This window comes from Castor canadensis, chromosome 15 (genome assembly GCF_047511655.1).
Source record: "Castor canadensis chromosome 15, mCasCan1.hap1v2, whole genome shotgun sequence".
NCBI lineage: Eukaryota > Metazoa > Chordata > Mammalia > Rodentia > Castoridae > Castor > Castor canadensis.
This window is the reverse complement of record NC_133400.1, coordinates 13,771,143-13,842,484: the sequence shown is the minus strand read 5'-3', so window position 1 is coordinate 13,842,484 and position 71,342 is coordinate 13,771,143. Positions and strand designations below refer to the sequence as shown.

The 71,342-nt window shown below is 43.6% G+C and overlaps 2 protein-coding genes and 1 non-coding gene across 9 annotated transcripts; 2 read left to right on the top strand and 1 right to left on the bottom strand.

The window, feature by feature from the left end:
• The first annotated feature begins 22,783 nt into the window (after positions 1–22,783).
• Positions 22,784–34,356, top strand: Znf23 (zinc finger protein 23). Of its 7 annotated transcripts, none has more exons than XM_074055713.1 (5): positions 22,784–22,842; positions 25,483–25,546; positions 27,762–27,888; positions 28,437–28,550; positions 32,141–34,356. In XM_074055713.1, the coding sequence occupies exons 2-5, from the start codon at positions 25,514–25,516 to the stop codon at positions 33,937–33,939; spliced, it is 2,073 nt and encodes a 690-aa protein (XP_073911814.1). In that variant the 5' UTR covers positions 22,784–22,842; positions 25,483–25,513; the 3' UTR covers positions 33,940–34,356. The 7 variants fall into 7 exon arrangements, with proteins under 7 accessions (XP_073911814.1, XP_073911813.1, XP_073911812.1 ...); XM_074055712.1 differs by having other exon boundaries at positions 28,434–28,550; XM_074055711.1 differs by having other exon boundaries at positions 22,791–22,842; positions 32,138–34,356.
• A 1,721-nt stretch (positions 34,357–36,077) lies between these two features.
• On the top strand, positions 36,078–51,201 carry Tle7 (TLE family member 7). The gene is made up of 11 exons (XM_074055716.1): positions 36,078–39,166; positions 42,501–42,912; positions 43,067–48,335; positions 48,440–48,462; positions 48,609–48,667; positions 48,996–49,208; positions 49,302–49,543; positions 49,714–49,855; positions 50,006–50,159; positions 50,504–50,577; positions 50,864–51,201. Exons 3-11 carry the CDS (start codon positions 48,037–48,039, stop codon positions 50,966–50,968), a joined length of 1,311 nt encoding a protein of 436 aa, XP_073911817.1. The 5' UTR covers positions 36,078–39,166; positions 42,501–42,912; positions 43,067–48,036; the 3' UTR covers positions 50,969–51,201.
• A 3,221-nt stretch (positions 51,202–54,422) lies between these two features.
• Positions 54,423–54,495, bottom strand: Trnam-cau (transfer RNA methionine (anticodon CAU)). The gene has a single exon. It is a non-coding gene; the product is annotated as a tRNA-Met (tRNA).
• Between the last annotated feature and the right edge of the window lie 16,847 nt (positions 54,496–71,342).

Here is a 71,342-nt window from a genome sequence, read left to right as displayed (position 1 = left end):
AGAGTTGAAAGAAGGGAAAGCTTCAGAGTCAGGAGGAGGTTCAGAAAAGGATTTGGCTGGTTTTGAGGCTGGTTTAGAGGCTAGTAAGACCTGTGTGGGGGAACAGGAGGTACAGAGGGAGGGTTTGGTATGGAGATAAAAGGATTGGATGTAGGGAAGTTCCTTCCATTTACCAGTGTGCTCACAGAAATTGTATAAATCCCTTAAAATATTGGGATCAAAAGTGGCCATGTGGAGGCATGTCTAATGGGCATTTTTCTCTGTACTCAGGCCAGGCCTGAGTACAGAGAAAAATGAGCTTTTGTGGCTTAAGATCAGGCGTGAGGTGTAGGGGCCCAAGATTGACCATAAGACATCACAATGGGGAGTCTGAAGGAATTTTAGATGGTCCAACTCCCATGGTGAGGCCTGACCTGAAGAGAGATATGGCGGGTGTCCCTGAAATATCAGGTCCTCAGGAGAGAGAGTAGATGTGGAGTACCCAGAGGGAATGTCTTCACCACAGGAGTCCACAGTCCCTAGTGGGGAACGTAGTTCACAGGGACGAGAGTGAGCCAAGACCTAGTGCTAGGATTTTGAGGAAATGAGAGAAATCACAGCTCTGCATGCAAGAAAGACTCACCGAGAGAGAGGACCTTGAGGGAAGATTGGCTGGTGGTGGATGGCAGTTGGAGGCGTGCTGGGGTGGAGGAACTTCCCTGTGAGCTAGTGAGGGAGTGGTGTTTTCTAGGATTGGGGGTTCTGGCAAAGCAGCTCAGATCCTGGAGGAAGGGAACGGGAGTTGGGGGGGGTTGGGGCGAGGGAGGCCGGGAGAGCAAGGTCAGTGCTGGGAGCGCACCCTGATCTGAGTCACGGCATCAAATGTTAGGAAAAAACAATGCCGCTCACAAAGAAAGCTCACGAGAAAAGTCTCATGTCCATAGAGCAAAGCTTAATGGCAGGCCCAAACTGCCAGGCGGGCTGGGGAAAAGATGGTGCAGCAGTGAATCTGGGCCAGGTGTGGCTTTTATAGAAGGGGGAGGTTAAGGAAGTTAGCACATGTGTGGTAGTCTCTGGTCGGGGTGGGGCTGTCTTCGAGTGTGGGAATTTGTTTAAGGGTGGGGCTATCCTTGGGAGTTTCTCAAGTGAGATCTGAGGATAAAATGGCCATCGATTTACAAATGGTGACATTATTGTTCTATCATACGGGAAAGGAAATACAGTATAAAAGGGTACCTGACTGGTGTGTAGAGACAGGCTGTAGTCTGACCCATGAGCTGGCATTACTTGGGTGAAGAGGGATCAGATTCCTGGAGGGTGTTCCAGGCAGAGCATATCAGGTTCTGAAATTGTTTTATTTTCAGAGGAAATAGCAGGTATAAAGGTCCTGAGTTAGCATAGCAGAGAGAAAAAGTTTAGCTGGGCAAAACTAAGAAAAAGGGATGGCACAGGATGAGTCTAGCAGGAACGTGTACTATGCATTGAGTCTGCAAGGAAGATGCTGAGTTTTTGGTAAAGCATGACTTTAACAAGAATACAAAGCATCTGTTGGAGATGATGTAGTGAATGTGGAGCCAGACATAGTGGTATGAGTGGACTTGCAGAGTCCTCTGCTAAATCAATTTTTGGTTATCACTGGGTTCTAGAATGGGGTGATAAACAAAAAGATGCCTGCCCTCAGGCCCACGAAAGTTTTATTTCGGGATTCCTCTTCTGAATTTTCTTGGTTCTTATCTGTTCTTCCACATACTAACTTTATTAATTATTTAATCAGGTTCTAAAAGAAATCTGTTGAGGGGCTGGCAGAGTGGCTCAAATGGTAGAGTGCCTGCTTAGCAAGTGTGATGCCCAGAGTTCAAAACCCAGTACCAACAACAATAAAAAACTGTTGAAATTGGGATGAGAAATAATTTACTGCTATTAAAAGTATAGCTTTTGGAATCTGGCAGAGCTGGTGTGTCTAACTTCATCTATCTGCCAGCTAAGTGATCTTGCTCTTTTTTTAAAAAATGTTTTGTGGCTTGGTTTTTATTTATTTATTTCACAGTACTGGGGATTAAACTCAGGATCTTAAGCATACTAGGCAAGCACTCTATCACTAAACTACATTCCCAGCCCATGAGAAAATTATTCTTAATCTCATTTTGTTATTTGAGAAAAAGTTCAGATTATTGGGTGGACTGAATGAAGATATGTATCTTTAATTCAAAAATGTGAAAATTGTGTTTTTTAACCTTTTATGTTTCTCAGTGAAATTTTTATTTTTAAAAAAGGCCTGGGGTCCCTCTTGTTAAGTTTTGTTTTTGTTTTAATTTTTGCTTGGTTTCTCTTTGTCTTTATGTGAATACAGTCTCTGGTAACCTGCAAGTTACTATTTTGTTTTTTGCAAGTTACTTATCCTTTCAGAAATCTCAGTTTGGGAGCTGGGGATGTAACTCAGTGCAAAGTGTTTCCTAGCACATGAAAGTACCTGGGTTTGATCCCCAACACTGTAAAACATAAATAAAAATAAATGAAACTGATCCTGAATTTCTTCAGAATTACAAACCTCATTGTATGATCCCAGATTTAAAGAATTTTTTGGGTTGCTGGGGATTGAACCCAGGACCTCACACATTGTATGTAAGAGTTTTATCATTGAGCTTTACTGCCAACCTGAAAAAGGAACTATTTCTGTACCACTTATCTAGCGGATGTTTAGTAAATATTGCTGCTGCTGTTACTGGCCAGTTTGTTGGTTTAAAGGAGAGCCTTTAATTGGGTGGGGCTTACTCTTGGTCCCTTTTGTTTCCTCCCTCAGTCTCTGCCTGTCCCTAAGAGGGAGCCTAGGTGATGGGAGCCATGCTCCTGAAAGCCTGGGATCAGTTACCAGCCTTAGGGAGATCTGACGTGAAGGAAAAGAATGATAGAGATGATTGTGGGAAGTTGTAGAGCCAAAGCAGTAGGAAGAAAGACCCCCATTGATTCCCTCCAGAAGGACTAAGCAAAGAGCTGATGGTGAGAGGCTGTGCTGCAGGCTCCAGGGCCAGTGAAGACAGAGACAAGAGAGAGTGTCCTGGGGAGCAGAAGAAGAGCCTCCTGAACACTGAGGATCTTGACTAAGCTTAAGGGTCTCTCCCCATCCCACAGAGGGATCTGTTAGAGGTTCAGTGTTGAGTGGGAATGATCAGGATCAGCAAGGTCACAAGGTTCTTGGGATATGGTAGAGGAGGGATGGCAAGAGGACAAGAAAAAGAGGGCCTGTGCTATTTGCCTTCCTTCCCCCAACATGAAGGAATTCTGGGCTTTAGAATCGGGGAATATGTATATTTAGTACTGCTAGCTATGCAAGGCAGTGAGTGTGATGGGGAAATCTATACTAGGACAGGACACCTGAAGTTAGGGATCTCTTCAGGCCTTGATGGCACTGTGGCCTTGAGCCAGTCACAATGATTTGAATCTTAACTGACTTCATTTGTAAAGTGAGCATAACTACCTTAAATTTGGGGGGCAGAAAAATTAATTTACTAGATTATGTTTCACTGATGAGTTGTTGGTTGTTTTTTTCCTTTCTTTCCTCCAGGGACTTACCTTGTCTCTCAGCATCAATGAACCATACATATACCAACCCCCAGCCTCAGATTTCTCACATTTGTTGGGTCCTTTTATCTGACTATCTCACCAATACATTGTCTTCCTTGTTGCTACCACTCTTCTGATTTTCTACAAGTCACTGGTATTACCATATCACAGTCCTTGTTACTTAGTTTACAGATTGCTGAGTATTCTCCCTTGATACCATTTCCAGGGAGCTACCAAGCCTATCATTTCCACTTGTCTCATCTTTTATGTTACCCCCATTTAGGGTTTATCATTCTCTCTTTGGGGTTTTGTTTGTAGAGTTCCCCAGACAACTTCTCTGTATAGGCTTGTGGCTTATCACCCTCTTCTTGTCACCCAATACAGCTCAGGTTCCTGAGCTTGGGTTTTTTTTTCTGTAATCCAGGGTTTTCAGACTTTAGTATGCATCAGGATCACCCAAAAGGTACTATTAAAGTACAGATTATTCTCAGAGTGGGCCCTAGAATTTGCCTTTCTAACAAGTTTCCAGGTGGTGCTCTAAAGACCATGCTTTGAGAAATACTGTTCTAGTTAGTGGTGATCCATTAATGAGAATATCTCAGGAGTTGACAGGGCCAGATTGTCAGCTGGGCAGAGGATAGATTCAATGCAGGACAAGCCTAGGATTGGAGCTGTTAAGTGTCTCCAGCCCATAACTAGTATACCTGTTGTACTACAGTGAGAATAGTAAGATTCCAGAAATATTTATGTAATAATGTTGACAGGATTTGATTATTGACAGCTTGTCAGTAATGAGCAGTGACTGGGACGTGATAGTTCTGAATTAATCTCAAGTTTCTAGGCTCCCTGAAGTCTACCACCTGGTGTCTTCACTATCTCTTTTTTGCATGCCAGCAGTTGAATTAGCAACTGTATCTTGTGTTTGAACTGACCAATAAATAATAGACTAGGGAATCACTGGTTAAATAAACTTTTTTTTGGCTGTGGATCCAACCCAGGGACTTGTGCATGCTAGGCAAGTGCTCTGTGTCTGAGCTATATCCCCAGATCATAAACTTTTTTCATTGAAGCATAACATGAAAAAGTGCAATGTCATAGTTGAACAACTTGAATTTTATACAGAATATGACCTTATAATTGCCAAGATTGAAAAATAGAACTTTCCAGAACCTGTGTTTCCTTGTACCCTATTACTTCTCTCTTGCTGTCATCTTTATTCTGATAGCACCACAAATTATTTAGCCTACTGTACAGATGTAAATGGAGTCATCAGTATAGATTCATTCTCATTACTGTGTGGCATTCCATTACACGTGTGTAACAATTTACTGTATCGCACTGGTGAGCCTTTGGGTTATTTCTTGGTGGATCATTTTGAAGGCAGAAAATCTAAAGATCAATCACAAAAGAAATTGGTTAAAGTAAGCAGGGTCGGGGACTGTAAGTTTCTTATGTTTCTGCCACAGCTACAGCTGCCCTTTAGTAGATGATAACAGCAATAATATTGTTTTGGTGCTTACCACATGCCAGGCACTTTGCTAATCTACACAGATTTACTCAATATGGCAGCTTCAGAAAGAAGATATTGTAATTAGCTACACCTTATAGCTGAGGAAACTGATTAATTAGGTTGCCTGGGGATACAACAAGTGGCAGAATAGAGATTTATATACAGGCAGCCTGGCTTCAGAGCTCTCAGTGTTGTCCTATAGAGAGTTAATATGAAATCTTATGATGGTGTCTCAGCAGAAGAGTTGCTGGAAGGAAATAATATGCTCTGTAAGGGTGGTGGAGAGAATCAGGATCACATCAAAACAGTGAGGTTGTACTTGATTTCTCAGAATGGGGAATGGTCATTGGTAAGGAAAATCATGGTGTGAGGTGGAGTAGTGTGTCTAGTGCAGTCTATCTTCATATAGCTGTTGTGAGCCATAGCTTGTGATAGGAGGCAGAGGGCTAGATTTCTAGCTTCCCCTACCCTTAATGACTGTGGGGCACTGGGAGATCGTTAATCACATATACCTCTCAACTCTGTCTGAAAACGTGTTTCATACCATATGCCTGAGCCTTAGAACTGGCTCTCTCGAGGTCTTTGAGCTTTGAGGCATGGGGATAGCTGAGTGAGGTCTAATCATTTCTACTTTCCTGGACTTCTCTATTGGGTAGTTAAAATCCATGGTCTTTTGCTCCAGTAATAACTATCAGGAAGCCCCTTCCAAAAGAGTAACTGTCCTTGAATCAATTATTGTTAATTTATTAGTTTTCTGTGGCCCCTATAACAAATTGCCATAAAATTTGTGACTTAAAACAACAGAAATTAATTTTCTCACAGTTTTGAAGGCCAACAGAAAGAGTAGGAAATACTCTGGAGTTAGTAGGTATAGGTAAGAACTTTCTCAATGAAACCCCAGCAGCACAGCAACTAAGAGACAGCATAGATAAATGGGACCTCATAAAACTAAAAAGCTTCTGTTCATCAAAAGAAATGGTCTCTAAACTGAAGAGAACATCCACAGAGTGGGAGAAAATATTTGCCAACTATACATCAGACAAAGGACTGATAACCAGAATATACAGGGAACTTAAAAAACTAAATTCTCCCAAAACTAATGAACCAATAAAGAAATGGGCATGTGAACTAAATAGAACTTTCTCAAAAGAAGAAATTCAAATGGCCAGAAAACACATGAAAAAATGCTCACCATCTCTAGCAATAAAGGAAATGCAAATTAAAACCACGCTAAGATTCTACCTCACCCCTGTTAGAATAGCCATCATCAGCAACACCACCAACAACAGGAGTTGGCGAGGATGCGGGGAAAAAGGAACCCTCTTACACTGTTGGTGGGAATGTAGACTAGTACAACCACTCTGGAAAAAAATTTGGAGGCTACTTAAAAAGCTGGACATCGATCTACCATTTGATCCAGCAATACCACTCTTGGGGATATACCCAAAAGACTGCAACTCCAGAGGCACCTGCACATCCATGTTTATTGCGGCACTATTCACAATAGACAAGTTATGGAAACAGCCAAGATGCCCCAGCACTGACGAATGGATTAAGAAAATGTGGTATCTATACACAATGGAATTTTATGCAGCCATGAAGAAGAACGAAATGTTATCATTCACTGGTAAATGGATGGAATTGGAGAACATCATTCTGAGTGAGGTTAGCCTGGCTCAAAAAACCAAAAATCGTATGTTCTCCCTCATATGTGGACATTAGATCAAGGGCAAACACAACAAGGGGATTGGACTATGAGCACATGATAAAAGCGAGAGCACACAAGGGAGGGGTGAGGATAGGTAAGACACCTAAAAAACTAGCTAGCATTTGTTGCCCTTAATGCAGAGAAACTAAAGCAGATACCTTAAAGCAACTGAGGCCAATAGGAAAAGGGGAACAGGTACTAGAGAAAAGGTTAGATCAAAAAGAATTAACCTAGAAGATAACACCCACGCACAGGAAATCAATGTGAGTCAATGCCCTGTATAGCTATCCTTATCTCAACCAGCAAAACCCCTTGTTCCTTCCTATTATTGCTTATACTCTCTCTACAACAAAATTAGAAATAAGGGCAAAATAGTTTCTGCTGGGTATTGAGGGGGTAGGAGGAGAGGGAGGGGGCGGAGTGGGTGGTAAGGGAGGGGATGGGGGCAGGGGGGAGAAATGAACCAATCCTTGTATGCACATATGAATAATAAAAGAAAAATGAAAAAAATAAATAAATAAAAAAAAACCCCAAATATCAGCTAGCACCAGACTACCAACTAGGAAGATTTGTATAATGAAATTCTATTTTAAAATAATTCCTATATGTGGAATAAAATTCAAAATGTGCAAAGGAACATACAATAAAGAGGAAATTCCCTTTCAAAAAAAAAAAAAGAAATCAGAAATCAGGGCACACTGTTTCAAGAGGCTCTGAGTCACTAATTATATTCTGTAATACCACAATTTCTTCTTCAGTTCTCTCCCCATGTTTGCTCTTGAATCTTTCTAAACCACCACTAAGCAGCAGCCAGAATGTGCTTCCAGCTACTTGGAAAGTAGAAATCAAGAGGATTGTGGTTCAAGGCCATGCCAAGAAAAAAGTCAGGAGTGGTGGTACACAGCTGTCATGTGGGAGTCATGAATGGGAAGATCATGGTCCAGGTTGGCCTGGGGGAAAACCGAGAGACCCTATTTGAAAAGTAAATAAAGAAGAAAGGACTGGGGGCTTGGCTCAAGTGGTAGAGTGATTTCCTAGCAAGCACAAGATCCTGAGTTCAAGCCCTAGTACCACAAAACAAGAGATATATGAGATATACCATAATATGCTTTTACTTAAAGCATTTCAATGTCTTCTCATTGCACTTGGAGTAAAATCTAAAGTGTTTAATGTGACCTGAAAGGTTCTATATAAACTCATGGTGTACCATTTTCTCCTTCTACACATGATGTGTCAAAAGTGTTTTCCGGAAGGGATTCCAAGATGGTGGCTAGAGGGAGGAAGCAGAAAGCGAGCCTCCTATAGTGAAATCTTGGAGAGATGCTGGAGACACACTTTTCAGGCATAATCACTGAGAAGAGGCATAACTTTGACCCCTCCACACCTCTAGCCAGCACAGAGAATCTCCACTTCACGCTAAATGGAGAAACCAGGAGAGTCGCCAGTTGCCCTCGCCCAGATGGCTTGGGAAGATGCAGACCAGGTGAGCTTCCTGGTACCGTGGTACTCCCACAGACAAGCCTGGGCCAGAGCAGCACAGCCCCCTGGACAGACTGACCCCCACCTGGGGAAAAAAAGAGAAACTAATAAGCAATAAGAACAATAAAGACACGCAGGGAAGAGGGTGGGGTGCACTGAGCACCGAAGATTGGGGGAAGGGAATTCTCCTCAGGACTGTAAATAAACAAGCCGGGCACTCCCGCCTCTGGCGGGAGTGGGGTCACGCGCCCAGCAACCAGGAGCAGGAAAGCTTGTGAGAGTGGTGGAGGGAGGAAAACTCCACAGCAGAGGAGGGAAGACCCACTTCCCATGTGAGCTGTAAACAAACATGGCGGCTGGCAGGAGCAGCAGCACCTCCCAGTAATCAGGAGCAGAAAAGCTTGTGAAAGTGGTGGTGGGAGGAAAACTCCACAGGAGAGGGGGGAAGACCCACCTCTCACATGAACTGTAAATAAACATGCAGGTCTGACAATGTGGGTGCGGTGTCACCTTTCTCAGTGTGCTTGGAAAGGGGAAAGCTTGTAGCAGAAGCTCCTGCACAGGAGAACTCTGAGCAAACAAAGCCTGTGGGGCCAGGTGAGTGCTAAGCTCACCCCAGAGATCTGCATAAATAACGCCACCAGCAACAGCAGGCTGACAGCAGCAGGCAGGCAAGCCACAGCCACAGATACCATTCTCAGAACTGTCTCCAGACTCTTTTTTTTCTTTTTCTCCCTACCCTTGATGAGAGAACAACCGAATTACACCTGCATGCTGAAAAACTTTCTGAAACTGTATTGCATTTGAACTTGGGACACTTGGTAGGGTTTTGTGTGTGTGTGTGTGTGTGTGTGTGTGTGTGTGTGTAGTTCTACTTTATGCATCCTCTTTGATGAGACAACTACAGAACAACATCTGAGGCACCATCTCCAGGATTGGAGACTGAGACAGACACCCAAATTATTAAGACTGAAACTTCATTGCATTTGAACTTGGAGTTTTTTGGTTTTTTTTTTTAATTTTCTATTTTTCATCTTATTTTAATTCATTTTTATAAATAGATATTTCTTTCATTTACTTATTTTTTATTTTTATTCTTATCTTTATTTTTTAATTTTTTCTTTTCAATCCTCTCTCTGTCTTTCTAATGTCTCTTCAGCTTACTGTCAATTAGTACACTAATGCTCCCTGTTTATACCTTTGAAACCTTCTTGTCTGATACCTTGTTCTGTTTTCTCCTTCTTGTCTGTGTATTTGTTTTCCCCCTTTCTTTAACTTCTTGCTTTCCATCTCAGCTCACCCTTCCATTCTAAATATTACCATCGTTATTATTACAAGCTAGGAAATACTTAATTACACACAGTACAGGGACAGTAACAACACCAAAGACAATGATGGGAGGACAGAAAAAAACAGGGAAACCAGTTTCCCCACAGCAAAAATTTAGTACAGGAACCAAAGGGGAATGAAGAAAACAGGTAATCAGATCCAGACTCCAACAAAATGAAGATAAACTATGCCAAAGGACCCAAGGAAGCCCACAAGAATAATTTAAAAGAAGACATACTACAGGTACTCAATGAGAATTTTATAGAGATGATACTAGATAGGGTCAACCAAAATGTACAGGAGACACTCAAAAAATTCCAAGACAACAAAAATAGAGAATTTGAAAAAGCAAAAAAGAACTGATACCAACCTTCCTTAAACTGTTCACGAAATAGAAAGGGAAGGAAAACTGCCAAATACATTTTATGAAGCCAGTATTACACTTATCCCAAAACCAGGCAAAGACACCTCCAAAAAGGAGAACTATAGGCCAATCTCCTTAATGAACATTGACACAAAAATCCTCAACAAAATAATGGCAAATCGAATTCAAAACACATCAAAAAGATTATTCACCACGACCAAGTAGGCTTCATCCCAGGGATGCAGGGGTGGTTCAACATATGAAAATCAATAAATGTAATAAACCACATTAACAGAAGCAAAGACAAAAACCACTTGATCATCTCAATAGATGCAAAAAAAGCCTTTGATAAGATCCAACACCATTTCATGATAAAAGCTCTAAGAAAACTAGGAATAGACGGAAAGTTCCTCAACATTATAAAAGCTACATATGACAAACCTACAGCCAGCATTATACTTAACGAAGAAAAACTGAAACCATTCCCTCTAAAATCCCGAACCAGACAAGGATGCCCACTATCTCCACTCCTATTCAACATAGTAGTGGAATTCCTAGCCAGAGCAATTAGGCAAGAAGAAGGAATAAAAGGAATACAAATAGGTAAAGAAACTGTCAAAATATCCCTATTTGCAGACGACATGATCCTATACCTTAAAGAAGCTTCTAAACATCATCAATAGCTATAGCAAGATAGCAGGATATAATATCAACATAGAAAAATCATTAGCATTTCTATACACTAATGAGCAAACTGAAAAAGAATACATGAAAATAACTCCATTTACAATAGCCTCAAAAAAAATCAAATACCTAGGTGTAAACCTAACAAAAGATGTGAAAGACCTCTGCAAGGAAAACTATACACTTCTGAAGAAAGAGATTGAGGAAGACTATAGAAAGTGGAGAGATCTCCCATGCTCATGGATTGGTAGAATCAACATAGTAAAAATGTCGATATTTCCTAAAGTAATCTACATGTTTAATGCAGTTCCCATCAAAATTCCAATGATATTCATTAAAGACATCGAAAAATCTACCGTGAAATTTATATGGAAACACAGGAAGCCACGAATAGCTAAGGCAATACTCAGTCAAAAGAACAATGCAGGAGGTATCACAATACCTGACTTCAAACTATATTACAAAGCAGTAGCAATAAAAACAGCATGGTACTGGCACAAAAACAGACATGAAGACCAGTGGAACAGAATAGAAGACCCAGATATGAAGCCACACAACTATAACCCACTTGTCTTTGACAAAGGAGCTAAAAATATACGATGGAGAAATAGCAGCCTCTTCAACAAAAACTGCTGGGAAAACTGGTTAGCAGTCTGCAAAAAACTGAAACTAGATCCATGTATATCACCCTATACCAAGATTAACTCAAAATGGATCAAAGATCTTAATATCAGACTCCAAACTCTAAAGTTGATACAGGAAAGAGTAGGAACTACTCTGGAGTTACTAGGTATAGGTAAGAACTTTCTCAATGAAACCCCAGCAGCACAGCAACTTAGAGATAGCATAGATAAATGGGACCTCATAAAACTAAAAAGCTTCTGTTCATCAAAAGAAATGGTCTCTAAACTAAAGAGAATACCCACAGAGTGGGAGAAAATATTTGCCAACTATACATCAGACAAAGGACTGATAACCAGAATATATAGGGAACTTAAAAAACTAAATTCTCCCAAAACTAATGAACCAATAAAGAAATGGGCAAGTGAACTAAACAGAACTTCAAACGGCCAAAAAACACATGAAAAAATGCTCACGATCTCTAGCAATAAAGGAAATGCAAATTAAAACCACGCTAAGATTCCACCTCACCCCTGTTAGAATAGCCATCATCAGCAACACCACCAACAACAGGTGTTGGCGAGGATGCGGGGAAAAAGGAACCCTCTTACACTGTTGGTGGGGATGTAGACTAGTACAACCACTCTATAAAAAAATTTGGAGGCTACTTAAAAACCTAAACATTGATCTACCATTTGATCCAGCAATACCACTCTTGGGGATATACCCAAAAGACTGTGACACAGGTTATTCCAGAGGCACCTGCACACCCATGTTTATTGCGGCACTATTCACAATAACCAAGTTATGGAAACAGCCAAGATGCCCCACCACTGATGAATGGATTAAGAAAATGTGGTATCTATACACAATGGAATTTTATGCAGTCCTGAAGAAGAATGAAATGTTATCATTCGCTGGTAAATGGATGGAATTGGAGAACATCATTCTGAGTGAGGTTAGCCTGGCCCAAAAGACCAAAAATCGTATATTCTCCCTCATATGTGGTCATTAGATCAAGGGCAAACAGAACAATGGGATTGGACTTTGAGCACATGATAAAAGCTTTAGCATACAAGGGAGGGGTGAGGATAGGTAAGACACCTAAAAAACTAGCTAGCTTTTGTTGCCCTTAACGCAGAGAAACTAAAGCAGGTACCTTAAAGGAACTGAGTCCAATAGGAAAAGGGGACCAGGAACTAGAGAAAAGGTTAGATCAAAAAGAATTAACCTAGAAGGTAACACCCAGGCACAGGAAATCAATGTGAGTCAATGCCCTGTATAGCTATCCTTATCTCAACCAGCAAAAACCCTTATTCCTTCCAATTATTGCCTATACTCTCTCTACAACAAAATTAGAAATAAGGGCAAAATAGTTTCTGCTGGGTATTGAGGGGGTAGGGGAAGAGGGAGGGGGCAGAGTGGGTGGTAAGGGAGGTGGTGGGGCAGGGGGAAGAAATGACCTAAGCTTTGTATGCACATATGAATAAAAAAAAGAAGCCCCCACCAACTCCATCAATGCAAGATCCTAACTAAGGATGATCAGACCCAACCTACAAAGGCATTTTTAACATGAGATAGACCATGGGTCATTTGCCAAGGCCTGCGCTCATCAAGGATAAGGGATTGGAATCCAGTTAATGACTGGTGGCCATTAACCACTGCTCTGATTTGTCTTCCAAAGGCAAGCCTTTTAGCATTCTCAGCAGCAGGAAGTCAGGGTTCTTTTTATTTAGTTGCTACATATCCTCTGTTCTGTATGCTCTCAAAGGCATCCTGACACACTTACTACTTCTAGAAGCTAGTTGTCAGTTACACCCATGGCCCATGACCTGGTTCTTATTCTCCAAGAAGCAGGGAAGATGCTTTGCAGATGCCACAGGCTTATCTGCAGAGTTGTTCCAGAGCTCACATCAGAGCTTTTCCCCCTGTCCATGCAGTGATTTTGGATCCGATGTCCTGGAAGAGCAGTCCTGTGGCCAATCTACCTCTCCACTCCCTGTCTTCTCACCCCATGGAAAACTCACAGATGGGAAAGAACAAGCTGAATACCCACAGCTCATTCCACACAACCTCCTTCCTCTTTGGGCCTCATTAGAGCTCTTGGTAGCTGCCTCATTGCTAAGCCAAACTTGTAAGGCACTGTTTTCCTGCCACTTCCTTAGATCTGCACTTAATTACAGCTGTTCCTTCCTGTCCACCATTCTCCACTATTTCAAACATCCACGTTACGAGTCTTCTGATGTTCTTCTTTTCCACTCATTAGAGTTGAACATTTTGTTCTTGTCTTACATCTCTGTCCTCTGCACAGCTCAAGAAGTACTTGAGTTTTTGTCTCTGCTATTGCCTTGCATAATAAATAGAATTCTGCCCATTGTGGGAAAAAAAAAGAGGAAACCAGCCAGCATATGGAAAACCTCAGAAAAAAGAACGGAACAGACCTGCAAAACAAAACAGAAGGCCAACCCAGCAGAATAGAACAAACAGAAGACAGAATTTCAGAACTTCAAGATGAAATGGTAACTAAAGGAAAAACCGAAGAACTATTAAACTCAAGACTTGTGAAAAGAAATGCAAGAACTCACCGACTCCATCAAAAGACCAAACTTGAGAATCACGGGCATTGAAGAAGGAGAAGAGGTGCAAGCAAAGGGAATGCGTAATATATTCAACAAAATAATAACGGAAAATTTCCAAATCTTGAGAAAGATATTCCCATACAGATGCAAGAGGCCTCCAGGACACCAAACAGACAAGATCAAAATAGAACTACCCCACGACATATCATCATTAAAACAACAAGTTCAGAAACTAGGTAAAGAATATTGAAGGCTGTAAGAGAGAAAAAACAAGTAACATACAAGGTAAACCCATCAAAATCACAGCAGACTTCTCAACAGAAACATTAAAAGCAAGAAGAGTGTGGGCTGAGATCTTCCGGGCACTGAATGAAAATAACTTCAACCCCAGGATACTCTGCCCAGCAAAACTATCATTCAAAATAGATGGAGCAATAAAAGTCTTCCATGATAAGCAGAAACTAAAACAATATGTGACCACAAAGCCACCACTACAAAGGATTCTGCAAGGGATTCTGCACACAGAAAGTGAAACCCAACTTAACCATGAAAAGACAGGCAGCACCAAACCACAGGAAAAGAAAAAGCAAGACAGTAGAGAGTAACCTCAACTTAGGTACACAAAATCAAACCTTCAAACAACTAAGACAACTAAATGACAGGAATCACCACATACCTATCAGTACTAACACTTAATGTTAATGGACTTAATTCACCCATCAAAAGGCATTGCTTGACGAAATGGATTAAAAAGGAAGATCCAACAATTTGTTGCTTACAGGAGACCCATCTCACTGACAGAAAAAAGCATAGGCTAAGGATGAAAGGATGGAAGAAGATTTACCAGGCCAATGGCCCCTGAAAACAGGCAGGAGTAGCAATACTTATCTCTGACAAAGTAAACTTCAAACCTACATTGACCAAACGAGATAAAGAAGGACATTCCATACTAATAAAAGGGGAATAGACCAAAAGGAAATAATAATTATCAACCTGTATGCACCCAATGTCAATGCACCCAATTTCATCAAACAACCCTGAAAGACCTAAAAGCATATATAAACGCCAACACAGTGGTTGTGGGAGACTTTAACACCTCATTATCATCAATAGATAGGTCATCCAATCAAAGACAGCGCCAAAAAGGAGAACTATAGGCCAATCTCCTTAATGAACATTGACGCAAAAATCCTCAACAAAACAATGGCAAACCGAATTCAACAACACATCAAAAAGATTATTCACCACGACCAAGTAGGCTTCATCCCAGAGATGCAGGGGTGGTTCAACATACGAAAATCAATAAATGTAATAAACCACATTAACAGAAGCAAAGACAAAAACCACTTGATCATCTCAATAGATGCAGAAAAAGCCTTTGATAAGATCCAACACCATTTCATGATAAAAGCTCTAAGAAAACTAGGAATAGAAAGAAAGTACCTCAACATTATAAAAGCTATATATGACAAACCTACAGCTAGCATCATACTTAATGGAGAAAAACTGAAACTATTCCCTCTAAAATCCCGAACCAGACAAGGATGCCCACTATCTCCACTCCTATTCAACATAGTAGTGGAATTCCTAGCCAGAGCAATTAGGCAAGAAGAAGGAATAAAAGGAATACAAATAGGTAAAGAAACTGTCAAAATATCCCTATTTGCAGACGACATGATCCTATACCTTAAAGACCCAAAAAACTCTACCCAGAAGCTTCTAAACATCATCAATAGCTATAGCAAGATAACAGGATATAAAATCAACATAGAAAAATCATTAGCATTTCTATACACTAATAAAGAGCAAACTGAAAAAGAATACATGAAAATAATTCCATTTACAATAGCCTCAAAAAAAATCAAATACCTAGGTGTAAACCTAACAAAAGATGTGAAAGACCTCTGCAAGGAAAACTATACACTTCTGAAGAAAGAGATTGAGGAAGACTATAGAAAGTGGAGAGATCTCCCATGCTCATGGATTGGTAGAATCAACATAATAAAAATGTCGATACTTCCTAAAGTATTCTACATGTTTAATGCAATTCCCATCAAAATACCAATGACATTCATTAAAGAGATTGAAAAATCTACTGTTAAATTTATATGGAAACACAAGAGGCCAGGAATAGCCAAGGCAATACTCAGTCAAAAGAACAATGCAGGAGGTATCACAATACCTGACTTCAAACTATATTACAAAGCAATAACAATAAAAACAGCATGGTACTGGCACAAAAACAGACATGAAGACCAGTGGAACAGAATAGAGGACCCAGATATGAAGCCACACAACTATAACCCACTTGTCTTTGACAAAGGAGCTAAAAATATACGATGGAGAAATAGCAGCCTCTTCAACAAAAACTGCTGGGAAAACTGGTTAGCAGTCTGCAAAAAACTGAAACTAGATCCATGTATATCACCCTATCCCAAGATTAACTCAAAATGGATCAAAGATCTTAATATCAGACTCCAAACTCTAAAGTTGATACAGGAAAGAGTAGGAACTACTCTGGAGTTACTAGGTATAGGTAAGAACTTTCTCAATGAAACCCCAGCAGCACAGCAACTTAGAGATAGCATAGATACATGGGACCTCATAAAACTAAAAAGCTTCTGTTCATCAAAAGAAATGGTCTCTAAACTAAAGAGAATACCCACAGAGTGGGAGAAAATATTTGCCAACTATACATCAGACAAAGGACTGATAACCAGAATATATAGGGAACTTAAAAAACTAAATTCTCCCAAAACTAATGAACCAATAAAGAAATGGGCAAGTGAACTAAACAGCACTTTCTCAAAAGAATAAATTCAAATGGCCAAAAAACACATGAAAAAGTGCTCACGATCTCTAGCAATAAAGGAAATGCAAATTAAAACCACACTAAGATTCCACCTCACCCCTGTTAGAATAGCAATCATCAGCAACACCACGAAGAACAGGTGTTGGCGAGTATGCAGGGAAAAAGGAACCCTCTCACACTGTTGGTGGGAATGTAAACTAGTACAACCACTCTGGAAAAAAATTTGGAGGCTACTTAAAAAGCTAAACATTGATCTACCATTTGATCCAGCAATACCACTCTTGGGGATATACCCAAAAGACTGTGACACAGGTTATTCCAGAGGCACCTGTACACCCACGTTTATTGCGGCACTATTCACAATAGCCAAGTTATGGAAACAGCCAAGATGCCCCACCACTGACGAATGGATCAAGAAAATGTGGTATCTATACACAATGGAATTTTATGCAGTCCTGAAGAAGAATGAAATGTTATCATTCGCTGGTAAATGGATGGAATTGGAGAACATCATTCTGAGTGAGGTTAGCCTGGCCCAAAAGACCAAAAATCGTATGTTCTCCCTCATATGTGGACATTAGATCAAGGGCAAACAGAACAATGGGATTGGACTTTGAGCACATGATAAAAGCGAGAGCACACAAGGGAGGAGTGAGGATAGGTAAGACACCTAAAAAACTAGCTAGCATTTGTTGCCCTCAACACAGAGAAACTAAAGCAGATACCTTAAAAGCAACTGAGGCCAATAGGAGAAGGGGACCAGGAACTAGAGAAAAGGTTAGATCAAAAAGAATTAACCTATTAGGGGACACACACGCACAGGAAATCAATGTGAGTCAATGCCCTGTATAGCTATCCTTATCTCAACCAGCAAAAACCCTTGTTCCTTCCTATTATGGCTTATACTCTCTCTACAACAAAATTAGAAATAAGGGCAAAATAGTTTCTGTTGGGTATTGAGGAGTTGGGGGAGGGAGGGAGGGGGTGGAGTGGGTGGTAAGGGAGGGGGTGGGGGCAGGGGGGAGAAATGACCCAAGCCTTTTATGCACATATGAATAATAAAATAAAAAAAAGTGTTTTCCACAATAGGGCCTATACACATTATCCCTTCTACCTGGAATACTGTCCTCTTGATTATTTGCCTAAATATTTCACTCTTTCACATCTCGGCTCATAGCCACTTCCTTAGACAGATCTTCCCGTACTCCCAAGTTAAAATAGCATTTCTTTAATATTCTTTCCCAAACACGTTTCTCTTTATCTCCATCATGTGAATTAAAGGTTTCGGTTATGTATTTATTCATGTGTTGATTTGTTTAAAGCTTTTACTCCCCATACTACTATGTTCTACAAAGGCTGTAACCTACAAGCTTTATTTCCCCTTCGTTATACAATGGATGTAATAATTCCTTTGGCATCTTCTTCAATACGATGTGAAGAAAAATATAACATAGCAAACACAAAATGTCTGATAGCTTAGTGAAGAGAAATTCAGATGAGAGATGGTTTTATGACTAAGAACATCTGTATATGAGGTAACTTCTGAAGAGACTTTAGAGTGGTTGAATTGGAACACACAAAGTTCCAATTTTATTATACTCTTATTGTGCTCAAGTTGTGTTAAGGTAATTTATTGTTACCAAGAAGAAGAATATCTAGTTACTGCCTTTTAAACTTTTCATATCAAATAACTCATGTTTACAGAGTAAGACAACTTCTAAGAACAGTGTCCCTTATCCATTTGTGTCCACAATAAATTCTCCTTTGGAATTCTCTAGATTTTGAGGTAGGGTAATAGGCACATGCAAGTAGGAACTGAGACACTAGGTGATATGTGCCAGGTTCTGGTCAACTGAGCTCAAAGAAAGAGATGAGATGAGCACTGGGTTAGAGAGTAATGGTTCCCAGGCCACACTCAGGACCTTGGAGAGCTCCACAAACCCCTTAGTAAAGTGGGGCTAGCACCACAGACAGCGTTGCAGTCTGTTTTCCTTTGTTCTTGGATGGCACTAAAAACACATATTACAGGGACACCGATAGTTTCCTGGGATCTTTGACTTTTATATGCCTGGTCACTGTAATCCTCTAAAGCCACTCTTTGTGACATGATGGAAGTTGGGATTCTTTTTCATCCTCCTAGAGGACTTAGAGCCATCAGAGCTGATCACTGAATTTCCTTCAAAGCTTTGTGGATTTGAGGATCAGTATCATTGTGTTATTTTGGAGGCTACCATTCCTCAAGTTAGGGAAATTATCTGGTACATGGTTGTATTTTGTAAGTAAGGATACTCGGGACTCTTCCTAGACACAGGCAAGAAACAAGATGTGAGACAATATGCCTGAGAAAGAAGGTACATTTTGTTCATCTGGAGACAGGCTGCTTGATTCATATTCATACCATCTTCTTATTTGGCTAACTTCCAATTGTTGACCTTTAAGGAATATACAGTGGATTGTGTCTGTTATCTCTGGTTTAAAAAAAACCCTCTGAATTTTGTGGTGGTTGGCAAGTTTCTGAGAAGTTAAGCAAACCAAACTTCTTTTAAAAACTTTTAAAATTATATTATTTTTGTACTGGGGTACATTATGGCATTTACAAAAGTGCTTACAATATATCTTAGTTAAATTCACTCTGTCATCATTCTTCTTTATTTCCTCTTCCACTTCATAGAATAGTTTCAGCAGGTCTCATTTTTCCATTTGCATACATGAGTACACAATTTTTCCACCATATCACCCTCCTTAACCCTTTCCTTGTACTCACTGGTACCAAGTCCCAGACAGAACCTGTTTTACCTTCCTGTCCTTTGTTTGTAAAAAAAAAAAGCCTTGTTTAAGACAGGGAGTTCCATTATGACATTTCTATGTGTATATGTAATATATTCTGAATTTATTCATCTCCTTTCTACCTTAGTTCCTTTCTTATGGTGATTTTAACAGGTTTATCTATTCATTTATTTTTGGCAGCACTGGGGTTTGAACTCAGGGCCCCATGCTTGCTATGCAGGTGCTCTAACCACTTGAGCCACTCCACCAACCTGTTTTTGTGATTTTTTTTTCCAAGATAGGGTCTCAAGAACTAATTGCCTGAGGCTGGCTTTGAACTGCAATCCTCCTGATGTCTACCTCCCGAGTAGCTAGGATCACAGGCATGAGCCACCAGCACCCGACCTCAACAAGTTTAAATATTCAGTCGCATGTAGAAAGTACATAAACCACATTCACCTTTACTTTTCTTTTACTCTTCCCCTCTTGTTATTACCCTCTCTTTAGCATCTCCCCCTCCCATTATTACCCTCTCCTTAGCGTGACATGTTTTTCATTCTTGTCCTTCATTGTTTAGGTGCCTGTTTGTTGTTCAGTGGCTTTTTGCCTTGGTATTATACCTGTACATGCATTGTGCTTAAGTCAATATAACCCCCCTCCACTGCACTTCCTCTCCCTTCCCCCTATCTGTGTTGTTTAACTGTTTTCAGTGTGTTTCATTGTGTCTTGTTCCCACACAGATATGATATATTTCATTATTGTTCACTATCTTTCCTTCTTTTCCTCCTCCTTTGGTCTCCTCCACCAGTAACACTTTTGGGTACATGTTCTGTATATATTTGTATGTATATAGTATATTGCTTATGTTTGTATTGGGTCTATATTCGACATACAATAGAAGATATGTCCTTTGGTGTTTTTAGCCTCGCTAATATCACTTAAGATGATTTTCTCTGGTTCCATCCATTTACCTGCAAACAACAAAATTTCATTCTTCTTTATGGCTAAATAAAACTCCAGGAAGGACATTCCCTCATCTTTAAGGACACAGCAACATTTTTTTTCTTACAGCTTATTTGATAGAAGTTGGTCATGCAGCCAAATTTTTTTTAGAGGTACTGAGGTTTTGAAATTAGGGCATCATTCTTGCTAGGCAGGTGCTCTATCACATGAGCCATTCTGCCAGCCCTGTTTTTGTGTTGGTTTTTTTCAAGATAGGGCTCATGAACTATTTGCCTGGGCTGACTTTGAACCTTGATCCTCCTGATTTTTGCCTCCTGAGTAGCTAGGATTACAGATGTGTGCCACTGGTGCCCACCCAGTGCAGCCACACTTTGCTTTAAAGAATGCTGGGGAATTTGTGCCTTTTCCCTGGATTGCCATATGCCTTGTTAGATATCCTGCTACCACATAAGAGTGGGGGTTGTCAGACAGTAAGCAGTCTCTGCCTCTTCAGACCTACCACAGAGTTTTTGCAACTTGTTTTTTGTGTGTCTTAGAACTCTTAACGAATAGGGGCCTCATGGCTATTTGGAGGGTCATATTTTCTCATCTGCAAAATTTGGTGACTGGTTTATGATCCAGTTCTTTGGGACCAGTATTTATGTGATACTGTGATCTCCTAACTCCTTCCTATTTCTTTCAACAAGCTCTCAGCCCTACCTAAAGATCTGCTTTCTGAGCCTAGGAAGAAGTGAAAACCAGCATGTATTGTCAAGAGCAGTATAGGTCTCAGATATTCAGTCTGTCCAGTTGTGGGGACCGTTGTTTTATCTGAATGAAAGAAGACATAGAAAATGCCCATTTGGAAAACAGTGAAGACCAGTGTCAGGGCAAAGCAGAGAGGGCCTCCTTGCAATGATTAGTGTCATGATCCCTGACATAAGACAGTTCCTATGCAAGGAAATAAAGGAAACTTCTGCCTAGGAGTCGGAGCTGGAGCATTTGGATTATGTTAAGAACAAATATTTATTGTTCCCCTCCTTTGTGCCAGATTTTGTTCTCTGGCTGAGGATAATGGTGTTGAACAATATCAATATAGACCCTGCTTCTTGGAGCTACTAGAGAAGACAGACATTTAAATAAAGTATCATCATTAAATAGATAAAAATGTGCCAAGTACTGAGAGGTATAGGATGCTGTGATGGCACACACAGCGATGTGTGATGGCAGGGAACCTGCCTTATTTTAGATGGTCAGGAAAGGCTTGCTTCCCATTAGAAATGAGATTTGAGCTGACATTCCAGTAACAGTTCACTTCCCCTAGAACCAGAATGGAGTCATTCTAGATTTAAAGAACAGCATATTCAGCACATGGGTAGAGACTAAGGGAAGGGAGAGAATGGGTCTGACAAGAGGAGTGATGGTGAGGGTCAATCACCATCTTCCAGTGCACAACACTGGAGGGGTCAGAGCTGGAAGGAAGAGCGGTTTACACTATCAGGGTCAGGGAGTGAGGAATTTAAGGTTGGACAAATCCAGCGGCTTTTAGTGGCTCATTTTGGAATTTCGTGGGGAGGGTATTCTGTTACATTTTGTGGGGAGTGCCACAAATCCTGCAATGTATAGGATAGTGCTGCCTACTGAGAAAATTTGTAGACTTTCAAACGTCTTGCTGGACATTCATGTACATGAAACCCCTATTGAAAAAATTACCTTAATCTAGAACTTAATTTTATTCAGGATTAATACAATATATTTTCACAGTTTTAATACACTTCCAGGAATATAACTACTGTGTAATCAAGAGAAGATTATTGGTCTGAGCCAGATGGCTTACAACTGTAATAGTAGCTACTTGGGAGGCAGAGGTCTGGAGGATCCTGTTTTTAGGCCAGCTCTGGGCAAAAAGTTCAGGGGACTTAATGTCAACCATTAAAAAGCTGAGTGTGGTGGTGTGCACCCGTCAATCCAGCTACATGGGAAAGGTCACCGTTCAGGCCTGCCAGGCATAAACTCAGAGATTCTATTTGAAGAATAGCTAAAGCAAAAAAAAAGGGCCGGGGTTGTGGCTCAAGTGGAGACCTGGAGTTCAAAACCCCAGTACCACCAAACGAGAGAGAGGCATACAGACTTTTAAATGTAAGCTATTATTTATGAGTTTCATGGTAGGAATAAAGTGGACATTATGAAATATTTATTTTAAAAGAGGCACTAAGACTGACAGCATTCAATCTACTGCTTCAGTCCACCTAATTGCACCATTCTCTGCTTGGGCCCCGCGCTGGACCCTGATTCTTCCCTCCCCAAGTCCCCTAAGAGTAACCGCCCTTTTGGGCCAGACTGCAGGAAGGGGACAGAGGGAGAAGGGCACGGATTAGGCAGACAGGACTCCGGCCATAGAGGGAGGGGCGAGAGCACCACCGAGAGGGAGAGACGCCGCTCCTAGAGAGGCTCCGGCGCGCGTCGTGACGCACTTCCGGCCGCGCCGCTAAGTTGCCGGCTGCTGAGGTAAGTATGGGGCTGCTGCGCTGGGGGCGGTGCCCTGGCCTTATGGCACTTGGTGCATTTGGGACGCTGGTCCACCCTGGGTGGAACTGGGTCTCCCTGTCCAGTACTGTGGGGGCCGATCCCGGGGGAAGGAATACGTAGCCGTTGCCCGAGGTCCTCTTCCGCTTCCCGGCTCCGGCTTGGGACTTGGTGGCCGGATATGTGCCGTCACACACCAGGCCCTCGCATTTAGCGTTGGATCCGTTCGGGGAGAATATTTGTGAGGTCGAAGCGGCTCGAGGAGACATCGCAGGGCTTGTGACGAGTCGAAGTCGTGCAGGGACTTTAGTCTGCATGCGTTTCAAGTTTGGACTGCGTGCTCCCCAGCTCCTGAACTGAATCAGGGCGAATAGGAACACAAATTGCAGAGCCCATCCCAGCCACCTGGAGCCGAAGCCCGGCCTGGGTCGTGGTCTCCCGGAGCGAAGTCAGTCCCCGAGGAAAATTCGGCCCTTTTCCTCTCGGGCTGTGTTGTGACAATAACGTCGGGATGACTTCTATGGTGTAATTATGAATTTGCTGTGCTCTAGAACACACGTAATAGTTCCAGAACTGCTAATTCATATCCTCATAGAAAACAAATTTGCTACCTTAGAGTATAGTATTTGGATACAGGTCTTTTTTGTCTTTAGCCTTAAAGTATTTTCAAAGTACCGTTTTCCAAAGTTACTTAGTTTTCCTCCCCAGTCTCCTCAGTTTGGTTGCAGTATAGTTTGGCTCATTTTCTTCTGGTTGATTGTGTGTATTTGAGAATGTAAGTCAAGTGTGGTGATACATATCTGTAATCCCAGCTCTTTGGAGACCGAGGTAGGATCCATAGTTCAAGGCCAGCCTGAACTATGAGGTGGCTGAGTGGCTATAAAATAGTAATTAAAATGTGAAATATAAAAACTTTTGGAATGTAGCTAATAGTTTATCCAGAGGGAATTTTATGACCTTATAGGCTTTAATTGCCAAATAAGAAATTAGGAAAATAAGCAAGTAAGTCATGCAACCTTAAGAAGGTAGAAAAAATTTTAAAGTTTTTTGTAGTGTAGCTTCTCTCAAAAGCAGAACATGGGACAAAGATTTGTTTTTAAAAAATTTGTTCATGAATGTGGTTACCCAGATAGAGTGAAGGACAAAGGGAGTAAAAGAAAAAGGGAAAGTCTGTTAAGGGAAACACTTTAGAAAGATTTTTAGAGTTCAGTTGAGCAAAGAATGATTCAGTAATTAGGCAGCCCCTAGAACTAGGACAGGTTTAGTCTCTAGGGGGTACCATGTGCCTGGGTAGCATAGAACATAGACAGAAAAAGGGAAATGCTTTCAGAAGAGAGAAGTGAGGCACAGAGAACTCAGTTGATTAATAACCTGGCGTTTGCCTTATTTGAACCTGATTTACTGGAGTTTGGCTGCTGTGGTTGACTGAGACTCAGCTACATGTCACAAAGGTAGACTCCTAAGTTAGGTTTTCAGTTTATGTACTGAGTTAGGTTGCAGCTTTATACACATAAGGACTTAGGTGTGTGAATAGGGAGGCTTTCTTAGGCCAAATTAGTTTGATTTAACAACCTGATACAACAATGCATTGTCAAGCTTGGCCTTCAACAGGTTCTGTCTTGCAGGGTCTTTGAGGAACCTTGAAGTCTCAAAGATGCTCTTCCCCCAGGGCGGGGGGCACTAATGGAGAGAACATTTATTTGTTGGCTTCTGTCTCCTATTAATCAATGTTAGCCCCACAAGCGTTAACTCTCCTGCACTTCAGAGCACAGCAGGTGTCCCTCACAGAATGCCAGAGAAGACCCAGGGTGGAACCAGGTATATATAGTGTAGGTTCTTGTCAAAGCATTGGTAGGGTGTAACTTTGCAAAGCTGGTCAGTGGCTCTGTGGAACTTCAGAAGGCCACCACCTGACATGTTCTTAATCAGACAATATGCGGAGGCCTGGTACCTTAGTTCTAGCCCACCTTCCTCAAGGTGAGGCTAGGCCACACAGGAGGCCAACCTGTCATGGAATCCAGAAGCATTAGGATTTTTTTTTGTTTTGAGACAGAGCCTCACCGTGTAGCCCAGGCTGGTCTTGAACTTAACAGTACTGCCTCAGCCTCTCAAGTGCTGGAATTATAGATGTGCACTACCATGCCTGACAAGCATTAGGATTCTTGAGAATACTCAGAACTCTGAGGGAGCAGGCAGGAGGTGGGGAAGCAGCTGCCCTTTCTGCAGGTGCTATATCCCTGAGTCCTGACTCCCCAGGCCAGTGTGCTGGGGCTCCTGCTCAACCAGCCTTCTCTTACAGTATGATCAGAATGCTTGTTTACAGAAAGAGAAATAAGTCAACGATTTTGGTAATGTGCTATCTGTTGAACTGGATTGTTGCTACACTGTTGTTGTTTTATTATTCTTTAGGTTCTGTGTGCATTTTATAAACACTCTTTTATATAAGTATCAGAGCATCATTGTCTTAGCTGGGAGGAGTCCAGGACTTTGAACCAGTGAGCAGATCATTCCCTTCTTCCTGGGCAGATATTTTCCTGTTCCTGTCTGGACACTGGCTGCCTGTGCCTTAGATCTGTGTTGTTCCTGTAGTTTGCCTCACATTCTCTCTTTGTTTCTCCTTAGCTCAGCCCTTCCCTGAGAAGGAGACCAGGTGATGGCAGCTATGCTTTTGACATCTTGGCCCCAGGTGAGCATGTGTTCATTGGCTCTTTTGGGAAGTTTCAGATTGGAAGCTGGTTAGCCTTGGGATGAAAGCTGTTCCACATGCCAAACTGGGACTTGTGGGAAAGTGGGTGCTGGGGTGGTAGAGACTGAGACAGTGACCAGTGGAGGCACCAGGAGAACAAGCCCAAAGGTGAAGGCACAAGAGTCTCTGCTTCTCTGAAGAAATGCCCCCAGCAGAGGGCTCTGGTGAATAGGACTGTGGAAGCTGCTCTGGTTGGGTGCATCCTGTGCTTGGATATGAATGGAAGAGTGTCGCAGAGGTTTGGGATTCTCAGTGGTAGGGGGTCAGAGAAGAAGAGGAGCAGGACCAGATCAGCAAGAAGAATGACTGTAATTAGAAGGAAAGGGGAAGATGCTGGGAAGTGGGATCAAGGGAGAGAAAGCACAGGAAGGATTTGGGTATAGTGGTTTAGACTTCAAATTTCTGGTTTTTTTTTTTTGTTTTTGAGACAGGGTCTCACCATAGCCCAGGCTTGCCTTCAACTCACTATATAGTGATCTTCCTGCCTTGCCCTCCTGAGTGCTGGGATTATAAGCAAGGACCATCATACCTGACCAGACTTTGTATTTCTAATAAGCACTTTCAATCCCTCTGCCCTCAATAAACCTCCAAATCACATTTTCCATTCACTTTCAGGGTCTTTGTGGACCCTCTGAGGCTTATGTGGAATTTTACTTTTAAACTCCACTCTCTGTATTAGGTGCTGTTAGGCAGGGCCTAACGCTGCTGTTAGATGTTAGCTAATAGGTGCTGTGTTAGGTACTAAAAAGAAATGGAGGCAATGGGAAGTATTGTGCCAAGGTCACAAAGTTATAGTGTGGTTCATAACTGCTCATCTGTATGACAGCTGTGCAACTGGGGAGATTAACTTGATGAGATTTGCAAGAGCTGTGTATGGAATAATTTTCAGGGGAGATTTAAAAGCAAGACAACCATCCAGAAAAAAATTCCACTGGTCCAAGTGATGTGGGCTTGTTGTGGAGGGTTCAAATTCCAGTAATGCCTGAGATATAAAAATCCTTAGGGCATAGAGACTCAAAGGACTAGGGGTTGAGCAGAGACGAATGGAGTCATGAATGATCCCCAGGTTTCTAGCTGAGGGTTCCTGTGTGGATGCTGCAGATATCAGCTGAGGATTGAATTCAGGAGGAGGTGCCAGCTTATTGGGGAAAGGGTGCTGGTGGCACATAGGGATTATCTTTAATTTTGTGCAGAGAAATTACTTGTCCAAGGTCACACAAAGAGGACTCAGAGAAACTTTTACCCAGAGGTGACTAGAATTGCTAATGGTTGGAGCGCTGGAGGGTGAAAAAGACAAATCCTGGCAGAGGGGTTGAGAGGCAAATCCCTGTCTGTGGGATTTAGTGTTGAGAGGCAGTTTCTCCCAGTGTTGTTACAGAAAGCTGAGCTGGGCAGAGCAAGAGCCAGCCAGAGCTTGCAGTGGCCCAGGAGGGAGCAATTGGGCCTGGGAGTGACCTGCTGCATCAGCCCTGAGTAGCAGAGCTTTTGCTGACCACATAGCTTAGTGACAAAAGAGAAGCCAGAGGGTGGCAGAACAGTTAGCCAACAAGAAGCCTAGTTTATCTTCTTTCTCAACCTTGGTGAAGCAATGAATTCTTGGGAGAAGTTGGGAAGGATGAGGCTTGAATAGGAGAGGGTATCAGAAAATGCTGGGTACTCAGAGACCCTGACTGGGGTGGCACTGAGCTTCCTCTGCTGGCCATATTGGAATAGAGGCCCAGAAACCCTGGCTTGTGGGGGGGATCTGCAATGGGAGTCAGGTGGCAGGTGAGAAGGGAGCCAGGGCTATTCTTTGAGGGTGGCTTGCCTTGTGAGATTGAAGACGAGGTGTAGGGAGTAGACTTGGGCTGATGTTAGGCTCAGGAGAACCTGAGAGAGGCTCAGCAGAATGCTTTAGGGGAACTTGCTTAGAGGAATTTTTTTCTTTCATTTCAGTTTATGGTATCCTTTATAAGTGTAAAAAATGGCATGGTTTCTCTGCTATGAGAGAAGATGGATATTCCATGTTTACTTTCCTAGTGCTTTTTCTCAAATCCTCCTTGTTATTAATTTTGTTCACAAGCTGCCTCCCCCAGCCCTTATACTGCCCTCTGCCCCTCACTTAGGGCCTGAGCCATGGAATTGGCCCTAGGGCAGCAGGAACCTGTTGTTTCAGAAGTTGGTGACCTTTGAGGATGTGGCTGTGTACTTCACCCAGACGGAATGGGATGGCCTGTCCCCTGCACAGAGGGCCCTATACAGGGATGTGATGCTGGAGAACTATGGGAATGTGACCTCTCTGGGTAAGGCCTGTTTCTCCCTGGGACTCAGACTCTGCCATTTGGGGTTTCCTAGCTCCCTCCTCCTTGACAGGTTGCTGGTGGGAATTTTGTAATCTTTTATAAGTGGGACCACCAGGGTTGTTCCTTATCCCCTTGATGTAGGAATTGCTAGGAAAGGCAAAACCTTTTGGCAACAATAAAGGACTTCACTAAGACCAATATTCATTTTTGATCTGTCCTAGGGAAGCTTTGTTTTAAAATAGTAACTTCCTGTTTTACAGAGGCATCTTCAGGTGCCCCCTCTCCTTGCTGTATCTTGAGTCCTTTTAAGGATCTCAGTGGGCTCTGAATATTTCAGACCAAGGTCAAAAAGTAGAGTCTCTTTGGGCAGACTCTTTAGCTTGCTCCATATTCTGTCTCCTGGGCTCACAGCCTGGTCCTTCTCTTCCCTGCCTTCTACCTTTTCCAGAGCTCTTCCCTTCCCTTTACTGAGGTAGTACAATAAGAGGTTAGGAACTCACCAGTGGGTGAATTATTCATGTCTTACCTATTTCCTTCTCTTAAAGCAGGATACCCACTTCTCAAACCTGCTGTGATCTCACAACTGGAGGGAGGAGATGAGCTGGGGGTCTCATTGCAACTGGCTGTTGGAAATGGATCAGGCCCCCAGGGCCTCTGGAATGGTAAGGGAGGCATATACAAACATGCCACATTTATTGGCCGGCAATGCAAAGTAAAGTGTTTGTTCTTTTTTGTGTGTGTGTATGCACTGGGGGTTGACCTCAGGGCCTTGGAAATAAATTTTGATGATTTATAGAGATAGGTCTTTTCTGTCTGTTTTCAAAGATTTCTATAATTATGACAACAGATCTTTTTTCAAATGCCTTATTCTAATTCTTTTCAACACAAATTTTGGAATCCCATCTTTCTCAGACAAAATTAATGAATTTAGTAATTTTGGGGGGCCTTACCATTTTCTAAGCATTTTCTACTTAATGTGAAAGATAGATCATTTATAGCCTTCTTATCCAGAAGTCAGAATGGCTAAAAGCACAGCTTTTAGAGAAGACTTTCTTGAGATCTCATACTATTTCTAGTTGTGTGATTTTGAGCAGGTCATTTATTTGAGATCTCTAAGATTTAGTGATCTCATCTCTGAAAATGGGCTAATGATAACAAAAGGAGGCAAAGTGCTTATCTTGCAGGTTGAGGATTAGGTGAGATAACCCATCAAGTGTCTAGCATAGTGCATGCTCAATTAAATATTTTTATTTTGAGGCCTGGGGAGAGAGCTGTACATAGCAGAAGTAAATAGAAAGTCCCCCCATTTCTGTGCTTCTCCAATGTTGAGGTATAATAAATCACTTGGGATTCTTATAAATGTGCAGATTGTTAGTGAGGAAGTCTTGGGCCCAACCAAGAGTCTGAATTTCTACTCATCTTATGTGGTCTTTAATCAAAGATGTTTGAATCTCATTCTATAGGTCCTGATCAGATGGCCCTGAAGTCTTTAAAGTCTTTAACGTCTCTGAGCGTCACATCACAATTTTAGCTGAGGGTAGAAACATCAGTCTTATCCATTTTTGTAGGTTAATTGGAGTGAGGAATCAAACAGACTCTAGGCAGGCAGAAGGGAAAGGCAAAGGGCATGAGGTCCATGTCAGCAGAATTGATCATTTTAGAAACTTTCTCATAATCCCCACTCCATGACTTGGGTTTGAATTTCATTTGCTGGAACTGTATCCGAGGCATCCTCACTGTAGTAGAAGGTGGAAATTTTAGTGTTTTGTTGGGTATTTGCTACTTCAAAAAATAAATGAAGGAAATAGGCTAGTAAATGGAGAATAGGTATTGCTGTCTGCCACACCATTGGATTTGATAAATGGAAGATTATTGGTGCAGAAACATTGGCAAAGACTGTAAGTGGTCGATCCGTAATGTCAATCAATGTGAAAATGTCTACCCTTGGCAGAAACCAAAGAGGTATGAATTAAAATAATGAGAGAGAGATGGGTTGGGGGCATAATGGTAGAGCATTTGCCTTGTATGCACAGTGCCCTGGTTTTGATTCCCAGTACCATGAAAAAAAATCATTATAATGAGAGCTAATTAAGCTGTCAGAGAATCTAATTTACCTATTGGAAACAATTAAATTACATTAAGTGTTGGTAAGAGATAGCAAAACAGGAATAGACTTCTGGAGCTGGAGTGAATTCAGTATGAATTGATAGTCTTTCTAGAATAAAAGTTTGTACTTGGTAACCTGAATATTCTCTTATAGGGCTATACCCTAGTAAAGTAACCAAAGCTATAGACAAACATGTATATGTCCAGAAGTTTATCATACAGAATACTGGAAACAATCTCAATTTTAAGCATAAGGACAATGGTTAAATAGAAATCCCTCTGTGGGATGGAGAAATATTTAACAATTTTAAAAAGTATGTTTTTGCAATCTGTCTAGTAAAGACATTGGAAAATAGTCATCATGAAGTAAACAAAATAATTTCAATTCTGAAAAAGAATTACAATTATTTTTAAGAAAGTGATTGAAAGGAAAATGATTTGGGAAAGGTATATGACAGATTAGCAGAAGTTACTTTTAGGTGGCTTTATTTCAGGTAATTTAAATTTTCTTCTTTGTAAGTTTCTGATACTACGTATGTCTTAGTTTAGATTACTATAACAGAATACCATAGACTGGGTATTTTATAAACAACAGGAATTTCTTCCATTTCTGGAGGCCAGAAGTCCAAGCTCAAGGTGCAGAGAGATTTCATGTCTGGCAAGGGCCTGCTTCTTGGTTAATAGGCAGCTATCAGCCATCTTCTTGCTGTTTCCTCATATGGTGAAGGGGAAGAGAGTTCTCCAGTATCTCTCTGTCTCTCTTTTTTTGTTTGTTTCTTTTTCTGGTGGTACTGGGGTTTGAACTCAGGGTCTCATGCTTGTTAGGCAGGCACTCTACCACTTGAGCCACTCCTTCAACCCCAAGTTCTTGCTTTAAAACACACTAATTCTGTTTTCTGAGGGTTCTACCAGAGGCTCCACTTCCTAATACAATCACATTGGAGATTAGGATTTCAACAGATGAGTATGATGGAGTGGACAAACATTTAGTCTATAGCAACAGATGGATATTACTTTTTTAATTGAGAAAAAATATCATTATTTTGAAAATACTTTCTAGAGGAATCCAGGTAATTTGGATTTATTGAGGACAATTATAATGAAATATTGAAGCCTGGGGCATACTTCATGTGGTTAAAGAGAGACAAGAGTTGAAAAAAATAGAGGCAACATTTTTGGGCTAACCTTTTGAAAAAATTGGGGACAAATGGAGCGATCAGTAGCTGTAGAGGTTATTGAAATTATATTATAAAAAATAATTTTAGGGAATGATCAGTTTTAAGATTGGGGAAGAAGTTGAGGGAAAAGGCAAAGCTAGTACAGCAATGTTCTGGAGGGATAGGAAGAAATGGGATCAAATGGCCTTCAGCAGCCTTTCTAAAGGAAGTTAAAGGGGCAGTTTTGAAGAACCTAGAATTTAAGTTCTCAGGACAGAAACAAAATTGCTTTTTGGTGTTGCCAATACCTGTCATCGGTTGCTGCATGTTGTTTGATCCTGTAGCTTTTTTTCATAAGCATTTTCTACTTGCATTAATAAGGAACTCACTGCCATAGGGACAACTAAGAAGAGATTGTAGACTATAGAAGAGCATGGTGTGATGGAGAAAATGCTGATCTGGCAGACAAGCCCAAGAATTTTATTCTGCTGCTGTCACATTTAATCTTCATGTTATTTGTTATACTCTTTATAATGACATTACCGTAGGCAGAGTGTGACTGGTGATCTTTTCTATTTATTATAGAAATATAATAAATAGAACTGACATATCATCGGAACAGTGCAGAAAGTGTTTAAGAGTGTGTGGGGGGGTCTCCCTAACTTCCTGTGCCAGTTTGCTCAGTTTCTTGTTTATCCTTCCAGAAGTCTTCTGACAAATGCAAATATATGTACATTCTGCCCTTTAAATTTTCTTTGCACAAAGTGAATCTCCATCATATATTCTTTCTCATTTTTCTTCTTAACCATATCTTAGATGTCTTCTCATGGATCTCTTCTTTCTTTTACCAGTTACATATTATTTTACCTTATGGATAAACCTTATATTCTTTGACTTAATCTTTGTGATTCTAAAGAGCCCTATGATTATTATGGTCCTCTATAACACAGTTATTACATGTTGTTTTATGTTTTCTATTTTTATAGTAGATATGGATATCCAAACTGGCAATAATTTGACAAAGGAAATGTGTGAAGAAAAAGATAGTACATCATTTGAACTTCAGAGGGACTTTTCTAAGGAAGCAGACTTTTCAGAAACCTCTATGCTAGAGCAACAACAGGAAGTGTACTCAGCAGGATGTATGAAGAACGAAAACAGCATTGCCACTGGTAAGACAGTGAAAGATGAGATAAGACCCATGGAGGAGTGTTTTGTTAGTCAGAGTCAAAACTTGTTTCAGTATCATACTATCTCCACTGAAGAGCAACACCTTCATTGTACACAACTGGAAAAAGCCTTGTGCTTTGACACCAAGATTATTAAACATGAAATAATTGACACTGGGGAAGGTCCTCTGAAATGTGAAGAATTAGTGGAAACCTTTAGATGTGACTCTCAGCTTAATCAGCATCTAGAAAGCTACTCTAGGGAGAAACCCTATCGATGTATGGAGTGTGGCAAAGCCTTCAGTGTTAATGCAAAATTAATTTGGCATCAAAGACTTCATAGTGGAGAGAAACCCTTCAAATGTGTCGAGTGTGGCAAGTGTTTCAGCTACAGTTCCCACTATATCACACATCAGACAATCCACAGTGGGGAGAAGCCCTATCAGTGTAATGTGTGTGGGAAAGCCTTCAGCGTTAATGGGAGTCTGAGTAGGCACCAGAGGATCCATACAGGAGAGAAGCCCTATCAGTGCCAGGAGTGCGGAAATGGCTTCAGCTGTAGTTCTGCATACATTACACATCAGAGGGTCCACACTGGGGAGAAACCTTACCAGTGTAATGACTGTGGAAAAGCTTTCAATGTTAATGCAAAATTAATTCAGCATCAGAGAATCCATACTGGAGAAAAACCATATGAGTGCAGTGAGTGTGGGAAAGGCTTCAGGTGCAGCTCCCAGCTTAGGCAGCATCAGAGTATCCATACTGGAGAGAAGCCCTATCAGTGTAGTGAGTGTGGAAAAGCCTTCAATAATAATGCAAAACTCATTCAGCATCGAAGAATCCACACAGGTGAGAAACCCTATGAGTGCAATGAATGTGGAAAAGCCTTTAGTGTCAAAGGGAAGTTAATCCAGCACCAGAGAATCCACACAGGGGAGAAACCTTATGTGTGTAATGAGTGTGGGAAAGCCTTTAGGTGTAACTCCCAGCTTCGGCAGCATCTGAGAATCCACACTGGGGAGAAGCCCTATGAGTGTAACGAGTGTGGGAAGGCCTTCAATGTTAATGCAAAATTAATGCAGCATCGGAGAATTCACACAGGGGAGAAGCCCTTTGAATGTAAGGAGTGTGGCAAATGTTTTACTTCTAAAAGAAACTTACTTGATCATCACCGAATCCATTCTGGAGAAAAGCCTTACCAATGTAAGGAATGTGGGAAAGCCTTCAGCATCAATGCTAAGTTAACTAGGCATCAGCGAATCCATACTGGGGAAAAGCCTTTCAAGTGTATGGAATGTGAGAAAGCATTCAGCTGTAGTTCTGACTATATTGTGCACCAGAGAATCCATACTGGAGAGAAACCCTTTCAATGTAAGGAGTGTGGGAAAGCCTTCCATGTGAATGCCCACTTAATTCGGCATCAGAGAAGCCACACTGGGGAGAAACCTTTCCGATGTGTGGAGTGTGGCAAAGGCTTCAGTTTTAGTTCTGACTGTATTATACACCAGACTGTCCACACTTGGAAGAAACACTATGTGTGTAATATGTGTGGAAAAGCATTCAGGTTTAGCTTCCAACTTAGTCAGCATCAGAGTGTCCATAGTGAAGGAAAATGCTAATAGTGAGAAGGATGAAGAAAACTCTGAAGGTTAATGCAAAATGGATCATATATTCTCAGAGTCACCCTGGAGGAAAACCCTGGTAGGACAATGAGTATGGCAATCTTCACATGGAAATATATTTTCCTGTTTTATTCAAATTTTAATCAGGAATGGATGACCAGTTAAAAGTTAAAGCCAAAAATAAATGACTTTTTATACCAATTACCAGTCAAGAAATGAGAAAATCTCCCATTCTCAGAAGCATAAAAGTAGATTTTCTAGAAATAAACAATAGTTTTTGTCAGACCTGTATGGAGAAATTTGTATTTCTCCACTGAGGGCCACCAAAGGAAATTTGAATAAATGGAGAGAGAAAGAAACCTATTCTTGGATAGGAAAACCTGTATCATAAAAATTTCATTCTACCTAACTTAATATATTTCTGTTTAATTTTTGGCAACAGGCATGCATTACTTTTGTAAAGAGACAATAAAGATTTCCTTTAAAAAATGAAAAATATTTTATTTCATAGAATAGTGAAAATATTTGAAAATACTAGATGCAAGGTAGAAACCAACAGTAAGAGAAACATTGATAACATTTATTCAAAGCAATTATTTCTCTGTGTTTTTATTGTTAAGGATCCCAAATAAGGTTAAAAGGTAATGCACAAAAAGTGAAAATACCTTTGTAAATATGATGTAAAAGTGTAATATCTATAATACCTAGTACACAGAGAAGTTTTAGCAGTTAGCAATTTGATGAAAACCAACAAATGACACAATAGACAGCTTTTTAAAACATAAAATGACAAAGAATGAAGAGCTGTTCAGCCTCAGTAGTACTCTTGAGTGAAGAATCAGATTTTTTACATATCACATTGGGGTGTGTGTGTGTGTGTGTCCGTGTGTCCGTGTGTCCATGTCCACATGTGGAATACTATGCATCCCTTGAAAATGACACTTAGTATAGATGCTGTTTATGTAAGCATAAAGTGCGTTCAACAAACAAGCCTGTTAGAGGGATCCTGCACTGTAGTAAGTGGAAATTCTCCACAAACACGGCTCAGGAGGGAAGTGTCTGCCTTGGATTCTCTTGGTAGTGGTTTTCGAAGTCTCTGGTTCCATGAAAACCTTGAAATTTTCAAGATACTTTCAGTCTCCAAGGCCTTTAAAAAATTCTAAGCAACTAGGAAGGACAGCTGAAGCTGTCAAAAAGCTGAGGAACAGCAGGCCCAAGAAGAAAGTGACAGGAAAGGACCAGAAAGACCAGGTAGGCAAGAAACAAGGACAAAAGAACTTCCCCTCCCACAGTACTACCTACTGTGAGGACATGACTCTTAGCACCATCACCTGTGATCTCTTGCAGGGCACATTTTGTAGCCCTGGGTCCCCAAGGCACATTAATACTGAAGTTAGCTGTGTTTAGTTCTGAATGAGGTCCAAAATAACCCATTTTCTAAATGTGGAACAATTATGTAGATAGTTGAGCTGGGAGCATCTTCTTTTTGTTTTTCAGATTCTCATGTTCCAGGGTCTCCTTGGAGGCCACAGGTAAAAACAACAGGAAGGTAAGCCGTTGCTGGTTGATGACATTGCTGTCACCCAGAAAGCAACTCCCCAAGGTAGCCCCATAAGCCTGGAGTTACTCATGTCTTACAAATGTCAAATACAGTGACACTCCTCAGAATGACAGTAAGGAGTTGTAAGGGTGGAGGACTGAAGAGTGAGTGCCCCACCTACGGAGACCAGCTTCTATTTAGGTATAGCAAGCTGTTTTTTTAAGTTTTTTATAACATATAACTCATGAAATAGTGCTTGTGTAAAAGTTCACACAAAGTTGCTACAGAGCATACAATTTCCAAAAATGCCCTGGGTTTTTGTTAACATTCAGTTTTCTAAAGATGCACTAAGATCAAAGGTAAATGCAGACATTATGTGATATTTCACAGTGTTTGCTAAAACTACTCTCATTATTTGTCTCCTCACAGTATTGACTCTGATACCCACTTTTTGCGGGGTCTGCTCTACTAGGATGTCAGGAAAATATTAAAGCTGGAACTACAAGCAGAAAGGACTTCCCAACAGCAGCAGCAACCCCTGGGCCCCACCCCCACTTCCTAGTCAAACAGCTGCACTGCCGGTCAGGATGAAGGCTTCCTGCAGACATTTGGCCGGGGGGCCGGGGGGCAACACTGAAGGGGAGGGGCATACTACCACTAATGACACTAGACAGCTTTATTCCCTGTCTAAGTCTATCATGTAGACATGGCCACATGAACTGAAGCAGGATTTGAGCACTTGGTATATTCATGACTATCTTCGTACATTCTTAAACAACTTACTAACAGAAAACCATGACCACTACCACCTACTGTGATTCACTATTTTACTTAACAACAGAATGTGTCTGCAGCAAGCTGTTTTTTGAGAAGGGAAGAAGGTCTTGCCAAATAGGATGTTTTTAGTCAAAATTGGGATTTTTAAAAATAATCTCCTTTCCTCTCTCCCTCATTGAGATTAGAATTTATTGTCCCAGAATTCTGGAAAACTTATCAAAAGCCCATTTCTAGGTGGTGAGTTTCTATAAACAATCTATTCATGGACACCTGATAGAGACAAATGAGTAGAGGAAAGAGGGTCATCACATTTTTTTTCTATATCATCACCTGTTCAGGCAATAAAGAACCATCACCTCACAACACTGCTGATGCAAATGCATGGATTTCCACACCAAGCAGGTCAATTTTCTGAAGACACCAACTAATTGTCCTACATCTTAAATCAATTCATCTTAACAATACTTAGGAAAAAAATGTAGACCCACAGGTCAAGGGTTCAGTTGCACAAGGCTGTCCCCCACTTCAGTCACAAGTATGGTTTGCCAGGTTACCAACGGTTCTGTCTTGGCTACAAATTAAGCCCCTCCTTAGTTTGATAATTTCCTATATTTCATACAGTAAGGGAAACACTCTACCAGTTGTTAAAGATATTGAGGGTACACATAGGGAGCCAGATGAAGAGGAACTTAGGCAAGTCCACAGGGGTTCCAAGTTCAGGAGCTTTTGCCCCCATGGAGTTTGGGTGCACCACGCTACTAGAACATGAATATTCACCCCCAAAATTTTGAATCCCATTGCTTAGGGTTTCTAATTGAGATTATATTATGTACCCATGGCGGGTGAAATCATTAGCCATTGAAAAATCAATCTTTCCTTCCCAGAGGTCAGAGCGTGGAGCTGAAAATTCCAATCCTCTAAGTGTGTAGTTGGTCTTAGAGGCTCTTCTGCCACAACAGAAGAAACAGACCAAATATGTTTCATATTATGCCGTTGGCAACATCTATTTACTTGGCTCTCATGCTTTTTTAAATTGCTGTTTTGTTGTTGTTCAGTGTTAGCTGAGATAAAATGAAGATCTGGCAAAATGAATGCCATCTAAATTCCATTAACACAGACATCAAGGTTGAGCGATGCAGAGTGCCAGTGGGGTTTTCTCCACATGGTTGCATCTTTTTCTGAAATGTCTTCTTCTAAAGATTGTGGTAAAATACACATAACATAGAATTGATCATTGACCACTATAAAGTGTACAATTCAGTGGCATTTGGTGTATTTAAAATGTAAGATGATCACTATCTAGGTTCAGACTTCTTTCGTCATCCCCAAAGGAAATTCCATACTCATGAAATAGTTACTCTTATTGTCCCCATCTCCTAAGCTCTGTAAACCACTAATCTGTTCTTTTATGGGTTTTTCTGTTCTGGGTATTTCATATTCAAGAGCAAACAGTATGTTACCTCTTGTGACTGGCTGCTTTCACTTAGTGTCATGTTTTCTAGATTTATCCATGTTGTAGCATGCATCAGTTCTTCACTTTTGTGGTTTGTACTTTTGTTGTCATAGTAAAGAAACAATTGCTAAATTCGAAGTCATGAAGATCTGTCTTGTGACTTTAATTATTTTATAGTTTTAGTTGCCATATTTAGGTCTTTGATTCATTTTGAGATAAATTTTGATATGCAAGAGTCCAACCCCTCTTCTGTATGTGAATATCCAGTCGTAGATATTTCCACCTCCTAATATCACACTGGTAATTGGGTTTCAACACATGAATTTTGGGAGGCCATCCAGACCACAGCAATATGTATATATTCATAATTATTATATCTTCTTGATGAATCAACACTTTTATCACTCTATAAGGTCCTTCATTGTCTCTTGTAACAGGTTTCAACTTAAAATCTGTTTTGTCTGTTATTAGTATTAACCATCTCATCTCTCTTTGGGTTACTGTTTGCCTGTAATATGTTTGTTTATCCGTTCACTTTCAGCCCATTTGTGTTTTTGGATCTAAAGTGAGTTTCTTGTTGTCAGCATATACTTGTATTACTTTTAAAATCTATTCTTCCAATCTTTGCCTTTGATTGGGTTATTTAACTCATTTTCGTTTGAAGCAATTACTGAAGGAAGGACTTTTTTCTGCAGTTTTGCTATTTTCTGTTTTTTATGTCCCCTCCACTACCACTTTATTTAATTGACTTTTTAAATAGTGTATCATTTTGATTATTTTTCTGTATAAGCTTTAGGTTTTTCTTTTTTTACTGCTTACCTTGGAGATTGTAATTACTGTATTTATAACAATCTGGCTTGAATTAATATTAAATGCTATGGTTTTGATCTGGTTTAAGTGTATCCCTCAAAGGTTCAAGGGTTTGAAGCACAGTCCCCATGGTGGCTATGTGGGAAGTGATGAAACCTTGAAGAGGAGGTGCTGCTCTGTGAAGGAATTTGTATAGGAGGAAGTGAGGGCAAACAGGGAGCCATAACAGAGTGTGGATCTCTCCAGAGGAGTTCATGCTACACCCATGGTTAGATTTTTGCATGTTGTCTCTTGTGGCCTGAAGAGATAAGTCTTTGCTAGCCTATTTAAATATGGTGGAGGGCCCTTTGGGACAAATTTTTACACTGGAGAAAGATCCATGTGCTGCAGATTGTATACAAGCTTGATGGAACAGTTGAGAGCTGGGCTGCAATGGTCACTGCAGGAATGGGGCAGGTTTGCAAGCCTACATGTGCCCCCTGGCACCCCCAGATAGAGTGTGTGACAAGGGCTTGATGGGTGGGCAGGAGTACTGGAGATTCCAGTCACAAGTGTCATGAAGATTGTTGCTCCTACCAGGGCAGAAGAGGCCTGGGGTCCTGGAGAATACCCGGCATCCTTCCTGTGCCCACCCCCTTCGCATGGTGAGAATGGTCCTCCCTGTGGTTCTGTGCAGCTTAATGAACACTTACTTTCACACACAGTGATTTTGTTTTTCCTCTAGGTACAAGGCTCCTCTTCCATCCAGAGCCAACAATGTCCCAGTGCCACTCCCCAGGGGAGCCTGGCCTCTGACTTGAGACAAGCAGCCCTGTGCTGCCCTTTGGAGGGGAGTAGAGCTTTGCCACTTTGGTGCAGCATGGATGTGCCATGCAGGAAGCTCCCACCACACCCAAACACACAAAGCCAGGCTCCTGCATGTGTACAGCATGTTCTTGTTTGTGTACAGCCCCACAGATGAGGCTGGAGACACAACTGTGTGTGTGTGTGTAGGGGTAGTTTCTGTCACACCCAGTCTACATATATCCATGCACAACATACCCAATCTATCCTTGCATACTCACATAAGCAATTGTAGACACACATTCACCCCCCACAGGTACTCATGGAGCTGGAGAACCTACCCAAACATAGGCCTGAAGACATGCCCACAGGCTGCAGGCACACCTGAGCAGAGGCAGCCTGTCCTTTTCTCCCCTCTACAGGTCTCTGCCTCTCAGCACTCACTCCTCTCTGGATTCCTTCCCTCTTCTCCTCTCTTATCCCTTTCTTACCCTCCCCCTTCTGCTCAGAATTTGGGTGCACATAAGGGTGAGTAGGAGCAGGCTTAAGGGTTTGGTAGGCAATATGACCCCAAGAGAAGCACAGAGCTATGGTAACAAGGCAGATCCCAAGGAGGACCCCAACCTCCCCCCCAAAATTCATAGTTCTGCTCAGTTCTCTTCAGAAGCCCAAATTTGACTCTGATGGATATTGCTGAGGCTCAACAACATCTCACATTGAATAAAGAGCAGGCCAGGGGCTGCAAGCTGCACTTCTATCCCACAGAGCAGCAGAGACCAGGCATGAGCTGCCAGGGTCACGGGAAGTATGTTGCCCCTGGAAGGCTCCCCATAAGCAGGTGGCCCCAGGTGAGGGCACAGGGATCCTCTGAGATGCACTGATGCAGTGTGGTTTCTTGAGATTGTAACCAGATCCTGCAGGGGGTGCAGAGCAAAACCTTTTCTTTCTATCATAGGCCTGAGAAGGTCATCACCCTTCCTTTACCAAGAGCAACACTCTGGTTCAGGAGCTTGGACTCAAACACTGAACAGATTGAAGTTCTGATACACTAATGGCTACCTGAGTGGTGCTGAGAAGGTGTCTCATGGCCTCATCTGTGAAAGAAGAGTGCAGCTGGTGGCCTGTGATGGTGTCTGCAAGGGGACACCTCCAGAAGGCAAACAAACCCCACTTTGAAGATCATGTATCACTGGGGCTATCACTATTTTCTGGAGTCTCAGAGAGGTACCACTGGGACCTGATGCCAAGGCCACCCAATCTGTGCCTTGCCCTGCCCCAGCATCTTGCCCTACTCTTTCTCCTCTTCTTCCTCCCTCTCTCCTCTCACTCCCCACTGTCTCACCTCCATAGACCTTGGGGGTCTGAACTATTTGCAGAGCTGACTCAGATAGGACCAAGGAGCAGACATCACCAGACATTCATCTTCCTGGGTCTTTCTGTGGCCTTACATGTGACCTAAGTAGACAATAGGCCATTTTCTCTGGTGACTGGTGAAGTGACCTGTATGCAGCGATGCTGCTGTAGTGGGAGTGGGCAGATGCCCCATATGGGACTCATGGAGACTGCTCAGGGCCCATTCACTTGTCAGTCTGGGAACTGACCAGGCATTCATTCTAGATGTCCGGGCATGGCTCTGTTAAAAGTGAGGTGTCTTTTTTCTATCAATTCTTTCTCTCTGTTCTGTGACCTCAGCTGGGGGGGCGGGGAGGCAGTCAATGTCTTTCCATTCTTCCACTTCCAGACTTAAGAAACAGAATATTTGGACAGGATAGACACCAAGACCCATCAGCCTCAGCTCTGTGGTTCAGGCTTATCTCAAGAGAGAACACAGTCTGGTTCTTAATCATTTTGGTTCTGACTCAGATGAAGCTGGACCCTCCCCTGGACATGCCTGTGTGCTCTGCAGTCTCTTTACCACTTTGGAGTCCCCAGTGCTGAGGCTTGTCCACAGTACTTAGTTAAGACCCTCTTTTCTGTCCCTGCCCAGCTTGCTCATCCCCCACCTACCCTGGCCCAGGGCCCAGACTCCATGGGTGCTGCCCAGTGTCTGAGATGAGATGCAGTTGTCTGCCTTTTGCTAATAGAGGAGCCAAGAAATGTCCCTGAGTTACAGGAGAGTTGGGGAAGGATGTTTAGAAAGTGTGTATTTTTAAAAAGCCACACAGTCCTCTTGCTTACTTAAAAGTTTTGGGGTGTCTTTTTTTGCACACAAATGGGGAAAGTGAGGCTGAAGAAGCATCTCCATATTTCTAGGCCTTCATTATCTATAAAATAGGGTAATGATAGGACCTGCCTCCCAGGTGTAGTTCTAAGGACAGAATCACCTGCTACACAACCATGTATGTGCATGGATGCATGCTTGCAAACACACACACACACACACAAAACCTCCAGTCTCTTCCACAGGCATAAGAACACGCACATAAACCCTCCCACAGACACATGCAGTATCCCCCACAGGCCCCCATATACACAGATACCTAGAAGCACACACACAGACACGCTGCTCCTACTTTTGTAGCCCTAGTGGACAATGTTGACTAGAAGTGCTGTCTGAGTACTTCACAGGAGCCATTCCTGTCAGAAAGCTGGTGACATGGTATAGGACTTTAGCCAAGTGTCCTGGGCCTTAGCATATGTTTCCAGGATACCACTGTGTAAGTGTTCTCTGCCCTGGGGCTTCTGGGAGCATGGCATGGATAGAAGCAAATCCCGAAGTCCCTAGAACACACCTCAGGGAGAGGGTGTCTTGCCTGGGCAGTTCCAGACTACGTCTTATGAGATCCAGAAGGGGCATGTGGTCCTATGGAGAAACAGGCCCAGGGATGGATGAGACAGCCCTTGGTCACACAGGAAACCAGTGACTCCCAGCCTTGGGAGAAATCAGGTGGCCAGGGCTCACCCCGACCTTCTCAGGTCATGAACAGCTGCTGCAGGTCCCTGGGAGGGGTGGACAGGAAGTCCTGCAGCCCTGCTTGCTGTCAGGCCCACAGTTTTTCTGATATGGTAGCACCAAGGCAAGAACTCTAAGAGGACCCTTGAATCTGATGTCCCAAATCTGCACCAATGACCTGTGTGAATTTGGGCCTCTCTGGGACTAAAGCTCCTACCCAATGCAGGGAAGAGCCTGGTCCCAGGGCTCTGAAAAGCCCTTCTTGCCTTGATGGTTCCTGATGTTTTTCTCCCTTCCTGTAGATTTGTTGCTGTCCAGCACAGGTCCATCTGTGCAGACCCAAGGATCAACATGTGAAGAAGGCAGTTAGATGCCTGCAAAGTTGCTTGAAGCCACATGGTCCCATCACCCAGGAGACCCAATATCCTGTGGCCTTGCATTCACCACCCTAGTCGGAGCTGCCTGGGTCCAGTGGAGGCTTCTGGAAGACAATGAGGAGCCTCAGCTCAGGAGATCTTTGTCCCTGCACAAAAGCCTCTCTCAACTGAGTCCTGGGCCAGGATGAGCAGGGATGAATCTTTTTCCTTCACTCTGGATGGGCATGACTCTTCCTGTGGTACAGGATGCCCTGGCCTGGTCAGGAGGGGAAATGGAAGCTCAGAGGCAAACATGGCTACCCCAGGTCACCTGCCAGTGGGGTCAACTGAGAGTCTGGTGAGAGGCCAAGTGGGTCTGGGCTGGGAGGGTCCATGGTGGGGGTGGGGGTGCTGGGGCAGTGTCATGGTCTTCCCTGCTGGCAGGTGACCCTCTCTGCAGTGGGAGCTGGGGCTTCTAAGAAGAGGGTGCTGGTTTCTCCCCTGGTCTCCAGGCCATTCTCCCACAGGAACTGAGGATATCCTCCCACTGTGCCCCCCACCCCATCGGCCAAGTCTGGGCAATGGGAGGTGAGTGGACCTCAGCCTTCTCTGGAAGAAGCACCCAGCCTAGGGGGTGAGGGAGGGTCCCCTCTGCCCCTTCCTGTAGCTCTCAGGTCCCATGAGCCACAGACCAAGTGCTTCTCAGCATATCCAGCACCTTCCAGGCCTCCTGGGGGCTCCAGACCAGGATCTGAGCCATGGGGCCCATCCTACCTGCTCTTCTCGCAGCGGGAGCGTCTTCTGCTCCAGCTTGATCTCCCAGTGCCCAGGCCCGTCCCCAAGTGGCTGCCATGTTCCCAAAGTGTGGCCCCCACCCCCTACCGGCCACCAAAATCCCAGCTGCCCTCAGTCCTAGCCGAGCCTCCAGGATACCCGCACCTCACACTGAGCCTCTCCTGTGGCGGCCTCCGGCCCCAGGGACTCAGCGCAGCCCACTACGGTAAGGGTAAGGGGCTGTTCTGCCGTGGGCCCCGCATGTCTGCCAGTCCCCAGCATCCGCGGCCCGGGCCTGGAGCCCCGCAGCTCAGAATGGGCCGGAAGGGGGCCGGGGGTGACGTGGGCTCCGCCAGCCTCGGACCCCTCTGAGTCTCCATCTGGAAGGGGGCAGGGGCAGGGACGTTCGTGGGCCTGCGTGGGGTGGAGCCTGTGCCAGGCGCTGGGGGGCAGAGAAGCCATTAGCAGCTCCCTTCCACCCCGGCGGCGCGCGCCACAGGGCCGAGGCCACCCGGCCAGAGGCGGGAAGAAAGCCACCAGCGCGAGGCCACCAGGTCTCCTCGGCCATGCGAGGGGCTTGTTCCCTGCCCTGATTTCCCAGATCCAGGGCCCTGGGGCAGCCTGCACTGAGCTCTTGGCGGACAAATGTCGCATGGGCCGTCTGGGATATGCTGAGAAGATGGCAGAGATGCAGAGGCCTGGAGCGGCTCCGGACCTAGCCGAGCCCTGCAGGCCCGAGTGGGAAGGAGGCGACACCGGTTAGTCCTGTCACTCACTGCAAACCTCTTCTTAAAGAAGCATGGAACCCACCCCCACCACCTAATGAAATCAGAGGCCTAGAGTAGAGCTGCTGTGGAGGACTGTTTTTTTGGGGGGAAGGTGAGGGGATGACTAAGGACCCCTGAAAGTGATCCCACAGGGGTTCTGGATGTAGGAGGCAGATCCTGGTCAGAAAATGGAATGCAAAATTTGGAATCCAAATGTCCCCCACACAGCAGGGTATGGGGTGGGTAGGAAGAACAACAGATACTATGCAGGAGAGGGGGAGCCATCCTGCTCTCCTGGAAAGGAATTCAGAAGCTCCCCATGACAGAGAAGGACCTGGTTGAACAGTGAGGAGGAGTCTGGCAGAGCATTGTCCCTTCCATACTGTGCTCAGCTTAAGTGCCACCTCCCTCTTGTTGGCCTCCCTGGTCTCCTTCGTCAGGGTTGGATCCCCTGCTCTGTGACTTCAGTCTAATCCTTGCCACGTTATAGTTTCCACTTGGAGCTGTGGGTGTAGACAGCAAGTTTTCTGGGTGCAGCTCAGTGGTCAGCCAGTCACAGTAGCTCGTTCACTGTACCTGGTTGAGCGTGTGAGGACAGTGACTGGTAAGGGAGGAGGTGACGTGTGCCTGCAGATAGCATGATTTATATATTTTGACCACCAACAAATGTCCAGGTGCCACCTCCTGGGGAGGGGGGCACTGTGGTGAAGGAGAAATTCCCTGGGTGGGGGACACAACTGGGCCAATAGTTTAGAGGTGGAAGTTAGAATTGGGCTGCTCTACAATTGCCCAGCAGAGGGCATAATCCCCAAATAAAGATTTGCAGGTTGATGTTTGTGGTTCTGTCTAGATCAACCAAATTGCGGTAGTGTTGGTCCACCAAATACTGGGGTCTCCTTCCCATTTGACTAATGCCCTGGCTGTTTTAGGGGAGCAAAGGTAAGAAAGCCACAGGCTAGACTGCCTGGAGTTTGCTGGAAGAAGAGGAAGAAGGAAAAATGCCAGGGGTGAATTCAACTGTGATATGTTGTAAGAACTTTTGTAAATGTCACGAGTTACTCCTAGTACAACAATAATAAAAAACAAATAAAAAGTAGGAAAGAAAAAAGAATATGACACTGAAAAAAGAAATTTTTTTCTTCAATGTGAAAAGAAAGAAAGAAAAATGCCATGAGGACTTGAGAGACCTCTAACTCATGACACAATGTCTGGTTTTGCTAGGTTTTTTTTTTTTGTGATATCATGAAACCTACCACTGCAACTGCTATAAATTGTACAGTTCAGTGACATTAGGTGTATTCACAGTGGTGAGCAGCCATCATCACTATCTAGTTTCAGAACTTTTCATCACTCCAAAAGCAACCTCATGCCCATTAAGCAAGCCATCACTCCCTAATCACCTGTTATCGGCTTCTGCCCAAGATCAGCCTTCAGGAGCAAAGGGAATTCACCTGGCAATGAGAATTTGAGTGCTACTCATCTTTGCCTAAACACTGGAAGGCTCTTGCAGGGCTGTGGGAACCCAATCTAAAAGTTTACCCCTGAAAAATTTCTCATTCTGTCTTGACTCCTTCCATGAACTTACCTGGGTTATCTCCATCCTTCACCCACAGATTCAAATATGAATAGAAACGGCTCAGCAGGAGCTCAGCACAGGTGTGGCTATGTCCTCTGATTAACTAGCTACTCAGGGCACAGACACCTGGCTGCCATTGTGGCTCACTCTTCATTATCTGTTAGGCTCTGAGCAGTACCTGGGTATGGAAGGGAGAGTTCAGAGCTGGGGGAGGCCTGGTTGGGTCTTCACTACCCTGACTTCCCACTTCTAGGGTTTGGACTTCAGCCTTTAGAGGTGAGTTTCCTGCCACGGGAGTTACTGTTTGTCTTGCTGACCCGAGCCCCCAGTACCAGCACTCTGTGTAGAACATTTGGAATAGTAAGGGGAGGGGGTCTCTGAATTCCCACTTCTGAGAGAGAGAAGAGAGGCAAAATTAGTGATGTAGACTTTTCCTTCTACTCTCTCTAGAAAACCTTGTGTTATTCTTAGGGTGAAATTCTGGTACCTGGTGAATTTCTGGTGAAATTTGATGGTACCTGGATTTGGACTCAGGGCCTCATGGTTGCCAGGCAGGCACTCTGCCTCTTGAGCTACTTCACCAACCTGAAATTTCCTATGTCAATGCATGTGTCCTTGTTATTTATTTCTATTTTTATTATTGTTGTAATTAGGGATACATCGTGACATTTACCGAAGTTCTTACAATATATCCTAGTTGAATTCACCACCTGCATCATTCTCCTTTATCCCCTTCTCCATTCCTGGAATAGTTTCAGCAGGTCTCAGTTTTCCATTATCGTGTGTGAGTTATGTAATATTCCACCACATTCACCCTCCTACACCCTTTCCTTGTACCCGCCTATTTCTCACTAGTACCAACATCCAGACAGGACCTATTTTACCTTCCTGTTCTCTGTTTTTGAAAAAAGATTTTTGTTTGTATAAGATAGCTGAAACAAGGAGTTTCATTGTGACATTTTCACATATATATGTATTATAACCCAAATTGGTTCATCCCCTCTATTTTTCTCCTTTTTACCTTAGTCCCCTTCTTATGGTGTCCATGTTATTTTTTAACAGCTGAGTACTATTCCACTATGTGGACTTGTTTCACCAGTTCCTTGCTATGACTGTTTGGGTATTGTCCAAATGATGAGGTAATGTTCCAACTAGTACACATTATTTTGCATATATCAAATTGTACCTATACTTGGAAGTGTTAGGTTAAAGGGTAACTGCATTGGTAGTTATGATGGACAGTGCCTTATTCTAAGGAGATAAGAAAGGGCAAGCTTTGAGCTTCTCTGTTTTCTGGCTGTTTGGTCTTGGATCTAATGCTCACCTGTTCTGAGCTCCAGTTTTTCATTCTATACAATGCGGCCCATACTGGCTAGGGGTTTAGCTCACAGGTAAAACACTTGCCTAGCATGTGCAAGGGCCTGGGTTTGAGTCCTAGCACCACAAAATAAAACAAAAAAATCCATGAAGTGTGCCACATGCAATTGTGAGAATGAAATAAGATCAGCTTTGTAAAACATTAGGTTTAGGCAGCCTGGGCTCTCCCTGGTGCCTGCTGGAATCTTTGGTGAGAGCCAAAGATTGAGCTTGGCTATCAGGCTCTTGACTGGAAGATGCCTTTTCCATGCCCACCTGTTGTGTCCTGAGGCTCCTCTATGCTCTGTTGATAGAACCCTGGGTGTCCCCAGGGGCTTTCTAGGGCTAGCTGTTGGGCACACTGTAATGAAATCTTCCTAAAGGAAAGCACTTGGTCTGCTTAAATCCTCAGAGCTCTGGTCTCTGTCACAGTCCACAAATAAGTGGACTGTCTTTCATTTGTTGAGTATCTGCCAGTAGCCTTGTATAATTCTACAGATGTGATTCTATTCAGATCTCAGAATTTTCCAAGAGGGTGGGAGGTCATCACCACCAGGCCAACCTCTTCATCATTACACACCCTTGTCCTTCCAAACAGAATATCCTGTATTTGTGCTCATGCCCATGGGTTCTTCCATGTGACCCCCTGTAGCAGGTGAGACACCCAGTGTGTGTGGGTTTTCTATGGCCTTAGGGTTTAGGTATATTGGGAATGACTCCTTGTATGGAATGTGTACATCCACATTAAATGGTGAGTTTGGTTTTTATATGACCATACATGGAGTCCATGTGTGTAAAAGTTGGCAACCAATCTTTTGAGGCCTCACACCAAAGGAGGCCTTCTTAGACCCTTCTGAATAACCCCCATATAGCACATCTGCTTTTCTGCCTCTGCTCTCTTGCATGCTACAAGGGTTCAGGGCAAATTGGGAGCCCAGGATCTGTTTGGTGGGTCTCTTTTTCTGGCCCTAGGGCCAGGTAGCTTCCGGCACTTCATTGATCCAAGAATATGAGTGGGGAGAAGAAAGAGGACTCATTCATGATACTCAAGATTTATGATAAACTGGAGGAGAGAAGGAATATGCCAGAAAGCTCTGGTATTTCTGCTCAGCATGAACAAATACAGCACCAACTGGACAGTGAGGAAATGCCCCAGCTGTTCCCACGTCCCCCAACACAGCATGGCCCCATTTATGAGGAAATGAGCAATATGAGCCAGCAGCAGTATGACCTCAAGACCCAGGACATGTCTGGACTCCAGGCCATGTGCTCCTCAGTGGCAGAACTACAGGACGCAGCTTGCCCAAGGTAGTGAGACCGGGTAAGGTGGCCAACTGAGGAGAAGGGCTCCTAGCATGAAGCTCTGCACTTCATGTCCTCTTTCCTACCTCTCCCCTTTCTGTTTGTCATAGCTTCCTACCAGGAGCCACACTTGGTAAGTGCTGGATGTGATGTGGGCAAGGAGGGCTGGTGGCTTAAGCTGGGTGCCAGGTGGTGTCAAGAGAGCCACCTTCTGCTGAAGGAGCCGCTCTGTTGCTGACACCCTGTCCATGACTGGTGGCTGTTGCTGTTTCTCTGTAGGCCAGCACAGTGCTTCTTCCTGCCCCAGCAAAGAAGTCTTGTCATTCCTCAGAACCATTGTAAGTGTCTCATGTTTTCAACACTCAGGCATCCCCCTTATCTAGTTATCCCCTAATTAAGAGGCAGGGTGTCCATGCATACCTGATTTCTTCATCATTAGATGGTGGTGTCCTGGGGTACCACCTTCTACTGAGTGGGGCTACCCTTCTTGTCCCACCATCCTGTTCAATAGGGCCTTTGACTGCCAGGGTCACTTATTCAAGAGATAGCTTTGGGGAACTTGAGCCAGGCTCTGCTGTGGGGTGGATGGTGATGAGAAATTTGACCGCAGGACAGGGGCAGGCTGTCCTCATGGATGCCTCACCCTCTGCCCTGGCCTTTCTCTAGCCTCCCGTTCCAGATGAAGTGGTGGTCAGGCGGAAGACCCCACGTGACTTCTGGAAGGTCGGCACACTCCAACATTGTAAAAGAGTCAGTGCTATTGCCATCAGCCGTGCACCCCATCATGTGTACACCTGCGGCTCTGGCTACATCAGGGTGTGGGATGAGAGTGCTCTGCATGCCTCAGATGGGGTCCCTCAGGCCCAGCTGAACTTTCAGGTGAGGGGCTTTCAAGCATGGTTTGGGGGAAGCCAGACGGGGCTCTGTCATCAGTACCACAAGGTGATACAAGAGTGTGCACTGTGTCTACAGGACCCTCACAACCGTGTCCTCACCTGCAAGCTCTTCCCCGACGAGCAGAGTATGATCACAGGGGGTGTTGCTCAGACCCTGACTCTCTGGGACCTGGTGCCCATACCCCAAGTCAGGGCACAGCTGCCCTGTACAGGCTCCACCTGCTACTCCCTGGCCCTCTCCTCCGATGCCCATATCTGCTTGGCCTGTTTCAAAGGATTTGTGGAGATTTGGGATGTGCAGAACCAAATCTTGATCAGGTATGGCCTCCCTCCAGAGTGGCTCAGGTGCACCTGGGAGGGCTGCACTGTAAGATGCCATCTTCCCCTTCTGGTTATGTGGGGTATCCTGGAGGGTATATTTGGGGCTTCCCTGAAACTTCCAGGGAGTCCAAACCTGTTTGTGGACCTTTGAGTTGTTTTCCCACTAGGAAACACGAAGTCCCCATCTATGGGTCCCGCTGTATTGACATCGCGGGTCATAAGTTCTGGACAGGTGGTGAAGACACCATCCTGTATTCCTGGGACCTGAGGAGCTACCAGAGGCTGCAGCAATACAATTTACAGAATGAGGTGCTCGTCAGCCACCATCAGGGCCTCCCTTGAGCACTTCCAGTGGGGTTTGGGTGTGGACATGGGCAGGGGCTGACATTGAAGATTTGGGTGTGGGGATGGGTGGCATTGAGAACTCTAAATGCTGACCCCAAACCATTTTTCAAACAGATCGTCAACATTACTCATGACCCCAGTGAGGAATGGGTGGTGGTGGGCTTGAAAATGAGTGACATTGTAATCCTACATGCTCTTCGGGAGGAGAAATTCAAAGCTATTACACAAAGATACGCCCAGCACCAGAGCCTCAAGTTCGCCTCCTGTGGTGAGTAAGAAGCCTAGAGACACCTACGGGCATCCTCTTTGAACTTGGCTTTCTCATCTTCTGTCCCTACTCACTCCCTTTCCTGTTCCAGCTCCGCCTGTACAGAATGACAGACAGCCTGAAGACACAAGGGGACAGAAGCAGCACAAAGCCCCATTACTGGTCCTGTGTGTAGTTGGAGGGTTGCGGCAGATAAGAGAATGGCTTGGGTCATGCCTCTGGTTTTCATAGGCAGGGAAACTGAGTCAGAGAAAGACTTGCCCTATCCCTAGTCGAGTTGAGAACAGTGCTGGGATTAGAATGCAGGCTCAGTCTCTGGCCTCTATCTGTTCTTTCCTTTGCAGGGACCTATTTTGTGGCCACACAGGACGAGTTAGTCCATTGCATAGCGGCTCCTTATCTACAAAAGTTGTTTCAGGTATGGGAAGGGGGGATGGTCAGACTGAGGCACTCAGAGCTTGTTGGATCCCAGAGGATCCAAGCTGAAATGTACCTCTGAGAAGACATTTTATAGAGTGTGTGTATGGTGGGGGGGACGGAGGACTTACACCATGAATTCATGGGCTTCACCTTGAGCCCTGAGACCTAGGCCTGTTTTCAGACAATGCCTTGGGTTTGTGCAAACCTTCAAACAGTCCTGAATGAAGCCCTATGACTAGCTCAATCCTATATGCCATCCCTTCTTTGACCCCTCTTTCTCTTAGGTAGAGGAATCTTCAGATGTCCTGAGCTGTGATGTGTCCTCCGATAACAAGTATCTGGTCACAGGCTCCAAGAAGAGCGCCACGGTTTACCAGCTCTTGTATTGAAGGTCGTAGACTGTGGTCCTACTAGTGAAGACTCAAAGAAGGCTAATGTGACCTCAGGATTCTGAGCAACTTCAACACTTGCCACCCCTGTGCCTCAGCCTCGGTGGCTGGTCATCTGTTCCCCTCCATGCCTCCAACCTACTCTTCCAGGTTTTTTATTATATGGCTTGGGGCTTTTCCTTTGTTATTTTTCCATCACTGATTTCTGGGTTTAGACAGAGTACTTTATGAGATATGGCCTTTGCAATTAATAAAAGAGCAAAAAGAAACCAAATAACAAAACCATTGTACTGGATCAGTGTGTCTCTGCTTAGCAAATGGAGATGTATTCTTCCCCATTCCTTCCAGGGTGGGGAATGAAGTTTAGACCAGACTTAGTTTTCCTTGAAACCTTTTTAGGGGAGCAGGGAAGTCTTACATCTTAAGAAAACTCAAGAAAAAGTATCCATACAGCCAGCCCTTTGTACCCATGGGTTCCATACCCATGGATCCAGCCAACCATGGATTGAAGATATTTGGAAAATAATTCCTTTTGTATTGACCATGTATAGACATTCTTCCTTATTTCCTAAACAATACAGTATAACAAGTATTACATAGTGCATATCATAAGGAATCTAGAGATGATTTGAAGTGTGAGATGATGTATGTAGGTTATATGCAAACACATCACCATTTTATATAAGGGATCTTGGTATCCATGGGAGGTTCTGGAATCCATCCCCTGCAGACAGAAAGAGACAATGGTACATGTACACATTTTCAGCCTGTGTCAGGGAGAAGACAGGGCAACAGAGCTCAACTCTGGGCTTCAGATTAAACCCCAGTAGTTGACCTAACCATGTGTGGAAGCTGGGCTCCCTGTACATGCCTGACTTGGGTGACGGAATGGCTCCCTGCTTCCTGTCACCTGATTTTATCTGGCTCTGTTCAAGTCCTGATCTTGATTCTGGCATTTGGTGCCCATCAAACCTGCTTGTGTCAGTATTTCAGGATGGCTTCTTCATTTTTGAGGATGTGACAATGCCACATTTTGTCTGGCCATGTACGCCTGCGTTCTTGTCTTTTCCATCTGCCTCCTCTTCTTTGCTTGGTGTTGACCTGGCAGAAACAGCTGTCCACTAAAGTTTATGGTTTAGAATTGTCAATTGGAGGAATCTGCAGAGCCAGGAACCAAGTGTCCTATCCTCTGCAGCTTCCAGACATTATCGAGTATCCAGTTCTAGCCACAAGTGGGTAATGTGTGCCATTTCTGGACCAGGCATGTAGAAGTACTTAAAATGTTTAAGATGGAAAATTTTATGTTACATGTATTTTAGACAATTTAAAAAAGGAAAGAAAAATCTTTGGGAATTATAAAGATCAAATTTAGAATAGTTCTAATTTCTCTGGAAGCAGGGAGAAAGAATCAGGCCATAAAGGTAAAGAAAGAGGGCTTCCACTGAATAGGCAACATTTATTTCTTCAAAAATAAATCAAGGTTCATCAAAATTAAAGGTGTGTGCTTTGAAGGACACCACGGGAAAGTGAAAAGGTAACTCACAGGATGGGAGAAGCCATTTGCAAATCATTTTCTGCCAAGGGACTTGTACCCACAATAGCTACAGGACTCTTACAATTCAGTGACAGCAAGGCGACCAGATTTATAAAGGGTGAAGGATTTGAATGAATGAACATTTTTCAAAGAAGATATACAAATGCCAATAAGCACATGAAAAGACAAGATACTCCTCTAATCTTCTCACTTTGTCATTGAGAAATGCAAATCAAACCCACAGGGAGATGCCACTTCATGCCTGCTAGGATGGCTAGGATAAACAAGACAGTGACAGTGTTGGTGAGAACGTGGAGAAACTGGACCCTCCGACATTGCTGGTGGGATTGTAAAATGGTGTGGCCACTTCGGAAAACAGTTTGGCAGTCTTCAAAAATCTGTGTGACCCAGCAATTCCACTGCTAGGTCGACATATGTCAAAGATAATTGAAACTGAAAACAAAACACTTAAGTTGGGAGGACAATGATTGGGAGTGACAGAGTCAAAGAATTCTAAACTCCTTTCTGTAAATAAAGTAAAAGTCCCAATTAATAGTGGTATTGATAAGAAACTTATAATATCTAAATTAAAGAGCAGTAAACAAGTGTATAGCTTCCAACTAATAAGGAGAAAATATATGTAATATAATAAAGCAATCCAAAAGAAAATCAACATGAGAACGAAAAAGAAAAGCTTATTAAAATGGTGGATTTAATTATATTAAATGTAAATGAATTAGATATTCCTATTAATTTGTAGAGATCATGTGACTAGATTAAAAACTCAACTATGTTTAAAAGAGGCAGTGAAACATAACTATAGGAAATACGGCAATAAAGAATAAAAAGATACCCATTTGCATACTAAATCAAGGAAAGTTGGTGTTATGTTAGATAACACATACTACAAAACAAAAAAGTATTTCAGATAAAGGTGAGCACTCTAAATAAGTGTAGAGTGCTTGCTTAGTATGCCCAAGGTTCTGGCCTTGATCCCCAGCACTGAAAAAATTTGTTTTTATGAAAAATAGACAAATTTACCCCTCACAGTAACAGAGAGCTAACAAAACTCATAAGGCTATGATCTGAATAACTTGATTTGAAAACTTAGAACAATGTGCACAAATTACAAATACACGCCCCACCCAACAGGGCATTTACAAAGCCACCAGATGACAACTGTGAGTTGGTCTCGAGGGGGGCGGCTCAAGCAGTAAGAGTAACTTCCTAGCAAGTATGGTGTCCTGAGTTCAAACCCCAGTGCCACCAAAAAATAAAAAATAAAGGATATAAATGAAACTTCATATTCCTATAGTAAATTTAAAATAAAACTACAATAAATACAATGAAATGTATCTTTAAAAGAATTATGAATTTCATAGGATTTCATTCTTACAGAATATATTCTTTGAACCTAGTGCATTTAAGAGAAATAAAAAGAAAAGTAGAAATTTCCCTATTTTGGAATTAGGAACTGTATTTATAAATCACAGAGAATAAGTTATAAAACAGAAGGTGATGTAAACTGAATAATCAAAACCGAAAGCCCTCAGGCACAGAGGGCTGGAGCTGGGTCACTCCCTGGTCACCCCGAGGCCCCGGACTGCCTGGTCTTCCTGCTCTTCAAAGCTGGTTCTGGAATAGGGCGAGGGTGGGCAGTCCCAAAACAGCAGGAAAAGGACGTGGAGCCCCAGGGATGCTCTGAGCAGAGCAAATTGGGGGAAAAGAGGTAGGAGGTGGTCCAGGAGGCAGATTTTCAAAGAAATTGTCATGAGCAAAGCTGAGTCCCCACTGCTCCAACAGTCTCCCCCAACCATGTGTGGAACTCTTGGAAGAGGGAACAAAGGCTATTCCTTGTTGCTGACACTCGCGTTTCTTTTGTGATGAGCGAGTTTGAACCATCTGTGAACAAAAGAACCGTGCCCTCTCTGAGGCTTGAACTCAGGACCTTCAGATTATGAGACTGACGCGCTGCCCACTGCGCTAAGAGGGCGCGGGGAGAAAGCGGCGCTCACTTCGTTGTCAAGGGAACCGCGCGCCTCACCGCCGCAGCCTCCGCCCGCCGAGCCGGCTCGGGGCCTCTCTTTCCGCACCGTCCCTCGTCCTGGCCGCCGGAAGGTCGCGGTCTCCCCGCGGGCCGGTGGGGACACGTGGGGAAGGAGAGTCGCTGTGGGGTAAATGCGCTCCGTAGGGAGCGCAGCCCCTTGGGGACCTGTCCCCACGCCTCACGGGTCACACGGGACGAGGAGGAGCAGGGGAGGCGCCGAGGCCCCGAGAGGCCACCCGGCTTAGGCGGAGGGAGGAGGGATGCTCATTGGGGTCTTCAGTCCTGGCCGCGAAGGTCCTGTGAGCTGGTGGGAGGTGAGGGCAGACAACTGGTGGGTGACCGAGGGGACACTGCCCGCCGCCGATGGGCATCTCCGGCGAGCCTTGAACAAGGGTTGGGGCGCCCTGGGCAGCTGCAAGTCGGGCAGGAGAAGGGCAGGGCGCGGAAGAATTTGCTGTTCAAAACCTCCAAGTTCAGGCCCTGGGGTGAGGGGGTGAGAGGCGAGAGAGGACAAACTTCTAGAGGGGTCTTGGATGTGAATCCAGTCGGCGGATGGAGGGAAGAAATGATTACCTTGGACTTGTCTGCTGATTCATTTATTTAACCCCAGGTTTTTGTTTCTCATCTTTTTCGAGTTAAGTTTTCTTCCTTACCACACACCGGGACATCTTATTTTGAAGGACTGGAGAGTAGCCCTTTAAAGCCCTCTGAGAAGGATTTAAAATTTTGTCTTTGTAAAAGGCAATAGGAAAAAAAAAAAAAGAATGCAGGGATGGGCGGGTGGATGGATGGACAGACACAACATACAGCCATTTCCAAGAGGGCATTCCTCCTTCTTGCATCAGGGACGATATTGCTGCTGATGTCTAAAGGGATGACTTCTTCACCCATCCGATTTGGCCCTAGTCACTATGGGATAAGATCACGGTGTACCTTGGACTTGCCTGCTTTTTCACCCCCTAAGCCCTTGTGGAATTTGTTTTTGCCAGAACAATAATATAGTCTAGTGCCTGAGAAGAGGAGTTCTGTGCCTGAGTCTCCTTGGTCTGCTTCTTTTCAAGGTTTTGAGGCTCTGGGGGGAAAGAGATTGAGGCTGCCTCACACTGATTCCTTTTTTGCTCCCTGAGCAGCTAGGGTGCTTGGTGACAGACTAGCACATGCCCTGGCTTCAGATGGTTCTCCACTGTTCCATGAAGCAGTCCTGCCTCCTCATTAGACTGGGACCTCTGTGGTCCAGGAACAGGATCTGGGCCAGCCCATTGCTCTCCACATTCCACCTGCCCTGGGGAATGGGGATCCTGAGGTTCCAAATAACACCCTCAAGTTCCCCCTCGGCTGCCACCTACTGGACAGACTCAGTGGGGAAAAGAGAGTGGGCTGAAGGGGCTGCCTGGGCCCCCAGCCACACTTGAGTTTGTGGCTCCCCTTCCCACAAAGGAAGGGGTGGTACAAATTCTGCCCTGCTATGGGACTAGGAGGGTACATATGTGATCTGTACTTACAGAGCTGGTAGCAGATAAACTAAGAAGCAGGTTGTTCTATAAAAGAAGGGTTTGGGGGGCCTTGCTTGGTCTTCATAATAGGCAGAAAGTTTCTTAAACCCTAAACATCAGATTGTGTTCTGCACACACTCTCCCTCTTGGAAGTTTTTTGGGTTTTTTTTTGTTTTTTTGGGGGGGGGCACTGGGGATTGAACTCAGGGCCTCACGCTTGCTAGGCAGACACTCTTACCACTTGAGCTACTCCACCAGCCCTAGAAGTTCTTTTTGGGGAAAGTGGATTGTTTTCTCAAGAAGGCCTAAGAGGAACAACAGGTGGAAGGAAAGGGAGGCACTGGAAGTCCTCCCAATTGGGGCTGTGGTCTTCAAGTAGGGTGGCCATCTTGGTCCTGGGGTTATCAAGAAATCATGGAGATGACCAGCAGCCTGTGGCATCTAGCTCTTCAGAAGAGAAGGGCTTCTTGCACCCGTTGGGGGTAACCCTGTGCTGTACCTGGTAGGAGGGTGTGTTGTACCAGAGGTCCCAGATGACACCTAAGAAGAGGTGTTGTGCCTTCCAGTCTACAGGGCTCCTCCAGCAAGAAGAGAAAGACCCTCTGGTCATCTGGTTGGTGGTGCTGGGAAAAGGGAAGACTCCTGCTATGGGGGTTGTGGTGAGGAGTGTCTCCAGGAAGTCTGTGCTGCTCAGAGCTGTTTGGAGGTTTGTGGAACAGTTTCTTTCTTGGTGTGTTTGTCAAAAAATGTGCTTCAAGGTGGCACCAGTGGCTCATACCTATAATCCTAGCTACTCAGGAGGCATAGATCAGGAGGACCGTAGTTCAAAGCCAGCACTGGCAAATAGTTCGGGAGATATTATCTTGATAAAACCGAAGTGGCTCAAGCAGTAAGAGCACCTTCCTAACAAGTGTGAGGCCCTGAATACAAATCCAGGTGCCACACCCCCAAAAAATGTGCTTCAAGCTGCCAACTCCTACCTTTGTGTGTGGCATGCGCTTTTGTCATCACCTGGATCATGAAGAGGAGTTGACAGGTGTTCCTGTTTAGAATGGAACTGAATTCTACCAGACCTTTCTGTTTCTCTAGGGTTTTCTTTTCCCCCTCCAACTCTTGAATTTTTCAATGATTTTCTTTATGGGGAAAGATTTTGCTACTTTGTTCTTTGCCTTACTACGTAAACATTTTGAGGACACCATGTTTGCTTTCATGAAGGTTTTTGGGGGTCTTAATATTGATTTTGCAGGAAATGTTGGCTTATGAAGTAAATACACATCTTTCAATGTGCAGAAATTCTTTTAGGCGGTGCTTCATGAGCACTGATTGCATCTTGCAAATGTTTCTTTCTCTGCCAGGATCACCTTGGTCTACAGAGCTGAGATTTCTCTACTCCTTGTCTTCATAATGGTCTGCAGGGATTTACATTTTTTCAGAAAAGTGTTGACCTGGCGCTGTGAACAATCACCTTTCAACTACTTTACCTGTTCTCTTGGGTGTTGCCTGGCTGCTTCTGTTTTGCTTGGATGTATTCTGTGTGCTTTTTCCCCCCAGAGAAAGACTTGGTTAAAGTCATGTGTCATCTACCTTGTTAGAGACGGTACCTTACACTCTGCTGGCTCTTCCCACAGTATCATGCAATATTTCAGAAGTGCATTTTCTTATATTGTGCAAAAAAGGGATTTCTAGGACTGTCTTAGATTGTTGTGGAATTAGATCAAGTCATTAAAATTGCTATGTTAGCTTCTCCGCTCTGCCTTTCCCTGTAGGAATTCCGCAGCCTCAGGCTCTTCCTGAGTCTGACTGAGGTCAGATCCGCACGTCTGTCCTCTACGTTTAAGTTCTTTCAAGCTCTTCTTGCCTTTGAATGCTTTCTTAGATCTCAGGTGAACTCTTGTTATATTTCTGTAGATTCCAGACTTTTCAACATCTTCTCTCTCTCTCTCTCTTTTTTTTTTTTTGATCCTCTGGTTTCAAATTAACAAGCAGATTCCCCACTAGAATTTAATTTGATTTGTTCAGGCCCAGATACTTTCTCAGACAGACTTCTGTTTTATATCCTGATGACTTTTTGTTTTGTTCAAAATCTGTCAATGTATTTAAGACACCTCAAAGTCAGTTCATTCTGAAGGTCAGTCTCTATGCCAGGACAGAAAATGTGCCCTGTCATCTCTACCTATCAGTGGAAGTCTGGACGTCAGATTGCAGATGGTAGGGGGTAGCTGAGGCAGGACATAGGATCCCTCTGCTTAAGGCATGCTTGGCAGTCTTCCTTTAGAGCGGCTTTCGGGGAGTGCCTGTGTCCCCAACCTTTCTCCCTGTGAGCTACCGCCTCCAGGAACAACAGGTGTGGTCACTGCATCACCCCAGCCACTGAATAGTAGGAACATCACATCTCTTGGCTATGCCTTCCCCTGGCATTCTGCATTTCTGCTCTGGGTGACTAGACAGATACAGGGAGCATTGGCCTTCTCCAAGATTTCCTGGGCCTTGGTGAGTTGGACCCACAGCACAGAACAGTGGGGTGTCCACTGGGCTTGGGGCTGCTGGGACTGGAGCTGCTACCAGGCAGTAAGGGGTAAATGCAGTGTTAAGTATGGGGTCCTATGCTGGGTAAGGTGGGAGACCCACTAGGGTCTCGTTGAGACCTTCTAGGGGGTTGGAGAGAAGAGGCAAAAGGTAGCAGAGGGAGCCCCAAGATTCCACCAGCCCCATAGGGCTCCCCATGTGCCCACAGGCCTACCACTTGACGTTGGATTAGGACAGCCAAACCACTCAATTGCAGTCCTGTGTGTGTCATAGTGGGCCCCTCCTGCTACTCTCTGCTGCATGAGGCTTTACTGTGGCCCACATTAGGGTAGAGGAACCCAGTCCAGGTCACCAGCTGCAGACTCCCTCTCGTCCCTCACACCTTTATCTTCTCTCCCACCCAACTCCTTTTCCATCCCAATTCCAATGCTCAGTTTACCTGTGAAAGATGGTGACCTAGGAAACTTACCTTTCTACAGAATGGAAGCTTGGAGAATTTGGCTTGGCCTGATCTGGTACAGTTTGCAGCATGTTTTTGTCTCAGTTACCTCTCTGAGTTTCACAGAAGAGGAGCAGTACTGGTTGTGGTTTGCATGATCAAAGGCATTGACATTCTGTCTTTATTCTGAAGGGCCAACTTGGCTGGGTATAAAATCTTAGGAGAGTGGTTTTCCTTGAGGGACTCTCTTGGTGTTAAATGTTGCTATGGACCAGTCTGAGCCCAGCTTGGTCCTTACCTCCTCAGCAGAGACTCCACAAAGCTGCCTGGTTTATGGTTCCCCAGTTTCAAAGACCAGTGTCTAATTCTTGTGTATTTCTTGGTGTGAAGGCAGTGTGGGTTCTGAAGCCAGGTAAGTGAGGTTCAAAACCTTCTGAATCCATTCTTTATTGACTATGTGTGCTTGAGAATTTGACTTCTCTGTGCTCTGGGACTAGTAACAGCACTGGCTTCCTAGGGTTCATTGGGGTGGTGTGTGTAAGGGACTTAGCATGAAGCCTGGGACATAGTAGTTGCTTGGTAACTAATAGATATGCATCATTGTTATCACTATTAAAGCAGCTGTCACATGCACAGTTTATAAGCATGGCAAAAATCATAACGTTCCCAATAGCAAGGGAGCCAGCCAAGGAAAAAATGACTTAGCTCTGTTAGTAGTGACTTCCATGGGGACAAGGAATCTTGGATAAAGTCATTTTGAGCACCGTTGGCTAGTTTTACAGCCCTGCAGAGCGGTGGTTTCAGGGATGTGTGTCTTAAAGACTCCAAAGTCAGTGGGTAGCAACACCAGGGGTCGTGTTAACAGTAGATGTGCAGCCGCAGAGTTCCAGCTTCTCATCGGAGGCATTTTTCTTCCTTGCTAACTCATATTCCATGTTAATTCTTCCTAGTGTGGTCCTTTTAAAGAAAGCATATTGAGACACAGTTTGCTTACAATTCATCCATCAGCATGTATAACTCAGTAGGTTTTAATATATTTGCAGTGTATTGCAATGTCATCACAATCAGTTTTGGAACATTTTCATCATCCCCCAGAGAAACCTCATACTGATTGGCAGGCACTCCTCGTTGCTCTCCTTCTGCCCCTGGGCAGCCACAAGTCCATGTCCTGTGTCTGTAGGCTTGCCTACTCCAGACACCAGATGTAAATGGAATCAGACAGTACATGGTCTTCTGTAACTGACTTCTTTCATCCAGCGTGATGCTTTCAAGATTCATTTAGTCCATAGCAACTGTAATTACTTCATTATTTTTGTGGAAAAGTAATATTCTATTGTATTGTTATATCAACATGAAGCAATAATCAGTAAGAGGTAGGGGATGAAGAAGTAAAAAAAACAGGTTTTACAATATATTGATAGTTGAAGCTGAATGATGGGCAAGAGAGGTTCATTATATTAATTCCTTCTTTGGTGTATGTCTGAAATGGTTTATAATTAAAAAATTTAATTATTTAAAAATTAAAGCATCAAGCCTAGACATTTTCACAGGAGAATTCTACCAAACCTTCACAAAACATAGTTCAAATACCTACCCCATCTGTTCCAGAACAATATGGAACCATATTGTTCCAAATTATTGAACACATGGAAGGAAAATGTCCTTTCATGAGACAAGAATAGTATTGATACCTAGCCCGATGACAATAATACATAAGAAAATTAAAAATCAAGGTCATTTATGAATATCAATAAAATATTAGCAGACTCTAACATCACATTAAGAAAATAATGCATCAAACTTAGTGTATTACACCCAGGAACATGGTGTCCTGGAAATCTGTTAATAAGAAACTTCATATTAATAGATCAAGTTTGCAAGGAAATACAACACCTATTCCTGATTTTCAAAAATTAAGAAACAAGAATTGACTAATGTCTTCTTAATAATATATCTAAGTTTAGATCTATCTATCTATCTTTCATCTATCTATCATCTGTCTATGTCTCAAAACTACTATCTTACTGGGGAAATGCTACAAACCTAAGACATTTCTAGTAAGATCAGGAACAAAACAAGTAGGCTACAATAGACACCTGCCTATCCATATTTATTATGGCACTCTTCACAAAAATAGCTAAGTTGTGGCCTCAACCTAGGTGCCCATCACTGAATGAATAGATAAAGAAAATGTGGAATATGTACACAATGGAGTTTTATAAGAAGAAGTTTCAGGAAAACAGATCATAGTGAAAATAGATCTTAGTGAAATAAGCCAGACTCAGAAAGACAAATATGTTTTCTTTCATATGTGGAATCCAGATTTTAAAAAAGGAATGAAAGTAGAAGGAGGCCAGTAGGAGGGGGTGGTGGGTTATGGGGTGAATATGATCAAAGTATATTGTATACATGTATGAAAATGTCATAATGAAACCCTTTATTTTGTACAGTTAATATATGCTAGTAAAAATCTGGGACTTGAAAACAAATATTCCTAGTAATATTTATTGTTATGCTAGACATGTTATCCAATGCACTTAGACTACAAAAATCTGAACCTAAACAAATGATAAAGAAGAAGTTATAGTCCATTGGTAGATGATATGGTAGTGTACCTAGAACTCTAGCGATTCAAAAGTATTGGTACAGAAGCAGGGTTTAAAATTGACACACATAAACCAATAGCTTTTATATACCAAACATACTTGGAGTGTGTAAGGGAAGAAAACCTTGTAGAGAGCCAGGAGTAGTAGTGAGTTCCTATAATTAGTACTTGGGAGGCTGAGGCAGAAAAGAGCAAGTCTGAGGTCAACCTGGGCTACTTGGCCAAAAACCAAAAAGAAAAAAAAAACCCCAAGCCCACCCCCAAACAGTTATGTAGAGTAGCAACAAAGAATATTAAATACTTAGGAATGAATTTAGTAAAAAAGGTAAAAAAATTTATGAAAGGGAAATTTGGCAGCAATTCTGGGAGACTGAGCAGTCTAAGTGAGATACCAAGCAGTTAAGGGTCTGGATATCAGAGTTCAACATCTTTAAGATGCCAGTTTTCCCCCAAGTTAATTTATACATTTAATACACTATAAAAATGCCAACAAGCTTTGTTTCACGGAGATGATAAATTGATATGGAAAATAAGCATGCTGGAATAACCAGGGAAAAACTGGAACAAAAGAGGTGGAACCAGCCCTGCCAGATATGAAAACGACTATGAAATGAACTGTAAAGCCAAGAGGGACTCTGGGACATAGAAAGACATCAGTGGGCCACTGGACAGGTCTGAGTAACGTCTGTAGATTCATTTGTGTGTAGGCGTTAATTTTCTGGTTTTGATCACTGTGTTACCCTTGCATTTTAGGAGAAGCTGGGTAAGAGTATATGGAACTATATTGTTTCTATCACTGTTTTGTAAGCTGAAAATTTAAAGGGAAAAATGAAACTAAATAGAAATGGAAGCGCTTGGTCCTATGGCAGAGGCTCTGATCTAGTAAGTGTTGGACATGGGGCTTGGGATCATGCTTTAAGCAAGCTTCCTAAGTGTCTCCAGTATTCAAGTGTAAACCTCCTCGGATGACCTGACCTTTAACATCTTCATGTATTCACTCAAAAAATATTTAAATACTCAGTACATTTCAGTGGAAACAGAATAAATGAAAGGGGCTGGGCTAGGCTGTGGGTGTAAGCAATTTTCTAAGTTTCTGTGTCATGAACTACATCCATGATGTTAAATTATTTTATTTATTTATTTATTTATTTATTTATTTATTTGTAGTACTGGGGCTTGAACTCAGGGCCTTTGCCTTGAGCCACTCCAGCAGCTCTATTTTTATTATTATTTTTTTTGTGAAGGGTTTTTTTTCAAGATAGGGTCTTGTGAACTATTTGCCTGGGCTGGCTTCCTGAGTAGCTAGGATTACAGGCGTGAACCACCAGCACCCTGCTAAATTATTTTTTAATCCAATGCTCCCTATGAATCGGACATTTTTTGCTTAATTAAATCGCCTAATTAATTTACCCAGAATAACTGGTTTTGGTGCCAGTTATGTGATCAGTGTGGCAGGGATGAAAAATAGGAGACAGTGCCTGCCCCCATGGGGTTATGGTTCACTGAGAAAGATGCACATTGGGCACTAATTGTAGTAAGGGGAGGAGCCTGGGTAAGAGTGAAGGGGAGGAAGCAACTTGGCCTGAACTCATGGGAGGGTGGGATGAGCCGTTGACCGTTGGAATGTAGGGGAAGTGAGACTCCAAGAGGCAGTTGGGAGATGATTGTGAGCAGAGAAGGCCATTGGGCGATAAGGAGACAGTTGGAGACAGTTGCATGTAAGGATGAACAACAGTACTGTGAGCAGGATAGGCGAACTGGGAAGATACATTGTTTCAGGAAAGAGGTAAATCCTATATCTACTGTGCTTGGGTCTTCGAGAGACATTGGGAATATTTCTGCTTTCCACGGTCTCATAGTCCAGAGCAGAAGACCATCGGGGCCACTCTGAACTAGATCAACAGGGCTAAGATGAACATGAACTTCTGGATAGAATGAACTTAGTGTTCTAATGGAGGGATTAGGGACAAGCTGTCTGAGGCTCAAGCTAGAGTTAGGGACTGGAAGCTGAGGCTGGCTGAGTTTCAAGGAAAGACAGACATTCATGTTATTCTAGCCCATTTGGACAAAAAAATTGAAATTTGAATTATGGACAGAGAAAGTGTAGCTTGTGGGTCATGGAGGTCCAAGGCAGTGCCCTGGGGAGTCTCATGTTGAAGGCCATAGAAGAAAAGGGGTGCCTGAGCCAGTCATCTGATTCAAATTCTTTTACACTCAAGTGTGAGCTCTGTCCTTGTGCTTTCTCACCTTTAAATTGGGGAAAGGCTAATGTCAAGGAATTATTTCAGGATGTGATGAACTTCTGTATGTAAAGTGCTATAATATATAAAAAATGCTGTCATTAATTAGAGACAAGAAGAGATTGAAGGAGTGACTCAAGGGACTACAGTCTATACCAAGGTGGTTCAAAGACACTCGAGTCTTGCCTAGAGTTGTCATTACATTGAGTACCAGCTAGATGCTAGGTAAGTAACATGTATTATTACAGACAATTCTCATTGTAACCTTAGTAGGAAATTTCTGTTATCATCCCCATTCTACCAGGTAACAAGCTCAAGGTCAGAAGACTATGACTTATTTACTGCTCTGTATAAATAACTGGTCTCCCTTAAGAGATAGTTATTTACAGGGCAGTTTCCAAAGGCTAAATGGTGGTGATCCTGAGATGAACAATCTTGCAACCATGTTGGATGAGGGCTCCTGCATCTTCTCCCTCCAATGTACCATGTCTAAACCAGGACAGACCAACCCCAGAAGGTCTTTCCAAGGCCCAGACTCCCCTCTTGCCCAAACACTTTCCATGGCTCCCTGCATCTTCCAGCCCAGAGTGTGAATCAGCAATACTTGGCCCAAAGATCTCTACCTGACTTCAGGGCATTATTTGGGTTTTGAGCTTCCATCCTGTCCCAGCTTTATCTCCTACTGCTGCTCCACCCTTACCTGGTACCCTGATCCTGCTGATCCCTTTCCTTCCCTATTAATATCCTTTGTCCATCTTGTTCTTTAGGTCTCCCTCTGGCCACTGAAGTCTAGGACAGTGGTCTATTGTAGGAGACCAGCCTGCAGGAAGTTTCCTGGCTATGTGTCCACACTGACTTTTTTTTTCCTTTCTCTGTTTTCCTGGATTTAAAGGTGCTTTCACAGTGTGGCTCCAGGTGAGAGAATGTATTTGGCTGATATTACATATGTCTGCTCTGAGTTATATGTGATGACAGAAGCTCCTTGAGCCAGGGTAGTATTGTAGCTATCCCTGGGATCCCTGTAGGTCATGGGCTAACAGCTCTAGGCAATAGTCATGACCCTGAGCAGTTCCTACCACTATCTAATGCCACATTGTGCCCAGACCCAGCTCTGGAGGTGCTGTGGGAGAAAACACCTGATTGGGAGTGAGAGTTTTGAGGTCTATGCATCCCTTCCAATCCATGGTCAATGACCTTGACCAAATGGATTCTTCTTTCTGAACTTCAGCTTTCACATCTATACACTGTGAACTTCAACCTCTGCATCTATACACTGTAGATAGATATGGCACTGGACCAGACTCCCCCACATGCCTTTTTGGTAACTGGACAGAAGTTTCTGAAACTTTAATGCTCACACAAATTCCCCGGAGAATCTGTTAAAATGCAGGTTATGATTCAGTATGTTTGGAGTGGGTCCTGGGAGTTTGCACTTCTCACCGGCTCCCAGATGAACTTTACGCTAGTTATCAGTAAACCAGTCATGGAGTTACAAGGTCCAGCCAACTGGTTCTTAGCCCTAGCTGAATACTAGAGTGGTCTGAGAGGTAGTTGCTTTCCCTCCTCTACTTTCTTCTTCAGTTCAAAATTAAAGCTCTGTTGGTGGAAATTGTAAAAAGCTTGATGTTAGGGTTGTGCCTCAGGCTCAGTAAATTAGAATTTGTGGGCAAAGAATTAAAGACAAATTGGTTATTTTTTTTAGGTAATGCATTTGTCTCTGCTTCCCCCTTGTGTTTATCTCATGCATTCACCATCAGATTTCAAACCAAAGTCAATTTTCCACCAGAGACAGGAATATCAGAGCATAAATAAATAATAAAAGCTACTGACTATGGTGAACAGGCTTCTCTGTGACCCCAGGACCTACCCTGCCATTAGTGAGCTCCTCCTCTGTGACAATACTGAATGCAGTCTCTTAAAGGCCTCTGTCCCAGTATCCTGGGTTGTGGCCCAAGTGAGTGGGAAAAACTCCAGGGTTAGGGAAGACCCAGTAGATCAGGGCCTGGGGGGAGCAGCTGAGATAACTGAGGCAGGAGATGGACCTTGGACCCCAGCATCTGCACTGGCCAGAGTAGAACAGGTGCTTGGAGGAGCCAATAGCCTAGGGCTGGATGTGTCTGTGTTTCAGTTTTGAATAATGTCTCATACTAAAGCCTATAGTATTAACAAGAAAGCGGAAGGGCTCTTATTGACTGGAGGTGGGGCTGGGTGGCCATTAGAGGCCTTGGGAACTGAGAAGAAAAGGCTTTCTTAATGGCCCCCTGGCAGGCAAGTGACAGGTTCAGGGTAAAGGTCTGGTCCCTGGGGTCCACCTAATTCTCCACTCTGGCTCTCTTCCCTGCCTCCCTCCCTTCCTTTTTTTTTGTAGTGGTTCTGGGGTTTCAAGTCAGGGCCTACACTTATAAGACTGATTCTCTGCCATTTGAATCATGTCCCCCAGCCCTTTTTTTTTCTTTAGTTATTTTTCAGATAGGGTCTTGAATTTTTGACTGAGGCCAGCCTGGGACTGTGATCATACCTATGCTTCTCACTTAGTTGGAATTACAGGTGTGAATCACCACATCCAGCTTGTTTACTTAGATGGGTTTTTACTAACTTTTTGCTTGGGCTGGCCTTGAGCTGTAATTCTTCCGATCTCCGTCTCTCAACCAGCTCCCCTTTCCTTGAATCCAAGAGTGAGTTTGTCCTGAGGACCAGTCTCTGGTGGAGCTCTCTGGGGCCTGGCATCAGCGGGGCACTGTTTGCTCACTCACCTGGGGGAGGAGTAGATCTATTCAAAAGAGCTGGAGGCAAGTCCTGAGGATGGGGAGGCCAGCTCAGCGGGAGGGGCGGAGGTTTGGACTCTGCAGCAGGTGAATCAGGAGGTATTTTCCACATGCTGTTTTCAAGTGTCCAGATGGTGGACATGCTTGTACAGCATTCAGGGAAGCAAGTTTATTGGCAGGGCCAAGGTATGAGTGCTGGGGTCATTGTAGGAATCTCTCCAGGCACCTGCCTGGCTAGAGAGGGAGGTCAGAGAGAGGGCAAGGGAAGAGATAGGCAAATTTTGGGGGTAGGGGGGACTGTGACTCATGGTGACTTAAGATGGAGTGTGGGAGAGGAAGCAGCCAGGAAAAGGGGAAAAATAAGGAGGTACATTGGCTGTATGTATCTTCCTTCTCCCAGGTATGCCTCCCTTGCCTCTTCCACTCTTGTCTGTTTCCTCTTCAAAGCTCAGCTCAAGCGTCATCTCTACCATTAGAGCCCCTCTGGGCTCTAATGAACCCAGCCAGCTGCGTTCATCTCCATGAAATATTTGCCTCAGTGTTTCTGTGGTCATCCTCCTCAAGAAAGTTCACAGATTTGGGTGTGTTGGCACCTACCAGTAATCCCAGCACTCAGAAGGCTAAGGCAGGAGGACTTTGAGTTCAAGGGCAGCCTATGCTATAAAATGAGATTATGTCTCAAAAAGAAACAGGGAAGGATGGAAGGCCTTAAACTTGAAAGGAAGAAAAAAGGAAGGAAGAAAGGAAGGGAAGAAGGAAGAAAGGGCAAAAACTAGCAAAAATGAAAGAAAGTCCATGGAGGCCTGAATAGTATCTGGTCATTTCTGGACCCCCCCAAAGAGCCGTTTCCAGTGGCTGGCATGTACAAAGCCACCAAAAAGTGATGGCTGAGTAGATACAGTCAGGGTTGCAGCAAGAGAGGGAAAAATAGCCTTGTAACATAGCAGGCATGATTTTTCCATCAACAGGGATCCTACAGACTGGAAGGGGGTGGTAAAGAGCAGAGAAAGAAACTTCCCAGGAGAGGGGCACACAACTCTCCAGAGTACAATCCCCCAGAAATCTTAAATGCAGTTTGGGTTGCTCAGCAATTAGCCAGCAGGGGACACCCTGGACCCAGCTGGCATGCTTTCTTGCTTTGGTTTCTAGTCCTCTCCTTCTTGGCCAGGAACTGGGGGCCCTGGTAGCAGGATGCCCCCATGTTGGAATTGCAGCACCTGACTGACTCCTCTCTGGGCAGAGTACAGAGGCAGGGAGATACTGTTCTGCATGGCTGCACTCTGTGGGATGAGTAAGAAGATTCTGATGACCCAAAGTGGCCTGGACCAAGAGCATGGTATCTGCCTTGTCCTGGACCAGCTGTGTAATCTTCTGACATTCACCTTCCCTCTCTGGGCCCTACTTCTCCCCCATCAAATGGTGGGGCTTATCCTTTCCAGTCTGTTCTAGGATGCAAACAACCCCAAACCACCCTGGGGGTCAGACTCATGCTTTGGGGGACTTATATTGCCCTTAGGAGACAAAATCATGGGGATCAACCTCCAATCTCCTCCCACTACAGGGCCCGATCCTGGGCTGGACATTTTCTTACCCCTTTCCAAACAACACAACTGCAGGGATGAGACAGCCAGTCCAGGAAAGGCTCTGGGGTCCTCCAGAGAGACACCACAATAGGGCCCAATGCCTTTTCTGTTGTGAGAATGCACCGGCAGCAGACCACATAATAAATGTCCAGAGAAGGCAAGCATGTCAGACCAGATAGGATTTGTCTGGAGGAGGGAGGGGCCTTGAGGAACCGCAGAGTAGTGGGAGCTTGGGTTTACTGTCATGATTTACTCATTTAGAAAGCTAGTCTAGCAAGTATGTGACATCTGTTAAGTTTGGCTGTCTGTTTTCTGAAACAAAAGTAATAGATTTTATTTTATACAAACTATAAGAAAAATAGACCTCTAAACACAGTTTGGTTTCTTGGTTGTCACAGGCTTCCAGCAGATGTGCAGATGTTATGCTGGATGGTTTTCAACAGTGATGAGACTGAAGGAGGGACCTCCAGAACAGAGAACAAGCCCCTGGAGCTCGGAAACAGTTCTTTTGAAAAGGATTCTTTTTATTTATGAAGATAAACAGTTGGACTACTCCCTAAAAAGAGTATCTGACTTTCAGTATCCAGGTGTCTGGGATTGAGAGAAGCGTTCATGGGTATGAGGGGTTGTTGTACCCCCAACCCCCACCAAATGTGTAGGTTCTATTTACTTGTTAGCGTGCTTATTTCTTTCTAGTGGGACTAGTCTAGGACTTAGCTAAGATGCTCAGTGCATCAGGACTCAAGTTTGGATGCCTAGAGCATCTTGTGTGCCTGTGTTCTAGGACAGTTTCTAAGCCTCGGTGCTGTTGACATTTGGAGCTGAATCATTCTTTGTCATGTGGGTACTATGTAGAGTGCTTGGCAGTTTTCCTGGCTTAACCCATTAGATGGCCAGTAACGCCCTCTGTCCAACCCCTGTCCCAGTTTTGACAAGGTCTCCAGACCTTGATCAATGTCCCCAGGGTAGGAAGGGGGAGCAAAATCACCTCCAGTGGAGAACTCCTGCTTTGTCACATTCACAGGGATGAGCCCTCTGTAAGCGGTTATGACTTGCTGAGTTGAAGTTTAGCAAGATTTCTTTTTTTGAACCTGACCATTGATCTCTGCCTGCTTCTGTACACTGACTGTATGCTGTGAAATCCCAGGAAAGGGGATTTTCAAAGCTGGGAACTACAGAAGTAGTTTTTTACACCTAGCCGGGCAGCTAGATCAATAGGAACTTCATCATTGTATTTCTTGTTGCTCAAACTTAAAGATTTTCAAGTGCATTAAATAAACTTTTGCAGTATGGTAAAATATGAGCCTCAGTTAGAATGAAAGAGCCACAAGGAACAACATATTAAGGTAATCTTTTGTGGTGAATACATTTTTGTTTAACCACAGCCTGGGGGTGGGTGGTCCCTCACTGAGGCAGACATCAGAGAGAGGCCCCAATGAAAAGATTCTGCAAAAAAGAGGGGGAAAAGAGGTGGAAGCATTTGAGGTCCCCACTATGTAGAAAGTGGTCTAAATGCTCTGGGGGAGAAGGCAGGGTACCCTCCTTTTGGGGGCTCTCAAATTGGTGCATCCTGAATGTGATGACAGCCTTTGACCTTGTTGTGTTATTTTGTTCAATCGTCCTCCACAGACAAATCAGGTTCAGCTGTCTTCCTCTTGTCTGACTTCTTAAACATCTGCTTTAAGATCTCCCCCCATGATTCTGTCTCAAAGCCACTCAGGAGTGAAGAACGTTCCTTCAGACTTGGGCAGCCTTTTTCTTGAACCTCCCGGAGCTTGCTCTAGGGAAGTCTTCCAGTTGTGAACTTATAGTTCCTCAGTATGGATTAGCCTCTGATATATGACCCAGAGCAATGAAAGCAAACTTTTAAGAAATGCAGTGGGTGTAGCAAGAAGCCCCCATGGGTTTTAGCAGAAGGGTACCAGGTACTGGCTTTTGCTTTGAGTTGGTCAGTGACCCCAGGTGTAAGAGTCAGCACTGAGTCAAGCTGTCAGAGGTTTGCATCAATACTGAACATTGCATCAATATTGCTTGAGCCTCCGTTTTGATCATGTGGACCTGGGCCTTCATTTGCACAGCTGATCTGATGAATTTGATGCTAAGGATTCCAACTAGCACCTTGCAATTGCACAGTTGTGCCACAACAAAAGAACATGTGTTGAGATGTCTGGAGTTTGGTATGGCGTATGTGACTCAGCAGTGCTGCTGGCTGCTTTGCAGACATTGGAGGTATTCTTTGTGGAGCAGATGTGGATGTTAACATGGCACTGTCTCTGTGACACTAGGATTTTTATATACTGCATAGTGTAGAGCAATGTTGCAGGTCCCCACTGACATGTAGTACTGGAAATTCTGGCTTCCCATTGGAGCGTGCTAGATACAGGGCATTATTTTCAGAGTTAATTACAAACTTCTGAGCACACATCTCTTAAAACTAGGCATGCTGAGCAGAGGATTGTGGGGCACATGTTCATTAATGGTGTGCAGTCTTCTCATTTGCTGGGTATATAGACAGCATAGCCAGAGCATGTCCTGGTCCACAAAGGTGAGACCCTCATCTCATGATTCTCGCTCAGAAGAGCCAGGAACAAATGATGGGGACCCAACAAGGGTGATGGTTAAGCTGATCCCAGATTTGTCATCTTTTCAGGAACCAGGTTGATTCCTCTCTGACCCTTTTGATATAGTGGTTGTTCTGCACTTACCTGCAGAAGTGAAGAGTTTTGGCAAAGCACAGATACGAGGTCAAGAGAGACTTCAGGTGAGCCCTGAGATAAGATGTTGTGGTGCTTCCTCTCCAGACACAGTCCTCATAAGACTGAGCTTCCCAATGAGAGTGAGTTGGATGGTGTAGCTTTGCTCATTGTTGATAGCCAGAGGAAAGTTTTTGGGGGTAGTTTCTATATTGTCAAAACACTTTTTTTGGGTCCCAAAACTCAGTTTATGGTCTGCATACACTCTCTTTGGCAAATGGAAGTTCTTGTTTAAGGAAGTGTGGCTTGTTCTCTCAAGAAGTCTAAAGAAGAGTTGTGGTGGCAGGAAGGGGAGGGCTCCAGAAGTCCTCCCAGCTGGAGTGGTGGTTTCTCAGTAGGGGCCATCATTGCCCATGTTGACAATCAGCCTCTGGTTTCTAGCTCTTCAG

Coding starts and splice junctions, on each gene's coding strand:
- Znf23 (XM_020153887.2), top strand. CDS start 25,514: ATGGCAGCTATGCTTTTGACATCTTGGCCCCAG. Junction 27,889..28,433: donor TGGGAATGTGACCTCTCTGG/GTAAGGCCTGTT, acceptor CTTCTCTTAAAG/CAGGATACCCACTTCTCAAA. Junction 28,551..32,137: donor CCCCCAGGGCCTCTGGAATG/GTAAGGGAGGCA, acceptor CTATTTTTATAG/TAGATATGGATATCCAAACT.
- Tle7 (XM_074055716.1), top strand. CDS start 48,037: ATGAGTGGGGAGAAGAAAGAGGACTCATTCATGATACTCAAGATTTAT. Junction 48,336..48,439: donor CAGGACGCAGCTTGCCCAAG/GTAGTGAGACCG, acceptor TGTTTGTCATAG/CTTCCTACCAGGAGCCACAC. Junction 48,463..48,608: donor CCTACCAGGAGCCACACTTG/GTAAGTGCTGGA, acceptor GTTTCTCTGTAG/GCCAGCACAGTGCTTCTTCC.